Source organism: Tamandua tetradactyla, chromosome X (genome assembly GCF_023851605.1).
Source record: "Tamandua tetradactyla isolate mTamTet1 chromosome X, mTamTet1.pri, whole genome shotgun sequence".
NCBI lineage: Eukaryota > Metazoa > Chordata > Mammalia > Pilosa > Myrmecophagidae > Tamandua > Tamandua tetradactyla.
In genome coordinates, this window is record NC_135353.1 from 57,210,222 (window position 1) to 57,282,310 (window position 72,089).

The following is a 72,089-nucleotide window of genomic DNA, read 5'->3' on the forward strand; positions in this document are numbered from 1 at the left end:
CTAGAAAGGGAAATGAGACCCATAAACAAAGGATAAATACACGGTAGAAGATGATAAGTTTCCGAAAATAAATGTGTAGCATTGGGGACATTCAGTGATGGGAAAAGTGACTTCAGGATGGAGCAGAGTGTCAAGCAAAGCTTCTTAACATACAGACCTCTCAGCTCTTTCCAAGCATAAAAGCAGTTATTGCTGCTTTGGGATGCTTTATATACTGACTTTTAGTAGTACTGTTATAATAATGAAGGCGTACGATTACAATGGGTTTCTTAAATATAAACTTGCTACATCTTAGAGCCAAAGATTGATCTGTTGGCATATCTTCCCCCAAGACTGTAGAAATCAATTGGGGGGGAAGAAGTTATTCTGTTTTTCCAGATTGATGCATGTGTTTTCTATGTTGTCTGTGGTTACATAGACCAGCTACCTTATATATGTGATGGAGATTATTTAGGGCTTTGAAGAAAAAAGTCAGGGAGAGTATCTGTTCCTTAGCAGCCATTCCAGTAGCAGGTGAAATAGCTTAAGTGTGGGCGTACACCCCACCCCCAACACATACACACCACACCATAGACTTTGCAACTGTGAAGTTGCAAAAAAAAAGCACTCAGTCCTGGCTGACCTACTCCAAGTGCATGCATTACTGAGTCTGGGTTTGAAGCATCCAGCATGTTTGGAGTTAATTCCCATTAGGTTAGACTCCGCCCCGCTCTCCCAAAGGTAAAGCAGGGTTTTCAGGCATCACTGCAAGGAGCAGCTGGGATTCCCATCCCTGTCAGACAAAGCTTGAGAAGTTGTTTCTCAGATCTGAGCCCGAAGAGAGGGAACAAGTAAGTCAGGCTTCGTGGTCAGAAGGTAAATTTGCAGCTTGGGCCAAATGCAATTGAAACAGCTGGATAAGAAACCGTTTCGCTCTCCCCTTGCTTTGCACCCCTTCTTCCCTTCCTTTCTCAGGCTTCCTACCCTTTCATCTCAAAGCTCAGAGAAGCTATTTTCTTCCCAAGGGCAGCCTGGTGCATTTCTCCTTCTTCATAGTTTGTTTACACAGAGGCTAAGAGGTATTAAGGACTTGATTTTCATTACATAGTGACACCTTTTGAGGAGCTAAGGGTTAATTGCCAGTTTGTTTCCCCATTGGAGCCTGTAATGTGAGGAAAGGAAGTACAGATCTCTGTAAGCAGAGGGAGAGATTTTTGTTTTACCTGTCTATAGAAGTGAAAATGAATCTGGTTTGCTGATGTGGAAGGTTGATCTCTTAAACTTCAGGTTATGGTATTGAAACGGGGTGATGGGGTAAAACTGAAATGCAGATGTCAACGTCAGTTAGGTTGGAAATAAAAGGCTGCATTATATATGTTTATGTTCCTACCATGTGCCAAACATGATGATTTTCAGAAGATCCTGAAATAGTTTAATTATAAATCTGCTCTTAAAAAGAACACTAAGCTAAGTGTTTCCATTTCGTGGTGGGAAAACAAAAGCAGAAAGAATTCTAGGGATGAAGAGAAATCACGCGTAGAGCTTGATTGGGGGACATTAGAGGGGAGAGAAGTGATGTTCTACTTATTGAAGGGTTTCAAAACTTCTCTATTACTTCTGAGAGAATGGGTCTTTTCTGGTAGAAGTAGGAGAATTGACACTTGACGCTGTGTTATGTATTACTCAGATGTTCACCATAGTCTTAAATAAAATAAGAACGAGTTTTCCCTAAATTTCAAAGTATTTAATTTAATTTTAATTGTGAAAGACAATGGATTTTCTAAAGCTAAAAGTATTTAATTTAAAACTAATTCTGACATTCTGCCTTCCTATTTTTTTGGCTTTGTGATGCCATTTTTAAAGTGAAATTATGGTGGCAGTGGTTGATAGTAAGGTACCTTTTTTTAAGCCTTACTTGCTTAACTGTAACTGAGGATGACAACCTTACCTTATATGGGAGCCCTCCTCTTGTTTCTAATATAGTCTGGGTAGCACTCACTGATATTGTCCCTCCCCACTGCCTTAAGTTCTCTGCCCGTTCTACCAGTTGTCATTCTGAGATTTGTTTTATCTCGAGGTGATGACCCTTTGGAGGGAAGTAAGGGTTATTTCCAACTAGAATTGCTAAACTTGAAATGGCCAATGGTCTTGTTCTGCTGCTTCACACACTGTCTGGTGAGAGTGGCTGTCCTCCTACCTTCCCTGTCTTCTGCTCTAATTCTTTTCCTATCTTTAAACTTTTCTTCAAATCCTGGATGGGGAACCATAGTGGCTTTTAATTGTAATGCTATTGAAGTGATAGGAGGGCACGGGGGCAGTACCAGGGAAGACAGCAGATGAAGGAGAAATGGAAAATAATGGCTCTGCCACTAAATCAGTGTGTAACTTTGGACAAGTTACTTAGCTTTCTGAACTTCAATTTACTCATTTGTAAATTGGAGCTAATACCTTTCGTGACAACCTAAGAAGATTGTTCGGCAAAGCACATGAAATACTGCATATGTTAGAGATTATGATGATGCTTCACCAAGGTTCATAACCTTGGGATGCTTACATGTTTCATAGTCTTAGAAACTCTAATATAACAAGCAACGGCATTAATTACCTCACTGTGGCCAAACATACCCACTTGCTAACAGCAATTATTTTAAACTAGTCCTACTTTTCCTCCTGTTGACCTTCAATCTTCCATCACATCTTTCTCTCATTCCCCCCCCACCCCCTTCAGGCATAAAGCCTCATTCCCAGGGGCCCAACTCAGGCACTTTCTTCCCAAGCCCTTACATTCCAAAGTAAGTACGTGCAATTTACGATCCCTTCCTGCACAAAACACATAGCACAAAATACATATGTATCAGGAGGGAAATTGTGGTGAAGTGAAAAAAAAAAAAGCGTTACGCTAGGAGTCAAATAACTGCGCTTTTGTCTGGCCAGCGTACCTTACTAGACTTTTACCTTTGGGTAAATCACTTCCTCTCTGTATTCTCATCTGTAAAAGGATAGGGGTAGGGTGGAAAGAGGGGGAGTAGCAGTATTTGGTAGGAAAGTACTGGCCTAGGAATCTCAGATTCAGATTTCTGGTCTAGTGTTGCTACTTAATTTCCTCTGTGACTTGGGAAAATCACTTTCCCCTTTACTAGGCTACAGTCCCCTCATATGTAAAACAAGAGGGTTGAATTAGGTGATTCATGAAAGTCCCTACCAGCCAGGAAACTGGATAATTCTATGAAAACGAGATTCATTCAACAAACATTGATTGGAATGCCTACTCTATGCTGGGCACTGTTTAATGATGTTTATAAAAGGGCTTGCGGTTGGGCAAAGATCATGAGATCCCGAAATCAACTGCTTCTTGCTCCTGAAAATGCCCCAAATTGGCAATGTGGTGGACCAGTACAGCCAGTTCCTGCATTTCCCCTGCCCCACGCCCTGCCCTCCCCCTTCAACAACCCACCACCTGTAACTTTAAATAATGGTGATGAATCATGAGGAGTTTCTGAAACCTATTCCACCATCTGTCTGCTAGAGACATTCACTGGTGCTGTCATCAAGTTGCAGTGTGGTCTCTGGCTGCCCTAACTAAGAAAAGGGCCAGAAAGTAATGGCAGATTAATGGAGTTGGAAAGGAAGTGGTTGCTTTTTGACAGAAAAGTCTGTGAAACCCATTTGTGAGTTAAGCTGGAGAGTAGATCTGGAAAGATTCTCAGCATCTTGAATCTGAGATTACTTGTTCCAAAAGGGATCTTGAAAGGTCCTTACAACTATATGCTCCTGCTGCCAAGCAGGGGGTGCCTGGTCCATTTCAGAGGGATAAGCTGTTTTATTGACAATACCCAGGAAAGGACATGGCAGTTTTTCTCAGTAGCTAGGCTAGAGTTCAACAACCTTCCCTGGCTGGAAATTTGTATCCCATTTTGGTTGTAGGAAAAGTGACTGAACAGTGCTTTCTCAGTGACAGATACAGGACATGAGACTGGGTATCCCTTATTTTATTCTATCTGTTTCAACATGGCTGATACACCCAGTGAAAAGCCTATACTAATGTAGTATTGGTATCCTACCCTAGGAAAATGTGAATTCCCAGTAACTTCATGTTGAACTCTTCTTCCCTCTTTCTCACTTGTAGTAGAGGTAGGTCCTATGAATTGTCTTCCTTCCCCTTTCACTGTCTGAAACAAATTTGTTCTTGAAGTACTTTTGCTTGAGTACTCACCTCCTTCCAGACCTCCAGACCAGCTAGGCCATTCAGTTTATTTTTATTTAGACTCCTCTCTTGCTGCTTGGTCCAAGAGGTATGTCAAGAGTTAAAAGCAATCTAATAAGGCTGCATTTGAGTTGGAAGAACAGTCACTAATCCTATTCTATGGTTTTTCCATTGCAGCCTAGAGACTTTAGAACACTGCATCAGGCAGAAGGAAGGGAAAATGGGAAAAATGCTTGGAAACAGAATCCTACAGGGACCCAAATGGTCCTTGAGAGAATAATATTAGCCAGAAGCAAGGGTCAAGTGGCACATAATTGAGCTCCAGGACTGGACAGCCATATGAAAACTAGGCCAGTGGTGCCTATATGATGCTGTGACCCAACCCATCTCCCATCCCTGCAGAGAAATCCGGGACCATGAGGAGCAGTCTGACCCTGGTGGGGACCCTCTGGGCCTTCCTGTCTCTTGTTACTGCTGTGGCCAGTTCTACCAGTTACTTCTTGCCTTACTGGCTCTTTGGATACCAGCTGGGGAAGCCAGTATCATTCAGCACATTCCGCAGGTGCAACTACCCTGTGCAGGGAGAGGGGCACAGTCTGATCATGGTGGAAGAGTGTGGGCGTTATGCCAGCTTCAGTGCCATCCCGAGTCTGGCCTGGCAGATGTGCACAGTGGTGACAGGTGCTGGCTGTGCTCTTCTGCTCCTGGTGGCGCTGGCTGCTGTCCTGGGCTGCTGCATAGAAGAGCTCATCTCCAGAATGATGGGACGTTGCATGGGAGCAGCACAATTTGTGGGAGGTAAGACTTGGATTGCTGGGATTGGGGAGGTTGGGGGCCTTTATGGGGAAAATGTGGGGAGCATGGCCTTATAGAGAAATCTACTTCCACCCCTTTATCTTTTTCTAACTCTAGGGCCATGGATAGAAATTCCTTTGGAATGTCTGTTCTAAGATTTCCCAAAGTACAATCTATATCAGTGTTTTATTCATAGAAAAATTGCCTAGTAGGCATAATTGATTTCAGTTATTTATTCTCCATTTCTGTTACCTTCCTCTGTCCATGGGGTACCCATTGCATAATATCCAGGTTTGCCTTCCGAGACAGAAATATACTCTGTAGTATTACTGCTCCAAAATAAACTTGATCTCTAAGAGCCCTGCTCTCTGATAGTTATAGGAGGATGCTGATATGATAAATACATACATACAGGTGTTAATTACTAACAAGAATTTAAAGTACAATTCTCACCAAAGAAATTAATCTCTAATAATGAAATGCTGCATACCAGACAGACTGTAGATGACTGCTTATGTGACTTACATCTAAAGCGAGCCAGGTCTCATAGCCATTAACAATCCTACACAGATTTCTTGTGGCCCTAAACCACTCCACTTGCCTCTTCCTTCTCATTTTCTCTCATTTTAGTACAGAGAACCTGGGGGGGCTGACAATGAGTAGATGGACTAGGAAATAGCAAAATGCAAAAACTGACAGCCTGTGGGAAAGCAATGAGACCAGTTTAATTTGAAGTGACTGAGAAAAAAAAACTGAGACAGACACAAGCAAATATGTGTATGCATATCAAGCTAGTCTGTACGCCTGGATGGGGCAGTGAGAAAAAGTACTGGTACAACCTACTGCTGATATTTTTTGTTGTTGTTGCTCACAGAGTTTTGGAATCATTATCTCATTCATTATCATTATTACCTCCATTAGCAGCACAGTGTGAGTGACTAGAACCAGGAAATTTGGATTCCACTTCTAGTTCTTTCCTCAAGTTACTCTGTGGTTATGGGCAAATGATATTACTTCTCCTGTGCTTCACTTCTCTTGAATTTTGTCCACTGGAAACTTAGCTTAAATCTTATTATCTTTTTTCTCTCCAAAGACTGCATTTAGTTGCCCTTGGGGTGAAATGGGGATGACGGGCCAAGGAAGTGATTCTCAATAGGGGTGATTTTGCTCACCTCAGAGGACATTAGCAATGTCTGGAGACATTTTCATTTGTCACAAATTTGGAGGGTGTGCCACTGACATCCAGTGGGTGCGAAACATCCTACAATGCACAGGACATTCCTTCCACTCCAACAAAGAATTTGGTCCAAAATGTTAATAGTGCAGAGTCTGAGGAGACCTGTGCTAAATTATCATGGTTTTCTGACCTGCTTATTAAAAGTTCTTGACTCTTTGTTGTGCCAGTTTGATTACTCCTTTCTTCAGACTCATTGTAAAAGTTTTAAATCTGAAATAATATTATAGCCTCCCTTCTTTCTGAGCTTTCCCTTCTTTACTCTTACTGGTTTTCTGACCACATTGGAAATTAAAGTCATGTTAAGTTTCCTTCTTCCCTTTGAAAACTATGGCACCAAACCAGGTGCTAAGGCTGGTCTAAGCCAATGATCGGCTTTCCCTTTGCAAGCTCTGGGGTTACTACAAATGAATCTTGGGCTCACCTCTTACCTGCACTTTTGAGCATGCTTTAATGAACTCAGCACTTAGATGGACACATTATTTCAGGTAGTGACACTTGGCTGGCAGGAGAAAGTGATGGTCCTTGTAATTCAAGTTTTTAGGGTCTAGTCAGTGCCTGGAGCAGAGAAAGTGCTCAGTAACTACAGAAAGCATGAATGCATGACCAAGGCAGCAACTAGTGTATGTTGGGATACATTGGACATGTCACATTTGGGCCACATCACATCCTTTCCTTTTTCCCTGGCTTCTGTACAGGACTGGTAGCATGCAGAATTCTCTTCCTGTCTGACTTAACCAGCTTGCATTTCTAAGGGTTTTCAGCAGAGCATGAGTAGAAGCTAACTGGCAGGAATCAAAGCAGTTCCAGCAGCCTTGCTCTGTCTCCAAACATTAACAGTGGTTCCTATTCCCAGCTTGTTTCTCCTTATGGGCTTGACTGAGACTCCTCCAAAGCCTTTATAGTTCTCCACACAATGAATTTTAGAGATTTCACCTGCTAGGTCTAGAAATTCAAAGGAAGTAATTGAAAGGAGATTTGGAAACCCACAGGCTTGGTGGGGCAGAACTTGGCTGAGTGATAGGTAGCATACCAAGGAAATCAAAACATCTAAGTGCCAATTCTATCTCACATGCTTCTGCTATTCTATATTCCCCATTAACCTTTGCTCATAGATGAGTGTCTTTAAAGTTCAAGAATGAAGTGCCATTTGACGATATTCATGGAAAGGGTCAAGATTCAGAGTGTAGTACAAGATTTATCCTGGGCAGGGGTATGATATTGCTTGAATTGCCAACCTCCACATCTTCCCCATCTGAAATAGACCAAATAGAAGCCATTCCCACTTCCTTGTTAGAGACTGGTGACTGTAGAGGTTGTATGAAATGTGGGTGAATAATGAAGTCAGCTTGGAAGTACCATATTTTCAAAGAGACCCTTGGCATAGGAAAATTAACCAAGGCTCTTCTGAGATCTTTGGCTTTAACCTTAGAAGTGGGCTTTGCAAGTACCAACAAGCAAGCCTGGACACTATTTTGAGCTCCATGGATAAAAGCCACAAATGAAAGGGTTGTTGGGGTTAAATTTAAGCTTGTTGTTCAGCTGAGGGGAACTTTTTTTGCTACTCCAAGCCTGGCTTCTTCTCAGCAGCTAGTACATTAACTGAAATACATCAGGGGGAGGAGCCAATTAGTTTCAGGTCTGGTTTATCTCTGCCAGATCCCAAACCACTGAAGAGATGGATTATCCATTAAAAACTCCCTCTTCCCCCTACCAGAGTCTGGTTCCCCAGTCTGGCAGCTGCCCACTGAGATGAGAGGTGGGAAGTGGGAGAGACAGGAAGAAATAAAGAGCTGCTGGCCTGAGTCATACTCAGAAAGGTGACCTGATGGGGCCCTTGGGTCCCATTTCTCCACCTGCAGCTGATCTAGCTGGACGAGCCTGGCGTCCAGAGAGTCTTCCACTGGGAACATTGTGCCCTGCTTCAGCCAGTGAAGGAAACATCTGGCCAGGAGATTATTTCAACCCTGGGGATACTGAAGTTTCCAACCAGCTGGCCCCCAGTCCTTGAGACCATTAGCCATTATTCACATTCCCCTGTGTGTACATAGGCAAGATGCTTGTAAATTATCCTCTATATTGAGTGAGAGCTAAACAAACTGGGAGTAGGAAAGAGGTAAATATACAGAACTTTTTGGCAAGGAAATGTGTGAGAACTTGGATTGGGTTACTCAAGGGAGGCCAAGAATCTTTCTAGAGCAAAGAATGTATAAGAATCACCTTGGGTGCTTCAAAACTGTGACTTCCCTTGACTCTCCATCCCCTCTTCCCATTTAGATATTTTAATATTTGAATAGGTGGAAGACTGGGTGCTTCTAAATATCTTCCCAGTGACTCTGATGTGTATGCTCTTTCCCCTTTTCCAACTCAAATGAGACCTGCCACCCTGGATATATTTTGTTAAAGGAACTGAATTCAGTACAACCCAGAGCAAATGCTTTTCTCCATGTAAGGTCTGCATGTAAAATGTTTCAAGATGAATAAAGTTGTTAGTGGAGGCAGATCATTGAGAACTTCATTCCAGGAAAAGGTGTAATCTTTCCACAAAACATTATTTTCTCTGGGAAGCATGCATTTCCTGGAAAGTCTTCCAAAGTTTCACCAGACATCACTTCATTTATCCTTACGATGCTGAGCAGGCATTATAAATGTGGCTTTCTGTTTATGAAAATGGCAAGTAAGTTAACCTACTAGAAAAGACTCATGTAGCAGATCTGAACAGAGCAGGGAATATGGTGCAGGGATTCTGACTCGCAGTTCTGGGCTTTATGCTCTTAATTTTTCTCTTTTCTTTTGGGGAATAATTAATATCACCATGTTTTTTCAAAGTGATCCATGAACCACTTGCAGCTGGAGAGATTTTGAATAAATATAGATTCCTCAGTAGTCTACTGTCTGGGCCGGCTAATATGACTTTTACACAGCCTTGTATGCTGATTTATTTTATTTAAGAAAGTTTATTATTAACGTTTATTACACCCAGTCCACTGAATTAAAACTTTGAAAATTGTGAAAAATGGGATATAAACAAAAGATATGTAAATGTAATTATGAAGTATTAATAAATGTAAACCCAGTGAAACTCCCATCTAACTTAAAGAACCAGGATATTACAGATAGTACTGAATTTCAATTTTATATCCAATTTTATGGCCAAATTTGCACATAATATTACAAATATTATTGACATGAATTTGTGAATGTGCACTCCTCATCTGATGTCTACTGAGTTTTTCATTACTAAATTTAAACTATATATGTCGCTATCATTACCTTTTCTTTTCTTAAGGCATTTTAAACATAGAATCACATACTCTACAGAATCCTTTTTATTTATTACGTATTAACTACTTTAAACAATGAACTTGGTACTATTAAAGTTAAAAACCCTCCCTCCCCCAAAGTTTTCAACTGGTAAGTGGTAGAGCCATGTGATTCCAGAAGTCTTCCTTTCGAAAATGCTGCCTCCCAAATTAGCTAATATAGCTAGACCTTACCCTGTTGAAAATCCCTTTGAAATTTACCATGACTTTTGCAATTTCCTTATGATCCTGTTTTATAGATACATTTTGATTCATAGTAAAACTTTATACTATGGTATCTCAAACTCCTGGTCATTTTTTTAAAAAAAAGTTTTATTTACACACCATATAATACATCTGAAGTGTACAAACAGTGGTTCTCGGTATAATCACAGAATTGTGCATTCATCACCACAATCAGCTTGAGAACATTCTCATTGTTCAAACTCCACCCCTCAAAAAAACCCATACCCCTTATACCCCAATTATGGGGACAGCATTGTTTTGGTACCTTTGTTAAAATTCATGCAAGAATATTACAATGTTATCATTAACTGTAGTCAAGTTTGCATTAGGTGTATTTTTCACCCTAAACACCCTATTGGTAACACCTTGTACTAGTGATCTACATTTGTTCTATTTCATGTAAGAACATTCTTAACATTTGTACAATTAAGCATTGTCATTGTCCACAACAGGGTTCACTATGTTATGCAGCCCCATTCTCTAACTTTCCTTTTAATGACATACACAACCCTCAACTTCCCCTTTCAACCAGAATCACACCCATATTTCAACACTGTCAGTTACCCTCACAGTAATGTGCTACCATCATTTCTATCCATTTCCAAACATTTAAAATCAAACTTATTTTAAAAATGTGCAAATTAAGCATCAAGTCCCCATTCTCTACCTTCTTTCTATCCCCCAGTAATCTATATTCTAGATTTTAGTTCCGAGAGTTTGCTCATTATAATTAGTTCATATTAATGAGATTATACAATATTTGCCCCTTTTTTGTCTGACTTATTTCACTCAACATAATATACTCAAGGTTCATCCATGTTGTCACATGCATCGGGACTTTATTCTTTCTTATAACTGAGTCATATTCCTTCATATATATATTTTGTGAATATGTCAGAATGAACATCAGTGCGCAAATGTCTGTTCATATCCTTGCTTTCAGTCCTTCTGAGTATATACCTAGTAGCAGGATTGCTGGATGATATAGCTATTCTATACTTAGCTTCCTTAGGCTGATTTATTTTTGAAAATATATTACAAAATATTTCAGATGTGTGTCCATCACTTGAGAGATAGAACATTAAAAGTACAGTTGAAGCCCCTCCTTCATACCCTAATCACATTTCTTTGTCCTACTGCAAAGGTAACTCTTGTCTTGAGTTTGTTATTTATCATCTCCCTCTTCCCTGCCTAATACCAATACACACTGAAGTTTCAGAAACTCTGTTCTGCTTTGCTCATGGTGCTGCTTCTTTCTGGAATTCCTTTTTCTACCAACTCTGCTTGTAAATATATGTCCATCTTTCAAAGGCCAGGTCAAATGCAGCTTCTCCTGTGCAGCCCATCCTGGTCTATTTTTGACATCTGTAGCATATGTGAACTGTCCTGTAACCCTAGAAGAGAATATGTGGAAGTCGAATGGGGGAGTTCTCTAGGACAGGAAGGTTGAGATATTGTAAATTTTCCACTGAGTTAGGTTTGAGTTGAATTTGTTACAAGAGCTATAAACAGAACAAATTAATAACAAATTAACCAATGCTAGGTCTCTGCTCAAGGCAGTAAATTCAAATGACCTAATAACTGTGTTTGGAGAAGAGTATTGGTAGCCATATAAAGACAGGTGACTTGTGGGTAAAAATGGGGAGTTTTGTCAATTCTACAGCTGGAATTGTGCATGTGAGTGCGTGTGGTTGGTAACACCTAGTGGGCAGGCTTTCCTTGTCCAGAGACAAAGTTAGCACAAGCCTAATTGTGAATGTGCAGTTGGGAGGGGTTCTTACAGTTGATGGCATATGAAGAAGTAGTAGTTCTGGATACAAGGCAAGTTGGGGGCATTTGGGATGTAGCTGGAGGTAGTATTTAATGTTCTGCCAGAGATTTTGCACCTGAGGGTTTGATTGGTGTGAAGGTTGCCACAGAGCAAAAACTGAGTGAAATGTGTAACTCCACACTCTGCTTGGTCAGAGCAATGAATTCAGACTATAGCAACCATGTTTGGGGAGAAACTTACATATATTTTGTAATAGGAGATTCTTGTGGAGGGGGCAGTTGAAAATAGAAGCAAAATGGCAGCCTGCTGGACACCCGCACATGTATAATAGGGGAATGAGGTTGATAAAACCCTCTAAAGGGCTTTCTTTCCCTTTCCAGGGGCAGCTAAGAATAGAAAAGTTCCCAGGTGAACATAAGCTGTTGGGACAAACTTATCCAAGGGGCATACATAGTTGGAGGGACAGTAAAACCCAGAGTTAACAGTAACATATAATAGCCTGGGCTACAGCTAGTGCAAGATGTTGCTGGGATTTAAATCCAGTTTTCTCTCATGCCAGAGCTCCTGCTCTTAACAATTTTAGTGGTTTTGTTTTGAGTGATGGTACTAGAACCACATGTATTATAATCATTGAAATGTATATTCCTAGCTATTAACTCATATATCTGGGTGGGGCCAAGAAGCTACAATTTTAATAAGATGCCATTCTTCCAAAAAATGTTAGGGCCTGGCATTAGCAAATGATTTCCCTGTTGCAATTTAAACCATATCTTCACAATTCTAAATTGAAGAGAACTGTTGGGGACAAAGATAACTGAGGTTAAGTTACCCTGTGATTTCAGTTTTATTTTTAATATGCTCTCCAGGGCATGTTTAACTAGAATCAAGTGCAATGAAATTAGCTGTCAGTTACAAGTCAAATGCCTCCATGAATTATGTTTACAACCTAATGTGCTCACCTGTATAAAAGGCACGGTGGCGGGATGGGGAGCAAGTAGGGCAGCTGGGCAGAATATGGAGCCAAGTATATTGGGGCAGGACATATATCTGCCAGATATTCCTGGGCTCTGGGTAAGAGCCTCTGCAAAACTGTGAGATACAACTCCAACCAGGAAGCTTTTGAATCAAGTACAAATTTGAATTTGCCCTACTCAGCTTTTAGCTTTTCAATTGTTTCTTATGAGGATAAAGAAGTGGGCAATAAATTAGCATGGAGAAGATAGTTGGAAACTGAGAGAGGAGCTAGAGGGAGTGCTTGCTGTTTAATATTTATAAAGATTAATAAATCTTTGTTATGCACTTACTATGTGCCAGGCACTTTTTGTGCATTAATCTCAAGTCTCAAAACAACCCTCTAAGGGAGGGTATTATTATTATTCCCATTTAAAGGTGAAGTAACTGAGATGCAGAAAGATTGAGTAACTAAGTTCATGCAGTTTCTAGGTGGCAAAGCTGAAATTTGAATTTAGGTCTAGACCAACTACAGACCAGCCCATTCTCTTAAGCTGTCATATTGAATTGACTCTCTATATCCAGTGCCTGCAAAATCCCTAGTGCCTGTTAGAGTTACTATTGCCAAAAGATGATCGTTTTTGGACACCCATGCCTGGAAGGACAGAGCCTGTAAGAAATAATGATCTCTCTGATTAGTGAGAAAAAGTGGCTATGTGATCTTGTGCCAATCACTTTCCTTTTCCTTGTTCCAACATCCATATCTGTAAAGGGGAGGTACTGGAGTAGGTAATCTCCAAAGGCCTCCCTAAAGTTCTATGGCTTGTATCAGGTTTCTGGGATGTCTCCCAACTCTGTAATGGGCATCTATTCAGAGGCTTCCCCTTGTGCAGTGTGGGTGAGGGAAACTCTCTATTAGATAACTGGAGCATACTCTAGAAAAGAAGCACTTATTAAGTACCAGGTATAAAACATACAGAATTGAGGATAAATATGGCCCCTGCCTTCAAGGAAACCACACTTCAGTGAGGGAAGCAGACAATGAACAACTATGAGGAATGTTTATCACAGGCTGTTTTTAATCACCAGAGTAAGCACTGGATGCCATGGGAACAGAGAAAGGGGACTCAAGACTTAACCTGGGTGTGGAAGTAGTGAGGGAAAGTTTCCTGGAGGAGGTAATCTCTGACCTGACTTCCTCAACAGTTAGGTCTGGAGAGCTGGTGAACCTGAAGGAGGTAGAAGTTTCTCCCTGCCAAAATGAGAAATGTCAGCACTAGTTCTAGATTGGGAAGTTAGAATTCATGACAGTCTCAGGGATCCAAATATTCTCCCAACTTGCTATAGAGGCTGGAAAGCAGAGCTGGTGTTTTTTTTTTTTATTTTTTATAAATTTATCTTCTTTCTTCCTAATCTGTGTGGGAAAGCTCAGTTTTTATCAACTCTTCCCTAAAAGGTATAAACAAGAAGCAGGACAAGACTTCGGTTCCATTTCCAGTTTTATTAACCACTTGTGAATACATGGGGCCATTTCTTCATGTCACAGGATCTCAGTTATCTGTGGTGGAAATTAGGGATGTTATTCTGCTGTCATTGGACAGATTCCAGAGTATAAAAAGGTCTTTGAGTGACCACTTTCATTCCCTTTAAGAATGAGACAGATAAGAATGCTTTCTAATTTTAAGCATTCTACTGAAGGGAATTCCTAACTTTAATTGGTCATTCCTTTAGTTTCTAAATCTTTTCTCACTATCAGAAAGTTCTCTTGATTATACTATTTAAACCCTTCTTGCCATTGCTTAAAGTTCTTGTCTTTTCCTGTGGCCTCACTGAGTATGGAGAAAAGCTGGATGCCATGTTGCACTTAAGCTTGGAGAGTACTTTGGGATCTTCTTCCAAAAGGATTGATCTGAATGCAAAGTGGTGTTATTAGCTTCTTGAAGTATACATGGAATGTTCCTCAGTGAGGAAATAAAAGTGAAGGCAAGACCAGCAGTGCTTGGAGCAGCCTGCATTTCAGGGTAAAGCTGAGCCCCAAGGCTGTGGATCCCATAAATTTGCCATTCCTTCATCATTGATCAAGCACCACCTCTGTGGTGTTTCTGTGCTATATGTCAGTTTTGGCATCTGCATTCCTGTGAGCTTTGTGTGTCACCAAAGTATAGTGTTCTTGTTATTGGGCTTTTTTTTGTTGTTGTTGCAAGTAGTACAGACTCACTTGAGTTCTTTCAAAGAAAATGGAGTTTATTGTAATATAAGAAAAGTAGAGCTGTAAAAGCCATCAGAAAGGATTGGCTTCTCTCTAGCTCTTTCATGGGCAATATGGAGTTTTCCTCATGGTGTTTATGCTTCATGCCACTTTTCTTCTCTATGCTTTCTCTCTACCAATATGGTTGCTCAGCTTACCCAGAATTATTGTCCACTCATAACTTTGACTTGGACTTGGCTTCAGCTTGATGCCCCCTTAATCTAGCTCTTGATTTTTTTTTTTACAACTTCTGCTCTATTTGATAACCAGCTTGGTATCTCTGATGTTTCTTGATTAACATGATCAGGGAAAAGAATCTAGCCTATGTCATCTATTCCTGCCAGACCATTATGTCATCTGTTACTGACCAGCTAATGAATCTGGTTGCATGTGGGTCAGATACCAATGCTTGGTCCAATACAATGTGACAGAGGCTGGGTGAATCATATATTAAAGCATGTGAAAATGACACTGTAGGCAAGAGCTGTGGGTGAGGCAGTTTCATTAGAAGGGAATATGGGCAAGCAGATACAGATTTGTATCTCTGGTAGGAAAGGTAAGAGAATCACTGTTTAAGGTCACACAGAATTTTCCTGAAGTCACTAAATGATCCAAGAAAAATGGGGATGAAGCAAGGGGCACGGTGGAAGTTAATGGGAGTCAAACAAGGGAGGCATGCTTGGCATGAAGAATGATTTCACAGGGAAGAGGGAGTGTGGTGCTCTACTCACCAGGGAAGCCATCTCTAAATGTATGCTTTCTATAAGTCTCAGCCAAACAGCTGAGTCCAAGTCACAGAAGTTATGACCTTTCTTCAGCTTCTACGGACCTACTTGACTCCTAGGAAAGGCTGCATTTTAGGAAAGAGTAGCTGTCTGTACCTTGTTAATCTCTCTTGAACTAGACCAAGAAAGAAGAGAGATCTGGTTGGAAAAGCTAACTTAGCCTTGTAAACCATTGTTGAAAACCTTTTGGTTGCAAAAAGTACATTGACCTGTCTCACTGCTCTTTCCTTATAAGTTTTCCCTTCTGCTATCTACTACATCTCATCACCCATGTTAGTGCAAAAAAAATCCTGTTAGGCTGTGTTTTAGTTTGTTAAAGCTGGTGGAATGTAATATACCAGAAACAGAAAGACTTTTAAAAGAGGAATTTATTAAATTGAAAGTTTACAGTTTTAAGGCTGTGAAGATGTTCAAATTAAGGCACCCACAAGAAGTTTACTTCACTTAAAATAGGCTGATGCCATCAAGAACACCTCTGTCAGCTGGGAAAGCACGTAGCTGGTGTCTGCTGGGGTCTTTGGGTTCTCAGCTGGAAAGGTACATGGCAACATCTGCTAGCTTTCTCTCCTCATTTCATATGGTTTCCCCAGGGGCATTTTCCTTCTGTATCTCCAAAAGTCTTTGGCTGTGTGGACTTTAAAGCTTTTTCCAAAATAATTCCCTCTTAAAGGACTCCAGTAAGCGACCCCACCTTGAATGGGCAGAGACACATCTCCATGGAAATCACCTAATCTAAAGGTCCCACCCACAACTGGGTGGATCACATTTCCATGGAAATAGCCTAGTCAAAAAGATCCCATCCAGCAATACTGAATCAGAGTTAAAGAACATGGCTTTTCTGGGGTACACAACACTTTCAAACTAGCACACGTTGATGGAAACATAGACATTTAGGCTAAACAGTGAAGGATAAGCTCTGAGTAGAGGAGTTAGAACTTGAGTTGAGGTAATCTAGAGGGAATATTCGGGTGATAAAGTACCTTTTGTGTTTTTTTTTTACCTGTTGTGTTTGCTTTTCTTTCCAGGGTTGCTGATAAGCTCAGGCTGTGCATTATATCCCTTAGGATGGAATAGCCCAGAGATAATGCAAACATGTGGGATGGTCTCCAATCAATTTCAGTTAGGTAAGGTGGCTTGGACAAGATATCAGTAATGCTTCATGGGAAATCTGTTTTCTGAAGAGTGTTACCTGTTAGAGGGGTCTCTGCTTGTGGGAGGTGATTGTCTTGGCCTTCCTCATGCTATTAGCTTGTAGGAAGTGGTGGTTTAGCTAGACTCAACTGGCCTTGCAAGCACATAAGTATTGGTCGTAAGTTCTACTTCTTTAACTATGCCTTGCCACACAGTTTATAAAAGCACTTCTACCCAGAGTCTTCTGACCAGTTTGGTGTAACACTATCTACAAAATGAATAAAAATATTTGGGGACTAATGCTCTGTCAATCCTCTGAATGAATCTAATTTCCTTTCAGTGTTTCCTAAGAGGCAATGTTTTCAAATATAAATCTATAGTATTATCATCCTCCCCTGAGGATATAAGAAAAGGTAATTTGCCTTACAACAAGCATGAGAAAACTGGATGAAACATTAGGTACTGTTCCTTATTGCAAGAGCTGTTAAATATTAGAATGGGTGACAGAAGTAGTTTAGGACTCTTCTTTGGTTACCAGCTCTCACTGAGAATGGCTTAGGTCACTATTGTGAATTGGGAATAATTTAGACTCTAATTAAAAGACTGCAGAATAATTCTCCAATCTATCTGGATGAAAGAAGTTAGGAGGTGAAATATCTAGGTTTCTTTGAGTATTCTCAGTATTAGGGGAGGATTTGAGAACAATGAGGCCACACATCTACCTGTAACTTCTGCTCCAAAATTTTCTTTTCTTTTTGTTAACTCAGACTGTTTTTTGAGTCTACCTGTCTTGTTTTTGCAAGAAGTTGTTCACTGTACAAACATAAAATGAGGGAAGAGTTATACAAAAGTGACAAGTGTGGATCCTGGACTGTTAATAATTCTGCCACGATAGAATGAATATGTAAACATGTGGGGCAGGTGCTGAAGAAAAGGCAGGTGAGACACTGGTCCTCCAACCTGGGGTAGAGAAAGCTGAAGATTAAGCACATTTCTCCTACTTTGTTGTCAGACCTAAGATTCTGCGCTTAAAATGCACACAACCACACACACGCACACACCTTTATTGCTATATAATTAACGTACCTTAAAATTCACCCTTTTAGGGGGTGGGGCAAGATGCCAGCATAGAGAGGTGTGGAATTTAGTCCTCTAGAGCAGCTAGTAAATAGCCAGGAACTGTCTAGGGAACATCCATGACCAGACACACATCACACAACAGTCTGGAATGGGTGGAAGGGCCAAGATCATGGCACAGAACTATAAGTAAAAACCCCCAAACTCTGGAGGCTGACACACCTCTGCCACTAGCATGGCAGGCTCAGTAGGCGACACTTCCCCTTGGGAAAAAAAGAAGCTCCTACTGAGAGCAAGGAACAACAGCTCAGCCAAGCTACAATTGTGGTTTTAATTGACAAATCACAGTTTGAATTGCTGAATACAAACTCCAAGCATAGATAAACCGAGAGCAAGCAGAAAAGGAATCCTGAGGTCTCTCCTAGCAGAGAAAAGGTGGTGCTGATGAAAAAAATATAACTGAGACTTTTGGAGTAGGCAGAGTTCAGAATACTGGAAAAAGGCAGTGCCCCAAGAAAGGGACACATAGCGCCAGCTACCCACTCCAGCTCTTGAGAGGTGAAACTTGGGGGCTGAGGACTGACTCTGAAAAGTTTCTTTTCTTTCTTTTTTAAGACTATTCTAAATAGCTCATTAGAAAAAGCCTCAGGCATTTTCAATTCTCTGTCCTGACCCAGGCAAGACTGCAGTTAAGATAGGTCTGAGAGACAAAGTAATGAGTCAAGAAAAGGAGATAATTCCCTAAAGGGCTTATCTTACCCAACAAAAAGGTGACTCAGTCCTCAATCAGAGAATTCAGACCCCAGGGGCTAAGCCTTCATCAGCCTTCTACCTCAGCCTCTGTCTCAATCACACCCCAGGCAGGCACAACGTCTGCTGAGAATTAAAGGCACCGTACCACTTTACACTCATAGGGAGCTGCAGGCTGACGAGCACCACCTACTGGGAAGGATAGGAAAATCACAGAGTCTAGAGGCTTCACAGGAATCTCTGACAATCTGCTGGATCTGATCAAGGAAATTTGACACTGATTACCCCATCTTCCTGAAAGATGGGCCTGTCATATCTGGAAAAATCTGATTGGGGTTGATCATATATGGGGAGACCTTCCTCAAAAACGAAGGTTCCATTAAGGCAGGGCAAGAACCAGAAAAACAACATCAATCATGAAAATTATGATCAGTTAAATAAAAACTATGCTTTAAGTCTAGAATAAGTTGAACTTTTACTTTTATTTTTATTCTTATTTTTATTTTTTTGTAGTAATGAAAATTTTCAAACATCAATGGTTATGATGAATGCACAGCTATATGATGATACTGTGAACCAGTGACTATACACTTTGGATGATTATATGTATGTTAATATATAATATATATCAATAAAACTGCATTAAAATTCATCGTTTTAAAGTGTACAATTCAGTATATTTTAATATGTTCATACAGTTGTGCAACCATCACCATTATCTAATTCTACAACATTTTCATCACACCACAAAGAAACTCCTTTCCTGTAAACATTCACCCACCCCTGTTCCATCCTCCAAGCAACTGCCTAGAAACCAGGAATCTACTTTCTGTCTCTATAGATTTTCCTATTTTGGACATTTCATGAGAATAGAATCATGCAATCAGTAGTCTTTTGTGACTGACTTATTTTACTTTGCAGGATATTTTCAAGGTTCATCCATGTTGTAGTTTATATTTGTACTCTGTTTCTTTTTTATGGCTGAATAATATTTCATATAATGGATATACCACATTTGGTTTATCTACTCATTAGCATATGGATATTTGGGTTATTTCTACTTTTGGCTATTGTAAGTTATGCTGCTATGAATATTTGCATACTCATTTTTGTGTGGACATAGGTTTTCATTTCTCATGGATATATACCTAGTAGTGGAGTTACTAGGTCAAGTGGTCACTTTATGTTTAAGCTTTTAAAGACCTGCTAGACTGTTCTCCACAGTGACTTCACCATTTTACGTTCCAATTCACAATACATTAGGGTCGCTTTTTCTCCACATCCTCACCAACACTTCTTGTCTTCTTTATGTTGTTGTTGTTGTACCTATCCTAGTGCATGTGAAGTGGTATCACATTACAGTTTTGATTTTCAATTCCCCGATGGCTAATGGTATGGAGCATCTTTTCATATGCTTACTGGCCATTTAGATATCTTCTTAACAGAAATATGTATGAAGTTTTTTTATCATTTTTAATTGGATGCTTTGCTTTTCTATTACCGAGTTGTAAGAGTTCTTTATACATTTGAATTCTATACCCTTATCAGATATATGATTTCAAATATTTTCTCCCATTCTCTAGGTTGTCTTTTCACTTTCTTGATGATATTCTTTGAAGTATGAAAGTTCTTCATTTTGTTGAAGTCCTAAGAAACTGTTGCCTAATCCAAGGTCAAGACTATTCCCTTAGTTTCCTTCTAAGAGTTTTATAGCATTAACTCTTACATTTAGATCTTTGATCTACTTGAACTAATTTTCCGGATATGATGTGAGGTAGGGGTCCAACTTCATTATTTTTGTTTAGCTTATTTTAAATTGTGGTAAAATAAACAACATAAAATTTACAGTTTTAATCATTTGAAAATAAAAAATTCATTGGAATTAAATATACTCACAATGTTATACACCACCACCAGTATCCATTCCAAGTCATTTTTATCACCCCAAAGAAAACCCAGACCCCTTTAAGCAGTCATTCCTCATTCTGCCTTCTTCCAGGTCCTGACAACCACTAATCTGTGCTCTCACTGTATGGATTTGCCTATTCTATATCCAACTTCATTTTTTATTTGTAGATATCCATTTATTACAGCACCATTAGCTGAAGAAAATATTCTTTCCCCATTGAACGATTTTGACACAATGTTGAATATCAACTGACCATAAATGTAAAGATTTATTTTGGATTTTTAATTCTATTCCATTGATTTATGCTTATCCTTATGCCAATAGCACTACCATGATTATTGTAAATTTGAAGTAAATTTGAAATTGGGATGTATGAATACTACAGCCTTGTTCTTCTTTCTCAAGTTTGTTTTGACTATGCTGGGTCCATTTCCATATAAATTTTAGCATTGACTTGTCAGTTTCTTCACAGAAGCCAGCTGTGATTCTGTGGTTTTAATAAGGATTGCATTGAGTCTGTAGATCAGTTTGGAAACTATTGCCTTCTTAACAATATTATGTCTTCCAATCTATGAACATGGGATGAATTTCCATTTATTTATGTCTTCTTTAATTCCCTTCAATTATGTTTTGTAGTTTTCACTGAAAACCTTGCAATTCTTTGTTAAATATATTCCTAAATATTTTATTATTTCTGATGCAGTTTCACCAACAATATCATCCAGTTTCATTCCTGATTCCATGATGTCAGCACCCCTTTTCAGCACAAAAGAATTAGAATAGTCATTACCCAGATATCCCTAAAGATTGAGAGAATGATCAGATGAGAGGGAGAAGTTGTAACTGAGAAATTAGGATTTAACAAATAATTATGATGACTGACTCATATAGATACTTATTTTTAGTTTCTAGTGTATTAGAATAGCCAGTAAGAAATACCTGAAATTGTTAAACTGTAATCCCATAGCCTTGATCCTTATAATGACTGTTTAATTATATAGCTTTCACCTTGTGATTATGTGATTGTAAAAATCTTGGGACTGACTCCTCCTTTATCCAGTAATAATATAAACACATGCATGAACAAAACTGTATTTGTACTATGAACTTTATATTCATTATCATATTTGATTATAAAACAACTCTATCAATTTGAGTTTATCTACTCATATTATCCTGAGAAGAAGAAAAAGGCTCAGATGCTCACAAAGCTCTTGATGCCAGTCTCAGTGAAGCTGTGCTCTCCTTTTACCACTTGGCACGTTTAGCTTCATGTAGATTAACATTACCTGGAACAATAAAACATCCAAACAAAACTGGATCTTAGCTATCATCTGGGTTTGACGGGTTCCTTGCCATCTTTTATTTATTTATTCATTTTTAATTTTTTTTATTTTTTGACTTTCTTTCCTTCTTTATTTGTGAAAAATAACATATATACAAAAAAGCTAAAAATTTCAAAGCACAGAACCCCAATCAGATATAGAACATATTTCAGACTTTGACATGGGTTACAATTTCACGACTCTAGGTTTCTACTTCTAGCTGCTCTAAAATAGTGGACACTAAAGGAGACATCAACCCAATGATTCAGCATTCATATTCATTTGTTAAGTCCTATCCTCTATGTATAATTCCACCATTACCCTTGATCTTTCAGTACCTCTCCTTAGGGTTGTTTGGGCTATGGCAACTCTAAATTTTTGACATTGGAAGGGTCTGTCACCAACATGGGGTAGGGAGATGGAACCATCTGATGTTTTGGAGAGGCTAGGCTCTCTAGGTTTCAGGACTTATCTGGACCAGGGACCCTTATGGAAGTTGTAGGTTTCTTGAAAGTTACTCTATTGCCTGGAACCTTTGTGGACTCTTATATATTGCTCTAGGTGTTCTTTAGGATTGGCTGGAATGGTCCTGGTTGGGGTTTGGCAGGTTATGATAGGTAGCAAGGTCTACCTGAAGCTTGCATAAGAGCAACCTTCAGAGTAGCCTCTCGACTCTATTTAAACTCACTCTCCCACAGATACTTTATTAATTACACTTCTTTTCCCCCTTTTGGTCAAGATGAAGTTGTTGATCCCACAGTGCCAGGTCTGGATTCATCCCTGGGAGTCATCTCCCACGTTGCCAGGGAGATTTTCACCGCTGGGTGTCATGTCCCACTTTAGTGGGGAGGGCAATGATTTCGCTTGCAGAGTTGAGCTTAGAGAGACTGAGGCCTCATCTGAGCAACAACAGAGGTCCTCCAAAAGTATCTCGTAGGCATGCTGCATTAGTTAGGGTTCTCTTCAGGCATTACCTCATCCAGGACAAAATGAGCAGCCAGGAAGTTTCCGAGACTCAGAATTGAAGTCCTCAGATTTTCTCTGTGTGTATCTAAATCCTCTCCCCTTACTTATCAGAGTCAGGTTCCACAAGTACCTGCTCTGCTGTGGCAGTTAACTGGAATCTTCTTTGATGAAGAAATACTTGCTGTGAAATATCTTAAGAAATTAGTGTTCTATTTTTTCTTTCCTTTTTCTTTTAGAAACTATCAAATGCATTTATTTCATCTTTGTCAGTAACCCTACCTCCCTGGTTTGCTTTTCCCTTTCCCTATTTCCTGGTATCCCTAATTTAAGCTTGCCTTAATTCATCTGTCTCCTAGTAAGAAAAAAAAAATCAATCATTTCTTATATGCCTAATTCTTTTACATATATATATATTAAATTAATAAAATCATTCAACAATCAAACACAAACATTCTTAATGTATGAACATTCCATACTTGGTGTGCAGTCACTGGCTCACAATATCATCACATAGTTGTATATTCATCACCATGATCATTTCTCAGAACATTTACATCACTCCAGAAAAAGAAATAAAAAGAAAAAAGAAAAAACTCATACATACCATACCCCTTACTCCTCCCTCTCATTGACCACTAGTATTTCCCTCTCCCCAATTTATTTTAACATTTGTTCCCTCTATTATTTATTTATTTTTAATCTGTATTTTTAACTCATCTGTCCATACCGTAGATAAAAGGAGCATCAGAACAGGGGGTTTCATAATCACTTTCTGAAAGCTGTATCATTATACAATCATTTTCAAGAAACATGGGTACTGGAACACAGCTCCACAGTTTCAGGTACTTCCCTCTATCCTCCCTAATACATCTTAAACTATAAAGGGGGTATCTGTATAATGAATAAGAGGATAACCACTCAACTGTGTTTGACATCTCTCAGCCATTGACACTTTATTTTGTCTCATTTCTCTCTTCCCCCGTTCAGTCAAGAAGGTTTTCTCAGTCCCTTGATGCCAAGTTCCAACTCATTCTAGGATTTCTGTCCCACATTGCCAAGGAAGTTTGCACCCCTGTGTGTCATATCCCACATCAAGAAGGGGAGGGCAGTGAGTTTGCTTGCCATGTTGGCTGAGAGATAAGCCACATCTGAGCAACAAAAGAGGTTCTCTTGGGGGTGACTCTTAGGCCTAATTTTTAGTAGACTCTTAGGCCTAATTTTTATCCTATCCTCTATGGAGATAAATTTCATATGACCAAACCCCAAAATTGAGGGTTTGGCCTGTTGATTTTTGTTTTCCTCACTTGCTTGCGAGAATATCAGTTATATGCCTAATTTATATAAGAGAATTATATTTAATAAATGTCCTTCAGTTTGAAATTTTGTAGGAGTTCAGTAAATGTCTCCCTCAGCAAACTGTTCATCCCTGGTTTCAATGAGTTATTGTCCTTTTGGAGAGAAGGCAGATCTGTATTTCCTAGACAACTATCAGTATAAAATTATGCAAGCAGCTGGCCCAGGGAGAAGTGATGGGATAACTTAAGAATTGTACCCTTTCTCCTCATATTTTCTTATCACCCTGTGCTTTCCTCTGAACGTTTTTCAGGTTTTCATTTTATTTGTGAATTAAGGAGCATAATCAGAGGTTGTTTTGTTGGGGGGCAGGTGGTGGTGGTAAGAGGCTGTTTCTATTTACGGCTTTGATATACTGACCCATTTACTAGAACTGAGCTAGTCCACTTATTTTGATATCTGTTTAGACTAGTTATAACTTTGTGGATTGTTAATGTTCCTGCCATCATACCCTATAACTTTCCTTAATGTTAATAAACCATTAAAAGGATCTTAGTAACCAGAAGTTGCCCTAGTAACTTCTGACATCCACCCAAAATTGGCATTTAAATAGAGGATATACGTCCTATAATGTGCCCTGGACCAGGAACTGGAAATCTTGGTGCTTATTCTAGGCCTGCCTCTGCAGGGCTGCTCTTCTCTGGCTTCATTCTCCACCTCTTGGTTCAAGAAGGCCGATGAAGTTCAGGGTTTCTCTCTCAAGTGAGAAGGCACATGGCGAACACAGTCAGGGCTTCTCTCTCGGCTGGAAGGGCACATGGCAAACAGGGCATCATTTGCTAGCTTGGTCTCCTGGCTTCCTGTTTCATGAAGCTCCCTGGGAGGCGTTTTCCTTCTTCATCTCCAAAGGTCACTGGTTAGTGGGCTCTCTGCTTCTCATGGCTATGTCATTCTTCTCTGGCTCTCTGAATTGCCATCTTTTATTTTAAATAACAACTTCTCAGATATTTTACTCACAACATATTTTGGTTTCCTTTGTATTACTAACCATCTGTATATATTTGGTTTGCATATTTGATTGCCTATCTCCCTTACTAGAATGGAAGTTCCATGATGGCAGACACCTTGTCTGTCATTTTTCATATTCAACAGATGTTTATTGATTGAATAAATCTGACCCAATGTCCTTAATTTAAAGGCAAGGGACCTGAGATCTGGAAAAGGACTCACCAAGATTGCGTGGCCTAGGTTTCCTGAATCTCAGGCAGGTAATGGTCTAGAAGAGGCAAGGACTATTGTAACTAACAAAATGGTTGAGGTAGTTGCCTTCAATAAGGTTGAAAAGTGCTATGAAAGAAAAGGAGGTTCTATAAGAGAGAATAATAGAGGGGCATCTATCTTAAATTGGGGGAGAGTCAGGAAAGGTCTCTCTCATAAGGTGACGTTAAAGAAAAAACTTGAAGGATGGTAGGGTTAACCTGGTGAAGTGTAGGATATAATTTATATTCTAGAAAAGTTCCTCTGGCAGTGTTGTAGAGAATGGTAATGAAGTGTTGATGAAAATGGAAGTGAGAGGTTGGTGGGGATGCTAGTGCCATGCTTTAGACAAAGAGATGGTAGTGATAAGGACTAGGGAGTGGTGGTAGAGCAGGTAAAGTAGACTGGTTTCAAATTTATTTCAAAGCTATAGTATAATCAATAGTAAAGGATGATAGATTTGATGTGGGTAAGGGCTGTGACTAGGAGTGGAAGTAGGAAAGAAACTCAGATTTAGACAGGTTATTTGGGGTATCTGAGTGAGAAATGCATGTCTACAGCTTAGTGGGGAGCTTTAGAAATTAGGAGTTCTTGGCACAAAGAGGATACTTAAAGCTATAGGAATAAATGGTTATAACTATAATAATGACTTCACTCTAGTTAATGTTTTCTATATGTTAGGCACTGTTTCAAGTGCTTTACATGTATTATCTCATTTTATCTTTTCAGTAATTGAATGAAGTAGATGCTATCTTATCCATCTTATCCTATATGAGATATATATTCTTATCTTAAAATTGGGAATTAGAGTTGCAGAGAGGAGAAATTGAGTTTAGCTAGGGAGAATGAGTTCAGTAAGAAAAGAAGAGGGCCCAGTCCAAATAATAAGAAATTTGCAACATGTAAAAATTGAACAATAATTTCAAACACTTATATAGCACTTACTACTAATGGTATTAATACATTATGTCTTAACAACCTATAAAGAAGACATTATTTTTTAAAACTTTTTTATTGTATAGTATAACATATATATAAAGCAAAGAAATAAAAAAAACAATAGTTTTCAGAGTACTCTTCAATAAGTAGTTACAGGACAAATCACAGAGTTTGTCATAGGCTACCATGCAATCCTCTTAGATTTTTCCTTCTAGCTGCTCCAGAATATAGGAGGCTAGAAAGCTTAAATGTTTTTTTATCATCACAATCGACTTTTTTTCCTTCTTTTTTTGTGAAAAATAACATATATACAAAAAACTGTAAATTTCAAAGCACAGCACCACAATTAGTTGAAGAACATATTTCAGAGATTGACATGGGTTACAATTCCACAATTTTAGGTTTTTACTTCTAGCTGCTCTAAAATACTGGAGACTAAAAAAAATATCAGTTTAATGATTTAGCATTCATGTTCTTTTGTTAAATCCTATCTTCTCTGTATAACTCCACCATCACCTTTGATCTTTCCATCCCTGTCTTTAGAGGTATTTGGGCTATGGCCATTCTAAATTTTTCACATTGGAAGGGTCTGTCACTAATATGGGGTAGGGAAATGGAACTATCTGATGTTCTGAAGAGGCTATGGCCTCTAGGTTTCAGAACTTAGCTGAACCAGGAACCCATCTGGAGGTTGTAAGTTTCTGGAAAGCTGCTCTAGTGTATGGAGCCCTTGTGGAATCTTATATATTGTCCTAGGTGTTCCATAGGATTGGTTGAAATGGTCCTGGTTGGGGGTTGGCAGGTTATGATAGGTAGCAAGGTCTAACTGAAGCTTGTGTAAGAGCAACCTCCAGAGTAGCCTCTTGACTTTATTTGAACTCTCTCTGCCACTGATACTTTATTAGTTATACTTCTTTTCCCCCTTTTGGTCAAGATGGAATTGTTGATCCCAAGGTGCCAGGTCTGGATTCATCCCTGGGAGTCATCTCTCACATTGCCAGGGAGACTTTCACTCCTGGATGTCATGTCCCATATAGGGGGAAGGGCAATGATTTCATTTGCTGAGTTGGGCTTAGAGAGTATGAGGCCACATCTGAGCAACAAAAGAGGTCCTCCAGAAGTGACTCTTAGGCATGCCTATAGATAATCTAAGCTTCTCCGCCACCTACATAAGCTTCACAAGAGTAGGTCTCATGATCAAGTGCGTGACCTATTGATTTGGGTGTCTCTAAAGTTTGACACAGTATCATGGGATTCCCTGATGGTAAGGTTTAATAGTTCCGTAGTCTTTCTCCCCTTCTTCAGGGGACTTTGCCACTACTTTTTGATTATCTGTTTAATATACTTTAGGATGTATCTAGGCATTAAAATAACCTATACAGGATTGAAGGAGCTCTTTCTTATCCTGTGCTCCCTGCATTTCAGTTGTTCAAATGAGCTATACAGATAGGTTGAGTTAGGCTATGCACTACAGAAAAATTAAGTTCCAGACCAAATAAACCTTTCTTCCATTGGTCTCAAAGAGTATGTGTGGTTCTAAAATATACACCCTGTCTTCCTTACCCCTATGTTCTGAATTACTTTAACCCCAATCTGTTCAGCTTCATTCCTATCTCCAAATATCAGGTTATATATATATATATATATAACAGCCTCTCAAAATCCAGGAATAATAATTACCACTCCGGACTTAATGTGTCTGTTCTAAAAGCTTACAATCTAGGCCCCTGTTTTCTTATAAGCATTTTCTAAAGGTGACAATACCATTGTTGTTCTTTTGTTTCTTGCTTATTTTGTCTCACAAAATGTCCCACGTGTTCATTGACATCGTTGCATGCCTCACGACTTTGTTCCTGTTTATAGCAGCACAACCTTTGTTCATAAGTATACACCATCATTTGTCAATCTACTTCTCAGACAGTGCATCTTTCAGCCACCTGCATTTATCGGGCATCATGTATAGGGCCCGAACTCCACAGTCCATCATCATTCTCAATTTTAGATAATTTCATTGTTCCCAAGGAAAGAAAACCAATAAACACACCCTCACCAAATAGGAAATCTAAACATCCTCTTAAGTCTTGTCCCTCCCCCCATTATTTACCTCTGCTGTTGCTGTTGTAGTGCTGCTGGTTTCCTTTTTTTTTTTTTTTTTTTTTTTTTTTTTTTTTTTAAAGGAAAGACAGAGAGAAGGAAGGAAGGATAGAAGGAAGGAAGGAAGGAAGAAAGGGAAACATTTTTAAACATTTTCTTGTTTTATTGTATTCTGTTTCTCCGTTTTTGTTACATGGGCTGGGGCCGGGAATCGAACCGAGGTCCTCCGGCATAGCAGGCAAGCACTTTGCCCGCTGAGCCACCGCGGCCCGCCTGCTGGTTTCCTTTTGAACATAGCTCATAGCATGCCATAGTGGTTTTCCCCCTGTACCCTGGACTTAAACGCTCTTTGTACAAGAATCATATCTTTGAAGTAATTCTTGCAGGAACTAGTTCATATTTCTAGTATTAATTAGTGGGACACATAGGTCTATACAACCCTTTTCAATCTTGTTCATCTTCAATATGGTAATATTACTTATAGACCCACTAGAGAGTCACCTTCACTCCTATCCCCTTACATTGGAGTTAAACCTCATTAGCTAACAGTTCACCCATCTCTAGCTGCTATGTATATCTAAGTCCCCTATATTCTGTACTATAATCATCTGATTATACCTTTTATACTGGTCATAAAAGTAAAATCATACAGTATCTAACCTATTGTGTCTGGCTAATTTCACTCAGCATTATGTCTTCAAGGCTAATCCATCTTGTCATGTGCTTCAGGATGTCATTTTGTCTTACTGCTGCACAATATTCCATCGTATGTATATACCACGTTTTGTTGATCCACTCGTCTGTTGATGGGCATTTGGTTTGTTTCCATCTTTCGACGATTGTGAATAATGCGGCTGTGAACATCGGTGTGCAAATGTCTGTATGTGTCATTGCTTTCAGCTCTTCTGGGTATATACCAAGTGCTATTGCTGGGTCATAGGGCAACTCGATATTTAGTTTCCTAAGAACCACTCAACAGTCTTCCATTGTGGCTGCACCATTATATATTCCCACCAGCAGTGCAAAACTGTCCCAGTTTCTAGGCATCCTCTCCAACATTTATAGTTTCCTATTTGTTTAATAGCAGCCATTCTTATAGGTATGAGGTGGTATCTCATTGTATACTTGATCTGCATTTGCTTTATAGCCAGTGAAAATGAGCATCTCTTCATGTGCTTTTGAGCCATCTGTATTTGCTCTTCAGAAAAACGCCTATTCATCTTAGCACATTTTTAGCTCATCTTTAGTCCGTTTTATAATTGGGTTGTTTGTTCTTTTGTTGTTGAGTTGTATGATTTCTTTGTATATACAGGAAATCAAACCTTTGTCTGATATGTGATTTCCAAATATTTTCTCCTATTGAGTTGGCTGCCTCTTCACTTTTTTGACAAAGTCTTTTGAGATGCAGAGGATCACACCCATCAGCATTCAAACATTCACCAATCTTAGAAAAAGCCTCTCTTGACACCACATTCTCCTACAGAGAAACTGAAGAGTACTTCAGTTTCTCTGCTCCCCTTCATAGAAAAACGTTTGTTAAACTTTTTAAGCTAGACATTTCCTATCTTAACCACTTTCAAGTGTACAAATTAGTGGCATTAATTTTATCCACAATATTAGTATCACCATCACCAACATCCATTACTCAAAATTTGTCGTCATCTCATACAGAAACTCTGTACCCATTAAACAATACATAGAAAAACTTTTAAAGGTCTTGCCTACACATGCTGTCTTCATTTTCCTCATCTCACTTTCTCTCTTCCACTCACTAACCCTAAACCTGTTCCTCTAGGTCACCGTTGTCTGCCCGACTCCAGTAGTCACTGCTATATTCTCATTTAGTAACTTGCAAAAGCATTTCATGCAGTTGAACATACACTCTTCTTTGACATACTGTTTCTTTTGTCTTCTGTTACCCCAAGTTCTTGATTTTCTTTTTATGATTGTCTTACTTTGCCAAATCTGCTATGACAGATGCCACACAATAGGTTGGCTTTAACAACAAGCATTTACTGTTTCATGGTTTAAAAGTTAGAAGTCCAAAATCAAAATATTGTGAAGATCATGCTTTCTCCAGGGGTCAGTAGCATTCTCTCACATAACAACATCGTTGATCTCCTCCTGTGGTTTTCTTTGACTTCTGATTTCTTTCTATAAAGCTTCCAACAATACTGATTAACACCCACCCTAATTCCATTTGGTAATACCCAAATACTTTCTCAGATTATCAAATTCACAGATTAGTTCACACCTTAAATAATAATGCATCTTCAAAGGGTCCTATTTACAAATAAATTCACAAATAATTTTGTCATCAGTAGCACTTAATTCTGAGGTAAGGTCTTGGCCATCCATCAGTGGATCACATTTGCAACATGCTCTCATAAATATGAATTAATTTGATCCTCAAAAACTCATGCATGTGAATTATAACATATGCACCACACTGATGCATGGTTTAACAATAGGATAAGGGAACACTATTTTGTTCATGTTTTTTCTGTAAACCTACAACTTCTTTAGTAATGCTCATGTATAAGCTATTTAGTAATGAGAAAATCCCGAGACTTGGAGAGGTTAAATGATTTATCTGTCACAATACAAGTTCGAAACAGAATTGCAAATAGAGCCTGTGTGTGCTGCAGTGACCTTTCCCCTCTTCATTGCTGAGGGTATTTCTTGAAATACTTCAGAATGTTTTTCTATAAGATACACCTTAAATTCATTGTTTCCAGAAACAAATTTGTGAAACATGAATAATATCCATTTTAGTATTCCATTTCCCCACTCCCACCCTCAGCCTCAGTCCTCCATCAGTCTCTTAGTATAATTAGAGTAAAAATAAATAAAGCAGTGGCTTGATCTGTTGGGATTCTGGGAGAAGGTTCCCAGTGGAATGGATATATGTGGGAAATTTTAGATGTCCCTATATTTCATTTGCTTCAATAAAATCATTTAATTTTTTCAGCTGAACTCAGTCATAGAAGAAACACAAAAGTGCGTGTGTTTTACCTATTTTCAGATCATATACTGTGTACCTGGGGCCTCCCTCTGTCCTTCTGGGATATATCCTACTTATCTAGCTCTTATATCAGTCTCTGTTCCTGAGAGAAAGTTTGTGTGTGTGCGTGTGCATGTGTGTATGTACAACTTTTGTGAGGGGGCAAGTGATAGGAGGGAATCTGGTGAAGACAGCTCTCAAGGCAAAAATATAAAGACGCATAAGGGATCCCAAACCACTTTTTCTCTAAATGTCTTTCTCTCTTCCTTCCACTGCCTTTCTTGTTTCTAGTATCTTCTAGTATGTCTCCCAGTCCATCTTCCAGGTCTTTTCACTCTCAGTCCTCCTCCAGTGCCTGCTCTTCCCCCTGGCAGATTGATTAGCTGACTCTCACCTGCAAGAATCTTCAGTTGAGCAGTTAGAGAATTGACAAGCATTAGTCACCAGTTTGCATTAAAACCTATAGTAGGAGGGATCTTGATAATCATTTATAGCTAGGAAAAGTAAGTCCTAAATAAGGGCAGAGAGTTTTCTCAAGGTCCCACAAGTAGGACTGACTTCCTGATTCCCTGACACACTATAGATGCTGTTCAATGGCAACCCAATATCTGTTGAATGAATCACTCACTCAATAAGCAAGCAGAAATCAGGCAAAGGCTCCAAGCAACTGCACTGTCAAGTTTAATGCCTTACCCACACTTTAATTTGATTAAGTAAATGAAAGTGCAAGCTAAGAAAGTTGCTTTCATGGTCGTTATTTGGACTGTAGCAATCAAATGAGGGTTTCATGGACTTGCACCCACACAAACAAATCCTTGAGATGTCCAATGTTAAATGGATGCCTTCAATTCCACCTTTTTCTTGTTATCCTTTACCAAACCTCTGATTGGCCTCAAAAGCAGTGGCAGTCAGGGAAGAACACAAAAGAGGAAGGGTGGCCATAGATTGCATAATAGTAATAGTGGGCTTTAGCATCAGCTACACCCTCAGCTCTGTCACCTTTGGCAAGATATTCAGCATTGTGAGCTGGTTGCTACTTCATGGGGTTGTTTGTATATGAAATCTTATATGCAAAATGTTTAGCACAGTGTTCAGTATAGAGTAGTTGCTAGTTCTTGTCTTTTATAATCTTCATCATTATAATGATATGAGTTGTCAAACTGAAAATGTTTCTGATACTTTAGTTTTCAGAAGAAGGGCCCATTAGAGCAAGGAAGCAGTATATATAGCATAATGGATAAAACATAGGCTGACAATAGAAAGACCTAAGTCCAAATAAGGGCCCTGCCAGCTCATAGTTGTGCAACTTTGGGCATGCTGCTTGACCTCTCTGTGTCTCAGTGTTCTTCTCTATAAAATTTCTCTCCATAGGGTTATTGGGAAGGTTAAATGAAGTAATACCTGCAAAGCATTTAACATAATAAGTCACATTAAATGGAATTTAGTATTAGTAGGTAATCAGCCCAGTTCTCAAGAGCATCTTTGGAAGGGATGTCCCAGGCTTGACTTCTGGGAGGGAGGAAGGAACCCATCCACCCACCCACCTTGGCAAAGGCCTGCATTAGTATCCAAAGGCCTGTGTGTGCTTCTTGTGTTTCCTCTCCCAGAGGCCCATTTTCTTTGTTCTCCCATCATTTCCTCTTATTCTTGCCAGTTGAAAGCCTTTTACAGTGCCATGGAGTTTGAACTTTATGGGTTCACTTCCAGGCATTTCCTATTACTTTTTCTCTTTGTCAGTTTCCTTCTTTGTGGACAGTGTTTTCTTGTGCTCATTAGAGCACAAGGAGGCAGCTTAATACATTCCCATAACCACAAAGGGGCAGCAGAGTATGTAGAAACAGACTTGGCCTGGGTACCAGGACACCTGGGTTCTAATTTTCCTGTACTTGCTTGGAACTCTGGGCCCTGGTTTCCCTGTTTATACAAAGACAGCATTAGACTAGATTTGAGGCACAACCAGAGGACACACCTAGCTCTTGCTATGACTTTCCTTCCTACTGTATCTATTTTGTTCCTAAAAATCAGGATAGTGAAACAATAAACCAATCTAACTCACCTGTGGAGGAAGGGGTCAGAATTTGTCCATGGGAATTGCCAAAGGGAACCCATATATTGGGATATCATCAGCAAGATTGCCCGGGCAGTCAGTTCTTCTGAAAAACATGTGGCTCAGGGTGTTGCTTAAGAGTTTTCAGTTGCCTGCCTAGCCCATATAAAGGAGCTTCCATCCATAGGAAAAACTGGGCTAAGCGGGAGGAGGTGGGAGGTGGTCAGGGTACCAGGAAGCAACTTCATTCAATTGCATGTCTCTAGTGCCAGGTGTACTCTTGGTGCTCTGTAAATGTTGCATTGAATGGAATAACAAATTTTAGTGTGGCGCTGCTGCTAACTTGCCATGTGACCATGAACAAGTAATTCTGTACTGTTTCTACATTTCAAAGGCAAGGATGATCTTGCCTACCTTCAGGGGTTGTTTTGACTATGAAATGGCAAAGTGTACATAAATGTCCGTTATGGAAACAATGCCTGACAGATGTAAGGGCTAAAGAATTTAGAAAGCTGATTGAGTGTTAGATTCCTACGCCTCAAATATTTTAGTGGCTAAATGTTATTGCAAGATTGCTATTGACCATCTACTATTCAAAATAGTGAGGTAATCATAGTAATGAGACTCTACATATCTCATTAGAGACTAAGATATTTTCATTTAGAATAGGAAAAAAAAAAAACAATGATGGTGCTTATAAACAATTTTACCTTTCCTAAAATAGCCCTCATAGAAAAGGGTGCTCATCATTGAAATTGCTGATTCCTAAGGTGACTTCAAGCACGATGATTCCAGCAGGCAAAAAGACCCTTACAAAGGTCTCAAGGGCAGGTCCTTTGTTTTACTTGGCCTTATTTTCCCAGGGCCTTGCAGAGAACTAGCCCCTAGCAGGCTTAAATACATCAGACCACCACACGATGGCAGTAAAGTCAAGCAAATTCACTTTGTCCTTTATTTCATTGCCTGGCCCTCAGTTCAAACAATACGAATCACAATCTCCTTTCTGATGTTTCTTCCACTGTGTTTCCTTCCATAAACCTTGGCATCTGCTTCTTTTTATACCTTCACTTTTTTTTCCAGAATTTTATTTCATTTTATTATTTGCAGGCGTTACAAAGAGGTCTGTGAGAACTGGGATTAAAAACGTTTTGCGTTATGCCTTTCAAGCATCTGCATGTGCTTTGCAATCTTTGGCCTGATTTCTCTTCCTGCTGTGTCCCCCTAAAAATCCCCTCTGAGAACACAGCTTATTCAAAATCAGTGGGCACCCCACCTGTGGCTTAGCTCCAGGAGGTTCATTCAAAGATAAGGCAGTGGCCTATTAATGAACAAAGGTCAGCCTGAGTTAGAGAATGGTTTCCCCACTGCTTCGCCTCTTGCCTTCTCTCATCACATCATAAAAGCTTTAAATTTAAGGTATTCCCATTAATTAGCTTTTAAAGAAGATTTGAAGTTTATATGTAGATGTGGTACTTTTTTAAATCCAAAATGACTTGATGACAAAAGTACCACATTAAAACGTCTTCATAGCAAGAAATAATTCTACTTCTAGAAATATATTCAAAGAAAATTTTAAGAAATGTTAAGAGTTATGTAAAAATAAATTCATCATAGAATTGCTTATAATACCAAAAATCCTGAAACAATCAAAATACCTGACTTAAAGGGAACAGTTACATATATTAGGATACAGGCATATCATGATGCATTTGCTGACTATTTAAATTATGTTTATGAAGAACTCTTGACATGGAGAATCCTTCTGGTTTTATGGAGAAAATCAGAATTTACATTGTTGTTAAAGCTTGATTTACATTAAATATATAGGAGCATATATAGGAGGTAATACAAGTACAGAATCTGGGGGCAGACTGCTTGAATTTGAATCCAGTCTATCACTTCATCCTTTATACTCTTGGGTAAGTTACTTAACTTCTCTATATATTAGCCACCTGAAATATGGGGATGGAATATTAACAATAACATAATATTTTTATGAGGCTCAAAATGAAGAACTTTAACTAAAACATGTAGGATCATGCCTGGTTCATAGTTCCCAATAAATGTTAGCTGCTACCATTATTATGTTATTGCTATTATTGTTTATTCTTATTATGATATTGTTTTTATTAACATTTTTTAAAACCCAAGAGGTAAGAAGACTCAAATATTTACAGTGGTTACCCCTATATAGTGGGTTTGATATGAGAATGTTAGTTTCTATTTATGTATTTTTTTTTAATTTAGGACAAGATGTGGAAGGTTTTAAAATCAATGAAGAATAAAATCACCTGTTGCAAACATGAAAAAATGTATATTACTGTGACAGTTTTCAAACCTTGAAATGCCAAAGTATACACATTTGTAATGATATCCACTGTAACTAAGGAACACATGATACACACTGAACTTCCAACGCAGTGCTGTTATTTCTAAGTTACTGACTTTATCTTTTTAGAATTTGAAGGATTTCCCCAACTGCTGAGCTATAATTTAGGCCTGCTCCTGCCCACATAATTGTTGTGTACCTTCACTTTTATTGAATATTTGTCTTTCCTTCCATGTGGAATGATTCTCTATCCTGGGCCTTTTTTCAAAATTCGAACTCATTTTCAAAAGGGAATGCAAATTCCATAGTACCAATTTCATGGGGCTCTTATGAGAATGAAATGAGATGATGCATATAACTCACTACAGTGCCTGCACTTGATAAATGTTAAAAATAACTGCTTTTATTATTATTATTATTGCTAATGGACCAGGTTTGAAATGCAGGAACCAAGAGGAAAACTTGAGACAAGTCATGCACATGACAGAAGTAATTCTCTGACAAGATTAGAGTCACAGGAGTCAAAATATATGCCTTTGGGCTTTGTCATATGACTTTTCGATCCACGTTCACCAAGCCCTATCCAGGTAAAGTGTGAGAAAGTGCATACAAACGCGTCTTTCAAGTGAAAGCCCCTAGCATTGCATCAGGCACACTGTAGTTCTCAAATGTTGATACCTTTCCATCTTCTCTCTAAACTAGAAATGTCTGGGCTGATGGTATGGTCTAGTTTAGGTTGTTCTCCAACCAGGTTGTTCATCAGAATCATCTGAGCCCTCTCCACAGAGATATTTATTCTGTAGATCTGGAGTGGGGGCCCAGACATTTTGGGGACCTAGTGAACTAGTTGCCAGAGCACTTAGCTGAGAGGAAGGGGGACCTGAAATGTATTGATTATTCTAGGTGTTGCACTAAATATTTTCTATGCATAATCTCAACTGACCCAAATAGCTGCTCTATGAGGTAGGTGGTGTCATTTCTATTTTACCAAAAGGAAAGCTGAAACACAGGTTGAATGACTTGCTCCAGAAGCTCAGTATGTAAGTTACAGGGCATGAGTTTAAACTCAGTTCTCTGTATCTCTCATGTCATGCTCTTCTCCATATACCATACTGACCTCCAAAGGGCACACAGGCCTGGACCCAGTCTCTATACCCTCTGACTAAATGGTGACCTTGGTCATATGCTTCTCAGTCCACTCAACTTCTTACTCTACAGTAATGTTCATGCCTGTGATGGTTAGGATCATGTGTCAATTTGGCCAGGTGATGGTGCCCAGCTGTCTGGTCTGACAAACCAGGCCTGACACTGCCAGGACATCTTGTATACTTAAATCATCAGTAAGTTGATTGTATTTATGGCTGATTACATCTATACTAAACTAACGAGAGTACCAAAAATAATAGGAGACATTTAATTCAATCAGCTGAAGGTTTTAAAGAGAAGAAATTACCTCGGAAGAAAGAATTTTCAACTCTACTTCAGCCAATCAGCTTTTCTTGGTAATTCATCGAAACCTTCATTGGAGTTGCCAGTTTGTAGACTGTCTTATGGAGTTTGGACTTGTGCGCTCCCACAGTTACATGAAACACTTTTATAAAATCTCATAATATTCACAGTTATCTCCTGTTGGTTCTGTTTCCCTAAAGAACGCTGACTAATAAAGCTTTGGTACCAAGAGTGGTTCTTGAGAAACAGAATCTTAAAAATGGGTTTTTGCAATTGGCTTTCAACTCTGATTAGATTCAAAGGCACCAGTGACTCTAATTTCGATAATCAAGATGATTTTGACAGTCCATGTGTGAGTTGGCAATAGAGATACACAAAATATCACCACTGGAGACTGCTACTCATAACCTTACAAGAGGCAAGGTTCTGGGTGAGAGTATTTGTGACACCTTGACAGAGTTTTAGGGAATTAAAAAGTATAATGATGTTGGCTGGTTGTTCCTAGATACACTGGATACAGTTATAAAAGAATGGGATGAGCCCCCGCAGCAGCCGAGCCGCCCGACCCCCCTACCCCCTCTCTCTCTCCGCCGGACCGCCGCGCGGCGCACGCGCCCCCGCAGCAGCCGAGCCGCCCGACCCCCCTACCCCCTCTCTCTCTCCGCCGGACCGCCGCGCGGCGCACGCGCCCCCGCAGCAGCCGAGCCGCCCGACCCCCCTACCCCCTCTCTCTCTCCGCCGACCCCCCTACCCCCCTCCTCCCCCTCCTGCTCCGGCTGCTCTCCAACCAACACGGTGCCCTCTTCCCCCGCCTTCACCGTGCTCCTCCGCCACCAGCCTCGACAGCCTTGCCGCCCTCACCTTTCCTCCTCCAGAACAACTACTGGGGGAGTGGAGATAATACAGAGCAGCTCCCGGAGCCACGAGGGAGATCAAAGGGACAGCGTACCCCATCCTGGAACGGCTGACTATCTGGGAGAACCAGCTCCGGTGAGATCACCAAGAGGCACGGGCTTTCCTGGGTGGGACAGCAAGCGACCGGAGTCCCTCCCTTCCACCTTCCCAGGCCAGCTGGTAGAATTGGACAGGCGGTCCCCTTAGGCCGCGGCGGCTGGTGCCCCCACCACACGAGGCCCCCCGGAACAACTGAGATAGTTGGGTCGGAAATCCCCAGACTGCGGAGAATAGTGACCGGGGGATCCCATCCAAACACGTGACTCCCCCGTCGGCTGGGAGTAGTGCACTCTCCCGGGCTGCGACAGCTGGCGCCCTCCCGCCACGCTTGGTGCCCCGGGCCGACTAGTCAATTTGGCCGGACGCTCTCCTGTGCTGCGACAGCCGGCGACCCGCCCCGCGTTTGGAACCCCGGGCCGGCTGGCATTCTTCCAAGACGCTTCGGTTGCCGAACCCCCCCTACGGCGAGAGTTTTCCAGAGTTGAGGGACCCACAGCAACTTTCGCTGGTGGAACCCACAGACAGGCGTGTGCCACGTGCGCCACCTACTGGGCAGGATAGGAAGAACAGAACCCAGAGACTGCGCAGAAAAATCTTTCAACCCGTGGGGGCGAACACCCAGGGAAATCTGACTAAATGCCCAGACGCCAGCAGAAGATAACGGACCACGCTCAGAAAATTGAACATATGGCCCAGTCAAACGAAGAAACCAATAGTTCAAATGAGATACAGGAGCTGAAACAACTAATGCTGAATATACGAACAGAAATGGAAAACCTCTTCAAAAACGAAATCGATAAATTGAGGGAGGACATGAAGAAGACATGGGCTGAACATAAAGAAGAAATAGAAAAACTGAAAAAACAAATCACAGAACTTATGGAAGTGAAAGATAAAGTAGAAAAGATGGAAAAAACAATGGATACCTACAATGACAGATTTAAAGAAACAGAAGATAGAATTAGTGATTTGGAGGATGAAACATCTGAACTCCAAAAAGAAACAGAAACTATCCGGAAAAGAATGGAAAAATTTGAACAAGGTATCAGGGAACTCAAGGACAATGTGAACCGTACAAATATACGTGTAGTGGGTATCCCAGAAGGAGAAGAGAAGGGAAAAGGAGGGGAAAAACTAATGGAAGAAATTATCACTGAAAATTTCCCAACTCTTATGAAAGACCTAAAATTACAGATCCAAGAAGTGCAGCGCACCCCAAAGAGATTAGACACAAATAGGCATTCCCCAAGACACTTACTAGTTAGAATGTCAGAGGTCAAAGAGAAAGAGAGGATCTTGAAGGCAGCGAGAGAAAAACAATCCGTCACATACAAGGGAAACCCAATAAGACTATGTGTAGATTTCTCAGCAGAAACCATGGAAGCTAGAAGACAGTGGGATGATATATTTAAGTTACTAAAAGAGAAAAACTGCCAGCCAAGACTCTTATATCCAGCAAAATTGTCCTTCAAAAATGAGGGAGAAATTAAAACATTCTCAGACAAAAAGTCACTAAGAGAATTTGTGACCAAGAGACCAGCTCTGCAAGAAATACTAAAGGAAGCACTAGAGTCAGATACAAAAAGACAGAAGAGAGAGACATGGAGAAAAGTGTAGAAAGAAGGAAAGTCAGATATGATATATATAATACAAAAGGCAAAATGGTAGAGGAAAATATTATCCAAACAGTAATAACTCTAAATGTCAATGGACTGAATTCCCCAATTAAAAGACATAGACTGGCAGAATGGATTAAAAAACAGGATCCTTCTATATGCTGTCTACAGGAAACACATCTTAGACCCAAAGATAAATATAGGTTGAAAGTGAAAGGTTGGGAAAAGATATTTCATGCAAACAACAACCAGAAAAGAGCAGGAGTGGCTATACTAATATCCAACAAATTAGACTTCAAATGTAAAACAGTTAAAAGAGACAAAGAAGGACACTATATACTATTAAAAGGAACAATTAAGCAAGAAGACATAACAATCATAAATATTTACGCACCGAACCAGAATGCCCCAAAATACGTGAGGAATACACTGCAAACACTGAAGAGGGAAATAGACACATATACCATAATAGTTGGAGACTTCAATTCACCACTCTCATCAATGGACAGAACATCTACACAGAGGATCAATAAAAAAATAGAGAACCTGAATATTACTATAAATGAACTTGACTTAACAGACATTTATAGGACATTACATCCCACAACAGCAGGATACACCTTTTTTTCAAGTGCTCATGGATCATTCTCAAAGATAGACCATATGCTGGGTCACAAAGCAAGTCTTAACAAATTTAAAAATATTGAAATCATACACAACACTTTCTCGGATCATAAAGGAATGAAGTTGGAAATCAATAATAGGCGGAGGGCCAGAAAATTCATAAATACATGGAGGCTCAACAACACACTCTTAAACAACAAGTGGGTCAAAGAAGAAATTGCAAGAGAAATTAGTAAATACCTAGAGGCAAATGAAAATGAAGATACAACATATCAAAACTTATGGGACGCAGCAAAGGCAGTGCTAAGAGGGAAATTTATTGCCCTAAATGCCTTTATCAGAAAAGAAGAAAAGGCAAAAATGCAGGAATTAACTGTCCACTTGGAAGAACTGGAGAAAGAACAGCAAACTAATCCCAAAGCAAGCAAAAGGAAAGAAATAACAAAGGTTAGAGCAGAAATAAATGAAATTGAAAACATGAAAACAATAGAGAAAATCAATAAGACCAGAAGTTGGTTCTATGAGAAAATCAACAAGATTGATGGGCCCTTAGCAAGATTGACAAAAAGAAGAAGAGAGAGGATGCAAATAAATAAGATTAGAAATGAAAGAGGAGACATAACTACTGACCTCACAGAAATAAAGGAGGTAATAACAGGATACTATGAACAACTTTACGCTAATAAATACAACAATTTAGAAGAAATGGACAGGTTCCTGGAAAGACATGAACAACCAACTTTGACTCAAGAAGAAATAGACGACCTCAACAAACCAATCACAAGTAAAGAGATTGAATTAGTTATTCAAAAGCTCCCTAAAAAGAAAAGCCCAGGACCAGACGGCTTCACATGTGAATTCTATCAAACATTCCAGAAAGAATTAGTACCTACTCTCCTCAAACTCTTCAACATAATCGAAGTGGAGGGAAAACTACCTAATTCATTCTATGAAGCCAACATCACCCTCATACCAAAACCAGGCAAAGATATTACAAAAAAAGAAAACTACAGACCAATCTCTCTAATGAATACAGATGCAAAAATCCTCAATAAAATTCTAGCAAATCGTATCCAACAACACATTAAAAGAATTATACATCATGACCAAGTAGGATTCATCCCAGGTATGCAAGGATGGTTCAACATAAGAAAATCAATTAATGTAATACACCATATCAACAAATCAAAGCAGAAAAATCACATGATCATCTCAATTGATGCAGAGAAGGCATTTGACAAGATTCAACATCCTTTCCTGCTGAAAACACTTCAAAAGATAGGAATACAAGGGAACTTCCTTAAAATGATAGAGGGAATATATGAAAAACCCACAGCTAATATCATCCTCAATGGGGAAAAATTGAAAACTTTCCCCCTAAGATCAGGAACAAGACAAGGATGTCCACTATCACCACTATTATTCAACATTGTGTTGGAAGTTCTAGCCAGAGCAATTAGGCAAGAAAAAGAAATACAAGGCATCAAAATAGGAAAGGAAGAAGTAAAACTATCACTGTTTGCAGACGATATGATACTATATGTAGAAAACCCAGAAAAATCCACAACAAAATTAATAGAGCTAATAAATGACTACAGCAAAGTAGCAGGCTACAAGATCAACATTCAAAAATCTGTAGCTTTTCTATACACTAGTAATGAACAAGCTGAGGCGGAAATCAAGAAACGAATCCCATTTACAATCGCAAATAAAAGAATAAAATACCTAGGAATAAATTTAACCAAAGAGACAAAAAACCTATATAAAGAAAACTACAAAAAACTGTTAAAAGAAATCACAGAAGACCTAAATAGATGGAAGGGCATACCGTGTTCATGGATTGGAAGACTAAATATAGTTAAGATGTCAATCCTACCTAAATTGATTTACAGATTCAATGCAATACCAATCAAAATCCCAACAATTTATTTTTCAGAAATAGAAAAACCAATAAGCAAATTTATCTGGAAGGGCAGGGTGCCCCGAATTGCTAAAAACATCTTGAGGAAAAAAAACGAAGCTGGAGGTCTCGCGCTGCCTGACTTTAAGGCATACTATGAAGCCACAGTGGTCAAAACAGCATGGTATTGGCATAAAGATAGATATATCGACCAATGGAATCGAATAGAGTGCTCAGATATAGACCCTCTCATCTATGGACATTTGATCTTTGATAAGGCAGTCAAGCCAACTCACCTGGGACAGAGCAGTCTCTTCAATAAATGGTGCCTAGAGAACTGGATATCCATATGCAAAAGAATGAAAAAAGACCCATCTCTCACACCATATACAAAAGTTAACTCAAAATGGATCAAAGATCTAAACATTAGGTCTAAGACCATAAAACAGATAGAGGAAAATGTTGGGAGATATCTTATGGATCTTACAACTGGAGGTGGTTTTATGGACCTTAAACCTAAAGCAAGAACACTGAAGAAGGAAATAAATAAATGGGAGCTCCTCAAAATTAAACACTTTTGTGCATCAGAGAACTTCATCAAGAAAGTAGAAAGACAGCCTACACAATGGGAGACAATATTTGGAAACGACATATCAGATAAAGGTCTAGTATCCAGAATTTATAAAGAGATTATTCAACTCAACAACAAAAAGACAGCCAACCCAATTACAAAATGGGAAAAAGACTTAAACAGACACCTACCAGAAGAAGAATTACGGATGGCCAAGAGGCACATGAAGAGATGTTCAATGTCCCTGGCCATTAGAGAAATGCAAATCAAAACCACAATGAGATATCATCTCACACCCACCAGAATGGCCATTATCAACAAAACAGAAAATGACAAGTGCTGGAGAGGATGCGGAGAAAGAGGCACACTTATTCACTGTTGGTGGGAATGTCAAAGGGTGCAACCACTGTGGAAGGCAGTTTGGCGGTTCCTCAAAAAGCTGAATATAGAATTGCCATACGACCCAGCAATACCACTGCTAGGTATCTACTCAAAGGACTTAAGGGCAAAGACACAAACGGACATTTGCACACCAATGTTTATAGCAGCGTTATTTACAATTGCAAAGAGATGGAAACAGCCAAAATCTCCATCAACAGAAGAGTGGCTAAACAAACTGTGGTATATACATACGATGGAATATTATGCAGCTTTAAGACAAGATAAACTTGTGAACCATGTAATAACATGGATGGACCTAGAGAATATTATGCTGAGTGAATCCAGCCAAAAACTAAAGGACAAATACTGTATGGTCCCACTGTTGTGAATGGACATTCGAGAATAAACTTGAAATATGTCATTGGTAACAGAGTTCAGCAGGAGTTAGAAACAGGGTAAGACAATGGGTAATTGAAGCTGAAGGGATACAGATTGTGCAACAGGACTAGATACAAAAACTCAAAAATGGACAGCACAATAATACCTAATTGTAAAGTAATCATGTTAAAATACTGAATGAAGCTGCATCTGAGCTATAGGGTTTTTTTTATTTTGTTTTTGTTTGCTTGTTGGTTTGTTTGTTGTTGTTGTTTTTTACTATTACTACTACTTTTATTTCTTTTCTTTATATTAACATTTTATATCTTTTTCTGTTGTGTTGCTAGTTCCTCTAAACTGATGCAAATGTACTAAGAAACAATGATCATGCATCTATGTGATGATGTTAAGAATTACTGAGTGCATATGTAGAATGGTATGATTTCTAAATGTTGTGTTAATTTCTTTTTTTTCTTTCCGTTAATAAAAAAATAAAAAATAAAAAAAGAAAAAAAAAAAAAAAAAAAAAAAAAAAAAAAAAAAAAGAATGGGATGACCAACTTAAGCACTGTATGAAAGGTGTAAAAGTTTCCATATGTACCCTGAGAGAAAATCTTATTTCCTATGTCCACAGACCAGAACTCTGAAAAGCAGATGCACAGTCTCACCATGTGAGTGGCAGATTTACAACATAAATTAAATTATCAACCTTGAAGTGTGTCTTCTGTTAAAGTGAGGGTGTTGATTGGAAAAGATTGTGGTCCTGAAAATTGGGATGGGCACATACGTGTTGATAATGATAGCAGTGGTGACAGTGAAACACTACATTCTGCTGAGTCTTTGCTAAATAAGAATGCAATGGTCTTCCCTGAGGAAACAGCCACTCAATTTCCAGCCTTCCCCAGGGAAATATACAGCCTTTTACATGATGACTGTGCTTTGGGGAATAGGAAATGATCAGATATTTGGAGAATTATTGGACACTGGCTCAGAAATGGTATTAATTCCAAGAGACCCAAAAACATCACTGAGGTCCAAGATTATGGACTTATGGAGGTCAGATGATCGATGGAGTTTTAGCTAAGCTCTGTCTCAAAGTGGATCCAGTGGGTCTCTGAAACCATTCTTTGGTTATTTTTCCAGTTCCACAATGTGTAATTGGAAAAAACATACTCAGCAACTGGAAAAATACCCACATTGGTTCCCTGACTCATGGAGTGAGGGCTATTATGGTAGGAAAAGCTAAGTGGAGGCCACTAGAACTTTCCCTACCCAGAAATTAGTAAATTATAAGAAACACTGGATTCTTGGAGGCATTGCAAAGAATAGTGCCTCTCTTAAGGAACTGAAGGATGCAGGGGTGGTGATTCTCACCATATCCCCATTCAACTCTATTTGGCTCATGCAGAAAACAGACATATCTTGAAGTATGACAGTGGATTATCATGAACCTAACCAGGTGGTGACTCCAATTGCAGCTACTGGTCCAGAAGTAGCTCTGGACCAGTAGCTGCAGTTGATACTGCTCATTGCTTGAGAAAATCAATACATCACCTGGTACCTGGTATGTGGCTATTGATCTGGCAAATGCTTTTTTTTCAATAGCAATTAGTAAGGACCACCAAAGCCAGTCTGCTTTTAATGGGCAAGGCTAGCAGTATACTGTCACTGTCCTATCCCAGGGGTATATCAACTCTCCAGCCCTACCATTATATTGTCCTCAGGGACCATGATAATTTCTCCCTTCCACAGGACATCATATTATATTGATGATAACATATTAATGGGACCTAGTATGCAAAAAGTAACAATTACTTTAGATTATTGGTAAGGCATTTGTTAATCAGATGATGGGAGACAAATCCAACAAAAATACAGGGAACTTTCACCTCTTGAAATTTCTAGATGTCCAGTGGTGTGGGGCATGTCAAGATATCTCTTCTAAGGTGAAGGATGAGCTGTTGCATCTGGTTCTTCATATGATTAAAAAAGGAAGGGGATCAAATGCCTAGTTGGCCTCTTTGGGTTTTGGAGACAGCATATTTCTCACTTGGGTGTACTCCTCTGGCCCATTTACCAGATGACAAGAAAAGCTGCTGGTTTTGAGTGGGGACTGGAACAAGAGGAGAATCTGCAATAGGTCTAGGCCTCTTATGCAAGCTGTTCTGCCAATTGGGCCAAATGATCCAGCATATCCAATGGTGCTGGAAGTGTCCATGGCAAATAGACATGTTGTCTGGAGCCTTTAGCAGGCCCTTATAGGACAGTTGCAATTTAAACCCTTAGGATGATGGAGTAACACCTTGCCGTCGTCTGCAGATAACTACTCTTCTCTTGAGAAACAGCTTTTGGCCTGCTACTGGGCCTTAGTAGAGACTGAACATGTAACCGAGTTACCACCAGACTGGAGTTTCTGGGTGTTGTCTGATCCACCAAGTCACAAAATTGAATGTACACAACAGCCTTCCATCATAGAATTGAAGTGATATAAACTAGGTAAAGATCAAGCAGGTCCTGAAGATGCAAATAAGTTAAATGAGGAAATGGCCCAAGTGCCCATGGCCCCCACTCCTGCCACATTACCATTTCTTTCCCAGCCAAGAGCTATGGTCTCTTAGGGAGTTTCTTACAATCATTTGAATGAGGAAGTAAAATCTGGGGTCTTGTTTACAGATAGTTCAGCATGATATGCAGGTATAATAGGTATAATAGTGGAGAGGTGCAACACTGTAGCTCCTTTCTGTCTGAAGGACAGTGATGACAGGAAATCCTCCTGGTGGTGTCAGTGTATTTTAAGCAGTGCACCTTGTTGTTCATTTTGCTTGGAAGTAGACCTGGTTGGATGTGCATTTGTGTACTGATTCATGAGCTGTTGTTAATGGCTTGGTTGCATGGTCAGGGACTTGGAAGGAGTGTGATAGGAAAATTAGTGACAAAGAGGTCTGAAGAAGAGGTCTCTGAATAGACCTTTCTGAGTGGGCAAAAAACATGAAGATATTTTTGTCCCATGTCAATGCTTACCAGATGGTCAATTCAACAGAGGAAGATTTTAATCTTTAAGTGAATAAGATGACCCATTTTGTGGATACTTTCCCTACTCATTCCCAATAAGCTTATGAACAAAGTGATCATGGTGGTAGGGATGGAGGTTATGCATGGGCTCAGCAACATGGACTTCCACTCACCAAGGCTGACCTAGCTACAGCCACTGCTGAGTGCCCAATCTGCCAGCAGCAGAGACCCACACTCAGCCCCCGATATGGCACCATTCCCCGAGGTGACCAGCCAGCTACATGGTGGCAGGTTGATTACATTGGACCACTCCCTTCATGGAAGGGACAGTGATTTGTCCTAACTGGAATATACACATATTCCAGATATGGTTTTGCCTTCCTTGCATGCAATGCTTCTGCCAACTACATCAGTGGATTTACAGAATGCCTTATCTACCGTCATAGTATTCCATACAGCATTGCTTTTGACCAAGGAACCCAGATCACAGAAAATGAAACGCTAGAATGGGCACGTCGTCATGGAATTCTGTGGTCATACCATGTTCCTCATTGTCATGAAGCAGCTGGAGTGATAGAACCATGGAATGTCCTTTGAAGACTCAAATTACAGCACCTACTAGATGGCAATATCTTGCTATGCTGGAGAACTGACCTCCAGGAAGCTGTTAGTTCTAAATGACAGTCCATGCTAAGGTGCTGTTTTCCCATAAGCAGGATTCACTGGTCCAGGAATCAAGAGGTAGGAATGGAAGTGGCACCACTCACTATTACTCTTGTGATCCAGTAGAAAATTTTTTGCTTCCTGTCCCTGAAACCTTAAGCTCTACTGGTCTGCAAGTCTTAGTTCTAAAGGGAGAAACACTTCCATCAAGACATACAGCAATGATTCCTTTGAACAGAAAGTTAAGACTGGACCTGGCCACTTAGGGTTTCTTGTGCCTCTGAATCAATAGGTAAAGAAGGGGATTACTGTACTGTCTTGGGTGATTGATCCTGACTATCAAAGGGAAATAAGACTGCAACTATGCAATGCAGATAAAGAAGAGTTTGCCTGGAATATAGGAAATTACCTAGGTTGTCTCAATACTACCATGCCTTGTGATTAAAACCAATGAAAAATTACAACAACTCAATGCAGGCAGCACTGCTAATGGCCCAGAAACATCAGGAATGAAGGTTTGGATCACCCCACCAGGCAAAGACCCATGGCCAGCTGAGGCACTTGCTGAGGGTAAAGGGAGTATGGAATGGGTAACAGAAGAAAGTAGTGATAAATATGAACTATGATCACATAACCAGTTATAGAACCAAGGACTGTAATGGTATGAATATTCCTTGTTTTGTTGTGAGTATGTTTGAATATGTACATAAAGCAGATATTTTTGTTTTCATCCCTATCTTAATCCTTTATCTTATGACATAAGTTCTATTGTCCATGTCATAGTGTTTAAGTCATAGGATATCAAGTTTAAGAGAGAATATTACCCAATGCTTTGCACCCTATTCTGGAGAGATTTAGTGCATTTCTGGCTCTATGCAGGAGAGCACTACCAATGGCCCATATTTTTTAGTAGAAAAATATGTCTTCTATTGTTTTTAATTATAGATCAAACATGGTTAACAAGGGGTGAACTGTGATGGTTAGGCTCATGTGTCAGCTTGGCCAGGTAATGGTGCCCAGTCATCTGGTCATGCACGCACTGGCTAACTGTTACTCTGAAAATATTTTATGGACTTAAAGCCATGGCGTTTATGGCTGATTACTACAGCCAACTAAGGAGAATGATTTCATCAATGAGAGCCATTTGATCCAATTAATTGAAGGCTGTAAAAGGAAAACTGATGACAACAGCAGTCAGAAGAAAGAATTTTCATCTCTACTTCAGGGAGCCAGCTTTTTCTGGGGAATTCATTGAAAATCTTCCTGTAGTTGCCAGCTTGCAGTCTGCCCTATGCAATTTGCAGTTGCATGAGACACTTATAAAATCTCATAATATTTGCAGCTATCTCCTGTTGGTTCTGTTTCCTTAGAGAATTCTGATTAATACAGTGCCTCTGGTTGGGACCTGATGAATGAATAAATAACATGAAAGAGGATTAAATGAGATAATGGATAAAAAAGTGCCTTGTAAATTATAAAGTGCTACACATGTACTGGGTGGTATTTTTTGTTGCATTTGGTATTACCTAGGGAACTTGGGCTCTGGAAAATTGTCTATAGTCTACATCTGAGTGATGATGGAGCATGTAGTGAAGTAGCTGATTCCCAAAGCTGACAGTGATGGCTTGATGTTAAGTCAATGGCTAGAATGATGGAGTACTGCCTCTTGAGTCCTGAGATAGGTCAGCTTGCCAGTTCTTGTCTTTAGCATATTTTGAGGGCTAAATTAAAGGTGGATACAGTCAATCAATGAGCATATTTTGATCACTTACTATATGCAGGTTGCTGAAAGAGGCACTGTAAGAAATACATAGAAGTCAAGGATATAATATGCAAGGCTATTATAGTTTATTTGAAGACACATGATAAATATATATATTTAAAAATGGATATCTAACAAATCCAACCTAAATGATATCAATACCAAATGAGTGGCTTTGTGAGGAGTAAATACTGTTGGCTAAGGTATGCAGTGAAGATTCTAGAATCTGTCTTCTTCCATTAGTATCAGCTCTCATTTGGATTACTGAAAATAGCCTCTAACTCTCTTTTCCTATTTCCCAAATACTGCAGACCACACTCTCAATTTGTCTTCCATTCTGTGGCCAAAGAAATATTTCTAAAATGCAAATCTGATGTAAGTCTCCTTCTTTAACATTGGCTACCCATTATGCCTTCAGGATAAAGTACAGACATTTTGTCATAGCCTTTAGGGACTTGGCCATCACTTTCATTAATAGTCTAGCTTCTTCCCTCACCACTGGCTACTTTTTGTCATTCTAGGATCTAGTCATCCTGAATATATTCCTTCATGCCTTTGCAAATTTGCATGTAATAGTCCCTTTGCTAAGAATACTCTTTTCTCCTTCCTCACCTAGCTCACTCCCTACTCTTCCTTGAAAACTTTGTGCCCCCTTTGTTTTGATGCTCCTCATCTCTATTCCTATACTAATCTAATCATAACACTTCTTGCACTAATAGTACGTTCACTTGTCCTATTTCTGCCTCTGGCTCCTTATCACTCATCTCTTCTTTTGGTCTTACCTATGTGAGAACAACATGTTTAAAGAACATATCACATTGCCTGGCATAGGAAACATTCAACCGGTATTGGCTATTATTATTCTGGTTACTGATTTAATAAACCAAGAAAGTGCAAGTGAATACAAGTGGAGATCTATTAAGCAGACATTGGAGGAGATGGGACAATATGTAGAAGCCAAGTGTCCTAGAGAACTGAAGCTGAGTTGAAGATACTGACTTTTGACCTATTTTCTTTGGGAGAGTGCCCGAAATTCTTCTGAGAAGCTGCTCTAAGTGTAACTGTTGGGCTGTAGGAAGGGAAACACCAGGTAAGATAGAGGTTTTCTTTCAGTAGTAAGTGGGGGTCAATTGGTAGAAAGACCTAGAAGCACAGTTTAATTGGCCTGAGACAAGGTTCTCACAATGAAGAAACAGAGGAGCAGAATAGCTAAACTTTAGGATAACTATGCAAGAAATGACCATCATCCTACTTTAAACATTTTTTTCTCTTGCATCACTCTCTATTTGTCCCCGTCTCTGTCTACTCTACAGAATTCTAAAGGAGTCCTGGGGGTCTCTCTGTATCTAAGAGTCTTGTAGGCAGCCTGGCTTGGTCTGCAGTAGCAGCTGAATGCCCCAAGGTGGCTCCCAGCAGATTTTTCTATACATCCGTCTGGGACTTCTATTCTGGGGTTGAGGTTGAGGGTAATATGTGGGTTCACCTTGTAGATCCTCCTCTATTTTTGAGCAGTCACTTCTTCCCTTATTTTGCCTAACTAATGTCAAAGCAGTATCACTCAAATTTCCTGGTTATTAGAGTATATTAGATGACTAAAACTCAGGTGTTAACATTGTTCTCTTTTACTCTACCCAAACCACTCCCAATATCCTGACACCAAGAATTGCAATTATGTGGATCTCTTCTTCATTATGTGCGTACAGGCAGCTGCTCTCTTTAGCCCTGAGCTATTGACATTTTCTAAACAGCTTTAACCATTCTTTACCCACTTAAAAGCTGCAAGCTACTTGACAATTGTTATTCTACCCCCACTACCATCAGCCTCCTCCCCACCACACCAATATTGAAGGCTTCCTGCCACTTGTCCTGGAACATAAGCATTCCTTTTCCTAGAGTAGTAGCTCTCAGAATCTGAATGTTGGCAAAACCTGTGTCAAAGTAAACCTTTGCATATCTACATGTTCCATTACATTTCATGTAGCCTTAGTCACTCTGGGAGGTGTTAGTCTTCATTAGGTGTTAGTCATCATTATCTCTGCTTCCCTATCTCTTCTTTCAAACTTTCAGGGACCTGGCAGTCCATAAGATGACTCTCTGATAGGGGAGATTCATGAAACCCAAAAGACAAGTCTACTCTTTTTGTATACCTTTTCTTTCCAGCATTGTTTCCCTCTCTTCCCCCAAGAAGAGCTTCCTTTGGATTAGTTACCCAGAAGTCTCAGCTTTTAAACTGACATTCTGAACATGCCCTCAGCAGAGGCTGTTAGACCCTGTCCCATTCTGATTCTTAACACTGGCACCCATGCCAATGCTAGGCCCCATGACAAATACTAGTTTGAGGCTAACTCCTCTCAGTAGTGAATCATGACCCAATGACAAGACACCATGCCCTGAAGGCATAGCACTGAGGCTGACAATGGTGGTGGTGGTGGTGTCAGTTTAAATAGTAGCCAATGATAATTTGTTCTACAAACAGTAGCCCTGTAATAGCATAACAATGCTGAATTAAAAGAAATAGAGGCAAACTCAAAACTAATTTGATTTGCAACTTGAAATAAATGCAACGTGTCTTGATTTAAATGTCAGGCTCACTGCTGAGTGATGAGTTAATAACTTTTATGAGGTATTCTGATACAGCAAATTCAACATTGGAATGAATTCACTCACAGATAGGGTGATATAGAAGAGCACAAAAAGGAATAGGCTTATCTCAGGGCTTACCCAGAAGCTGCGCATAAAGCTAATTTGCAGTTGGAACCTTTTCTCATCCCCTATTCTGCCACCCAATCTTTCTCTGCATTGATACCCAAGCATAGAGAGAGAGAAAATCTCTAGATGAGATGTTAGCTCACTGCAATATTTTCTGAGTACACAGGTCCTTGAACTATTCTAGTGTGGAAGCTGAAAGACAATATAGTCGATCTCAAAGACAATGCAACAGTAAGTCTGGCTGTTTCTCAATAAGAGGTCAAGAACTCATCTGGTCCTACTGCCCTGTCTTTAGGTAGGTATTTAATTATTTTCCCCATTTTAAGGGTGCAAGAACTGAAACCGAGTAGGGTTAAGAGATTTCTTCAGAGACTCCAGTCTCCTGACTCCCAGAGAATCAGTGCTTCCTTATCAATTCCTTGTGAGAGCTGCCTCTTTAACATTCCCCAGCTTCCCTGGTATAGCATACCAGAATGGTCAGAGCTGAACATGCATTCCTCAGCCCCAGGCTGCTTCCCTGTCAATAAAGAGCCATGCATGACCATTCTTTCTTTTTTTTTTTTTTTTTTACATGGGCAGGCACCGGGAAGCGAACCCGGGTCCTCTGGCATCGCAGGCAAGCATTCTTGCCTGCTGAGCCACCGTGGCCCACCCTGCATGACCATTCTTAAGGGAGAAAATTCCATTCTGTTAGGCTGATGATTTAGATGTGAAGATTCATTTTGGTGGGAATTCAAAGTGTAAATACAGGGTTGCTCAACCTCAAAACTGTTATTTTGGGCTGGATAATTCTTTGTTTTTTGTTGTGAGGGGGCTGATTTCTATTATAGGATGCTTCCCTGGCCTTTGGCTAACTGGTCCCTGCCTACCGCCTCCACCTTCCCCAATCCTTTGTTCACAGAGTTTTCATGTGAACAAAGCTTAGCTAAGCTTCTCAAACTATACCTCTAATATAATGTTTCTCAACTGGAGGTGTTCCTCCTGAGGGGTTATTTGGCATTATATGGTGCTACTAACATCTAGTAGATAGGGTTCAGAGTGCTAGAATACACCGGAGAGTTCCCACACACTCAACAAAGAATTATCTGGTCTGAAATGATAACATTGCCAAGGTTGGGAAACCGTGATCTATCACATCAGCCCGTGATCAGAAACATACAGTAGTTCCCTGCTACTTCTGAGAGAGATGACAGATTTCATGGCCCCTACGGATCTATACTCAACTTATAATTTCCCAACTAAATCTTCTTTTCTGCAACTGTTCTGTAGAGAGTGCTGTTTCCGAAACATGTAGTCTACTTTCTCACTCATAACTTTGTTAACATCAACCCCTCCCTTTTCCTGAAATGTCCAACCTTAGCTACCAAAGCCAAGTAAAAGTGCTCTCTTCTATAAGGCTTTATTGAACTGTATTCTCCCAGCTATAAATATTCCTTGTTCCCTGGATGTTCTTATAGTACTTTACACATATGTCTCTTAAAGCACTTCTCACATTCATATTGTAATTGAAAATTTTACTGGGAAGGGGCTTTTAGAAATCTTTCTAATAAAATTCTCTCCATCTGAAGAAAAGGAAACTGAGGCCAAGTTTCTGATGTGAAATGACTAGTTGAAGGTATCACATTTGCATATAAAGCTTATATCATAGTAATTTGTGTCTTCGGCTTTGTCTTCCTGCCATGGTTGAAATATATGGCCATGGACATTGAGTTAGGGTAGCACTCAAATCTCAATTCTGTCACTTACAATTTGGCCTAGACATTTAGCATTCTGAGACTCAGTTACCTCAGCTGTCAAATGGAAAAAATCATGGCAATTGTGAGAATAAAATGAGATTGTGTATAGTAGCAGAGCACTGACAATAGTTCTCAAAGTAGAAATGTAGTTTTGAAAATGTCTGCATTTATGCCCCTGTTGCAATGCCAGTGATACAACTTCTCCATCTAGCAGATAACAGGTAAGATTACGGGGAAGGAGTTGGATAGAAGATATATTTCTTCTGTTTCTATTCAACTTCCTGTGAGACAACACACTGGGGCTTCGAGGCCTAATAGGAGTCTCTGTGAGAGCAAACCCAGAGTGCACTTGAGGTGGTAATAGGGGCACTTTGGTGTTGGCGCCTACCCGAGGGATACTGTTTCTAATTCCAATAAGGTTGATTAAGACATTTCTAGCTAGCTTTCCATTCTGGAGCTGCCCACTCTGTCAGCTTTCTTCCTGCCTAGGGTTGTGCAGTAATGGCATATTATGCATTTATTCCTTTCATTTAGAGAAACAAGTCCTCCCCTGGTTCCAAGGTGCACGTAACTACTAGAAATATTTCTGCTACTCCAATGAGGGTATGACCTGACAAGCATTTGAAGAAATAGAATGAGATTTCTGATGCTTTGCCTGTATTAGTATGGAGACATGCTGGGGAGGAGGAAGTTGTTTGACATCAAACCACTTCAGAGGTGGATTCTGTCTACTCTGCCATGTGAACACAGGAGATTTTAGTTGAAGTGGCTAAAGTTAATCTATTATGAATTTATTTTGGAGCCACATCTTTAGGGCCTAAAGATCAAGGGTTCTATAAGTGGCAAGTGGTTTATGAAGATGAGGAAACCACTATAAATTGGGATTAAAGAGACTCAGTCACCATCCCTGTTTCTGTCTGTATTTAGAGAGTGCCTAAAGCTAGCACCTGAATCTCACATTCCTGTCTGTGAAGTGGGTGCAAAAAATCCTGCAGCCTTCCCCCACCCAAGGATGGCAGAAGCTAAAGGTTTGCCTATCTCCAGAGTTTTCACTCTGTGAAACCCAAATAATTGTACAAAACCTCTTTTAGTGAGTGAATGAGTGTGTATGTGTTGTGCGCATGTGTTTATGTGTAAGGAAGGTGCAGTGAAGGGGCATACAGATCTATTGGCTACTTGCCTTAATATGATATTCTTCAGTTTACCACTCCCAGAGTTCCACCATTGGTGTTCATATTGAGGACCACCTTGTAGACAGTTGGAGTCCTTTCTCTCAAGAGGATGCTCTTTCAAATATGCCCCATTTCCTGGATTATTATTTACATAACTGTAGTATTCTGGTTCTCACCATCATTTTGGGTGGGGGCCTGAGGACTTCAGGAATTTACATGATTTCTGAAGCCTATCTTTTCTTGAAGGACTAAAACTTGGCAGTTACCATGAGAAGGAATAAAGGATTCATTCATTCCTTGCTTTATGGAAGTATAGAAGCAAAGCTAAACTGCTGTGATAGCCTCTGATGAGGGAATCTGACTTAGGGAAGCCAATGAAGGCTTCAGTGAGGAATTAATGATTGAGCTGAGTTCTGAAGAAGGATTGGACTTTGAGTAGCAAAGATATTGTGGAAAGTACGTATGCACACATGCACATGTAGTATGCATTTTAGGCAGAACAAACAGAATATGCATTGGCCCTATGATGGGAAAGCCCATGGCACATTTCAGAAAAAAAGTACAGTACTACTTGGGCTTGTTTTGCAAGTTTAATTCAAAATTTATGCAATGATTTTGAGAGTTGAGTATACCCAGCTATGAAGCACTGTTAGGCAAATCATTCATTTTGAGCATTTGCTATTGGCAGAGCATCCTGAAGAGTTATTAAGAAAAGGGAAAACACATCCACACTGTTGAGCCAACACTCTGGAAGGAGGGAAAGGGTAGATGAAAAATGTGTACAATGCAAATCTGCATTCCAATGTTCTGCCCAACAGGTATAGCTGTGTATGCGGTGTGGAGATGAATTCCTGAAGGGCTACTTAGTTGCGATGACTTGAGCCAAGTGTGGTTAATTTGGGAAGGCTTTCTATAGGAGTTAAATTTTGAACAGTGTTCTGAGGAAGATCTCAATAGGTGAATAAAAAGAGAGAAAGTGTTTCTGGCAGGCGATACAGCATGAGTGATGACATAGTAGTAGAAAGACTTTTTCTGAGGTAAAGAAAATTTGAGCTATATCAGACTGACCTAAATGGAAAAGCAAAGCAGCCTAACTTGGGGCCATCTTAAATTCTTTCAGAGGCATGCCAGCGAAGAAATTGACAGGAGAAATATTCAGGTTCATTGTCACCAAGTTCCAGAAGTAATTAGTTATTTCACTGAATTTAGCCTTGAAAAAATAAATTGTCACACAAATCAGTTTTGACAGACCTAAATGACTGATTATGGTCAGAAATAGCTTTTTCCAAGACTGTGGGGTAGATAAAGGTGGCTGCCTATGTCTCTTTCTCAGGACTCCTCTGTAGTTTTGTATCACTGAGCGCCTACCCCAATTTTCCAGGTCCTGTTTGCTTAAACCCTTGAATTTAGTGCACAGTTATATGGATCCATCTCAAAATAATAGCACTTCTTTCCCTGGACACCACAAATCCTTGAAAGGAAGGAATTTACCTCTGATAGAATGACAGGTATTGGGGAAGATGTTGTGAGAATTACTCTTCAAACTGAAACTACCCCCTTAGAAAATTGACTTGATTCCAATGCATGTTTTCTCCTTAGGTATTGAAAAGACAGGCTAGGATAGAGACAGGTAGTAGAGGACAAAGGATTTGATTTTGCTCATTAAATCTCCTCATAATGCAGAATATGGCACTTTGAAAGCAGTTCATGCACTACAGTGTATGGGTTTGGGTAAGAGTGTGGAGCTTTAGAGTCAAGATGGGCCTGGGTTCATATTCTAACCTTACTGCTTTTTAGCTTTGTGATTTTTTACGGTTACTTTATGTGTGCTTTGGTTGTCTCATGTTTTGTAAAACAAGGTTAATAAAAGGACCTGTCTCATGTAGTTACTGTAATAATCAATGAAATACATGTGCAAAGAGCTTAGTAGAGTGCTTGGTATTTAGTGAAGTTTTTCTTGTAATAATATCATCGTCATCACCGTTTCTACCAACACCACTTCCAGGATCCTACTGAAAGGAGAATAAAATTGTGTAACCTCTTGCCAAGGCAAAGAAACAGCCATCAGCAAAGGAGACAGGGAGGAAACGGGAAGCTCAGTGGCATTTAATCTGTGTCCTATTCTCACCCTAACCCTAACATCCCAAACAGAAAATATGAGAAAACAATACAAACCTCATGTTTTGTGATTTCTCCGTTTCTACAGGTACCTGTCGACTTGGCTGGGCCTATTATTGTGCGGGAGGTGGAGCAGCTGTAGCTATGTTGATTTGCACCTGGCTTTCTTGCTTTGCTGGAAGAAACCCCAAACCTGTCATGTTGGTGGAGAGCATCATGAGAAACACCAATTCTTATACCATGGAGCTTGATCACTGACTCAAATCTTGAGCTTTGACAGAGGAGTAGAGAGTTTGTGAAAGGAAAGGGAAGGATCCCTGAAAAGAGATACTAAGACTAAGTCACTTACCATCTCCTTACCAATAACATAGCATGCTTTTTAACTCATGGCTCCATTCTTATTTTCCTGAAGCCAGTGGGTCAATGACTATTTACAAAATTCATCTTGAACAGTGATTCTGTCAAACTTTTACCCAGCCATGAGTGTACCCACTAGCCCCCAAATCCTACAGTGCCCTTTTATGTAACATAAAAGGAATATAGTCACCTGAAAGCTTAATCAATCAGTTCTTCAGAGTTCTACAGCTTCGGTCTACCTCTTAGCTCCAAAGTTTAAAGCCTAAGTAATGATTGTGCAGGGAGGAGGCAAAACTTGGACAGCCCTTTCTCTGGTACTTATTGACCGCTAAACATCTCAAGAGGACCACTGCTCAAAGTATCGTAACTTCCTCAGACTATATCTTGATTTTTCTCCTATGCCTCTTCCTCCCCAGTTGTGAGGAAGCCTGGGGGAGGGTACCTGATTACGAGTGGGGAGAACACTAATCAAGGTTGTTTGTATATAGTCTGGGACCTCTTATAACCTCTTATATTTTAGAGTAGTCATAAGAGTTCATTTTGTGTCCTGGATGGGTGACTGGCATCAAAATAGAGTGGCGATGTCATCCCCAACCCTTATAGGTATGGAAGTGGTGATCTTCAAATGTTCAGAGCAACGACAAGCATTTGCTGAACACTCAATAAACATAAATTCATGATGATAGTGATAAGGATGTTTCTGTTGGCTCTTTATTGAAATTTCTATTTAAGTTCATTTTTCTTTGCTATAAAATTTGCAGTGGCCTTTTGCCCCTATAAGCATACCAAGCATGATACAAATTTCTCGATCTATTTCAAAGAGTGTTGATCACACGCTTTCTTCTCCATCTGGGGTGAGTTAGACATGAAAAAACATAGTTTTGATGTCACCTAGGGCTGATCTATTTTTAGACCAGTCATCCATCCCATCTATGTTCAAGGTGACAAATGATGTAGAAGAACTTGGGGTCTTCTGTGGGCAGAATGTGTTTCACTTCTTTCCCCAATTAACTCAGGCCATCTCTGTTGTTCCATAACTGCAGCTTGTAGGGGTTGGGGAGAGCCCATGACCCAAAAATTCAGCTTATCTGTTTCTGTTCTTAACCGTGCCAAGGTAATTTGGGTACAGCCCTACCTAGAGGGAGAAAAATGAAAAAAAATACTGATTTCATGAGTTCTATGCCACCCAGAGAAGCATCAGAGCCCTTGTATATTAACCTTACATAGGTAAATGAACTCACAGGTGTACTACATTCTTGAGTTCATTGATTCATTCGTTCAGCAAACATTTCTTGAGTATCTTACTATATGCCGCATTCTGGTCTAAAGTATTGGTGCTAAAAGGATGAAAACAGTTCCCCACCCTAAAAAGTACAGTGGTAGGAGTGTAAACAAACATACAGATAAATGATTGCCAAACAATGTGTCAATTGCTATGGAAGTGAAGATGAAGGGATTAAAGGCTGACAAATAGGGACCATTTACACCAGCTTGGGGCTGAAGGGGTTGAATGGGAAAGCTTCCTAGAAAAGATGACGCTTAAGATGAATTTGAGAGATGAATAGGGTGAGTTAGTTGGCAAAGTTAATGAGATTTCTAGAGAAGTAAGCAGTGCAAACAAAGGCACAGAGACATGAAAGAGCAAGAAACAATCCTGAGAATGACAAATAGGCGTGTAAAGAGGGATGTAGCCAAAGCTGAGGCTAAAAAAGGAAACAGTAGCCTAATCTTGTGAGGCCTTGTAAGCCATAATGAGGAGTTTGGATTTCGTCTTGAAAGTGGGCCATTGAAAGGAAAGTAACATGAATGGACTTGTGTTTTTCCCAAAGATCAGCTTGACCAAATTGAGGAGAATGAAAGAGAATCAGAAGAGACTCGTGAAATTTTGTTAATTTAAGTAAAAAAATAAATAAATAAGGCTTGAACCAATGCCTTATTTGAAAGAAGATATTTAGGAAGTAGATCCCACAGAACTTAATGTCTAGTTGATATGTGTAGGTGAAGGCAATTGAAAAATTTCAAATTACCTTCCTGGTATATGGGTGGTATGGTGGTATGTATCCTCAAGATCAAGCCTATAAGAGGAAGAACAGATAGTAGAGAATGGATTATTGAATTCAGGGCAATTATTACCCCCCACATGGAATAAGATAAAGTACTTGAAGTCAAGCAAGTTGGAAATAGGCCTCACTGGGAGGGAAACAATGTGATTGAGTGTGTACCAGCACTTTTCCCCATAAAATATAACTAAGTACAGGTAAAACAAAAAAGGGACTGGCCCAACCCCTTTCCTGTGTTTTAGACATGGAATGCTACCTTAATTCAGGACAGCCCAGGGTACAGAGAATATGCCAAGCATTTGGGAAAAGGCACATCACTCTCATTAGGAAAGGCAGCTGGATCAGGCGATCATTCTGCTCAGGCCAGGGAACCTTCTGTGAATTCTGTGGGATGGAATTTGTGGAAATGAGTGTATCAGTGTCCTGGCAGGAAACAGATGATATGCTCAAGGAAGTAAACTGAGAGGAGCTTAATGAAGGGACTAGTTATGGTGGTGTGGTCAGAGTTAAGGTAACTGACAAGTGATAGTGAGGAACAGAGATACTATCATCAATAAGGAGCTATTATCACCCCTTAAAAAAGAGGGGCGAGGGGAAAAAGTGGTGTTTGGGAACTCAACAAAAGCTGTAGTGGTGCAAGAAGGGCTGCCTGGTAGGAGCTGTGGCTTGAGGTAGCAGAATGCTGTTTCTGCTTAAATGCAATGCAATAGGGAGGGAAATGGGTAAAAATATCTCTATTTCCATCTCTTCCCACTTTCTGATCTAAAAAACCCAGCCAGACCTAGGCAGATGCCAGCTGGCAATAATACCCACTGGTACAATCCATTGAGGTCAGCCACCCTTTGGCACACAGCATGGCAGGGGAGGACAAAATCTTTGAGGTGTGAGGGGTAAAAGGAAAATAACAGCTCAGTGCATGTTCTTTTGACATTACCTTGAAAATAGCATTCCTTCACCTTTGCTTGTTAAGAAGTGTATGCTTTACTGCCCACCATGGTCCAGATATCTAAACCCTAATTGTACCCTAGAAGGGAGGCTGAGCAGGAAGAGGTTAATTTGAAGGAAACATATACAGTGAAGCTCATCTTTTAGAAGGTAATAGTTAATTGGAATGTTTCCTTCCCTTTTCCAGGGAAAGGGGGCAGGATTTAAAAACATTATTTTTCCTGGGAACCAACCAGGCCTTCATGGGGTTATATTCAAAGAGGGATCTGAGTCTGTGTTCAATTTGAATTGAGATTCTTCCCTGCCTGTTTCTGGTTTTTTTCCTGGAAAGGCTTGTTTTGCATAGATGTTGGAGTAGTCTTTTTTCCCACCAGTGGCCTGGAATAAGCTGTTGGAGGTTAAGCTTGCCTCCTATGGCTTTTATTGAACAGACCAGAAGAGCCCATGGGCTGAGTGGAGTGCTGCATAAATGAGGTAAGGACCTTAGAGACTGGGGAGTTTGTCCCATGCTTGTCTGGCTGTCATGCTACCTGGCTGTATAAGCAGATTGAGTGCTTAACTGTGGGTCTTTTGTGAACTTGGAACCATTTAGTTATTTGGTGTGGGGGGTAGGGCAGGGGGGATTTGGGAGGCTCTTCATCTGGGCTAACTCATGGACACAGTTGTCTAAGTATTTCTAAAGAACTCATTTAGCAGGACACTCCTTTCAGCAACTGCCTAATTGGCATGTCTCTGTGTCTTTGAGGTTAAAATTTCTATACCTGGGGTGGCCCTTAGTAAACTGCAAGTGTTAATTCACTCAATGCTACCACCTCTAAGTCCACCTCTCAGTATTCCTGCTCGCATGAAAAGGCTTTGTTTCATTCACTTAACACTACTAGAAACTTCCAGTCAATGAGTGCCCCCTTTGCAGGAACATGGGCCCTGAAACAAGAAGGAAAGACTCTGTTCTCTGGAAAAGGGAGTTCTAGCTTCTGCAAGAATTGGTGACATTATGAGATTTTGGTGGAATGAGGGGAAATATTGGAGGACGAGTGAATGAGGAACTACAGGGAATCAGAGACTAAACTGTAATAAACACTGCACTAGCAGGGGAGAGTCCAGCCCCTTCAGAATGTGAAAGGGACACTTTCTTCAGAGTCTGGGCTTCACTTTATGTAGAAATACTAATTGTGAAGAAGCTGCAGAATTGTATTTGTGCTCATGGTAGACTGTCCACAGGAAAAAATAGAAGTTTCAGGAAAATTAATGGTGAAGGCATTTTGTGAAAATGGAAGGCATCCTATTCAGTGGCTTAAGGGGAAAGGTGTGCTATTTCTAGAAGTCAAAATAAATTTCCAACCAGGCTAAGTAAAGCTTTCTTAGCAGGTAGAAGTCAAGATCCTTCCAAGGAGTCATCTATGCTCTCTGTTCATGGTTTAATAGCATTTTATGAGCAAGAGAGAGGATGGAACTGAAGGGTATTTATTACAGGCCTTGCCCTCAGATGTTGAGAGAGGCATTATCAGTTTCAATTTTCCTCTCAACTACTTATGAGATTAGATTCTCCAAGGGTTGATCTATTTCCTAAACACATTGAACCCCCACTGAGTCGTCAAAGCTAACAGCAAATAAACAGTTGCTATGTATGCACACAAATGATTTAGATTTTCATTATACAGAGTGGCTGATATGTTAAGAAGCAGAAGCAGGGGAAGACAAAATATTTGGTTTTGACTGTAACACTGTATCCTGCTCTTTCTTTTCTCTCCAGAAATGAGACCCCAGAAAACAGTATTTGTGAGAGGGATATTGGGACCAGCTGTCACTCTTCTAGCCCCCATGTTGCCTCCCTTTCATATAGTGTCTCTGTTTCCTGAAGAGATTACAGCAACTACAGACCAGAAACAAATGGCAACGATAGTGGAAAGATCAAGGGGATAAGGAGAGGTAAAGAGGTAAATGTAGGCGTCACTCCAGAAAAACATTGTCACTTTCCACTGTGGCCTATTAGAATCTTTTTTGGGTCACCTTGAATTTCATTCCAAGGTAACTATTTGTATCTTCTGTGATAAAATATTGCCCTCCTGGGCAACATGGTACATTGAAGACAGTTTGGGCTTTTAGAGCCTAACAGACCAAGGTTTGAAGTCCAGCTCAAACAAACATTTCCTGACTTTGTCTCTTTGGGCAAAGTTACTTAACTGATCCGCGTTTACTAAACTTTCTTCTATAGCTCACAACCCTCAGGACATTAGTCATCCTGTTGCCCCATACTTTTCAATTTGTACTGATCACCTGCCTTACTCCAACACAGTGATTTTTTATTCCTGGTTGGCATTAGAATAAGCTGGGAAGCTTTTAAAAAATAATTTGATATCTATGTCCCAGGCTGGTTCATAAATCAGAGTCTCTAGGACCCACAAGACCATACCACCCCCATCTTCACTGTTGCTATCATCTGCTGAAACCCTGGTCACTCCTCATTCACTGAGGAGCTTAGGACCTAGATCACTCTCTTCTTTTCCATTCCTCTGTCATCCTTTTGGTTACTTTAACCTCCACATGGACCACTCTGTCAACTTCTTGGCCTCTAAGTCTTTGACTTCCTTACCTCCAATTATATTTTTCTTCCACCCAAGCCCAGATGCTCCTGCTCTTGACATAACCAATAAATGTATCATCACTACAATCTCAATTTTAAGACACTGATCTCTAATCAGTATCTCTCATCCTTTCAGTATCTCATCCATTTTAGTAACCCCACTCTACCAACTTTTCAAGTCTATCAAGAATACCAATTGTCTAGCATCTTCCTCATGTCCTCATTGCCCAACCTACTTACCAAATCTGGAGCTCATGGTTCATCATTGAAATGACACCTTTCATAAACGTTCCACTTTATTGCCCCCCACTTGCCCTGTCATATATTTGTCAACAAAGTCCTACACCTGATAAAATTTAATTACTTCCCTATTCTGCTCTTGCCTGCATTCTCAAACCATTGACAAGGAAAAACTATAACTGTCCTTGCATCTCTTCTCTGTCTACATCCACTCTTTTGGTGCACTAATCCATTCTAATGGCTTCAAATATTATATGTACCCTTGCTACTGAAAGTGTGAGTTGTGGTCCAAGAGCATCAGCACTACTTGCAAATTGTTAGAAATTTGGAATCTCAGGCCTCAACTCTAGTCTACCAGATCAGAATCTGCATTTTAGCATGATCCCCAGGCGATTTATAAGCATTAGATTTTGAGAGTCACTGATGTATACCAGTGGTTCTTAACTCTGATTGCAAACTACAATCATCTGGGGAGTTAAAAAATTTCTTACTTATGCCTGTGCCCACTTTCAGAGGTTCTGATTTAATTGGTCAAGGGTATGGCCTGGACATGTGTAAGTTTTATACTCACCATGTGATTTTAATATGTAGCCATGATTGAGAACCACTGATTTAAATACTGATGACTCCCAGGTTAATATCTCCAGCCCAAACTTCTTTGAACTCCAAGCTCACATGTCCAACTACCTGCTCCATATCTCTACTTGGATGTCTAATGGGCTTGATGGATTGTACATGACCACAACCATAATCCACATCTGTCTCCTTAAATCTGCTCCTTGTATGGTTATCCCTGTCTTAGTTATAAAATGGCACCACACTTACTTGGTTTTCTCCTTACTTCCATGTGTGACCCTTTTCATCCTTTTCTGACTCCTCTGCTTCTGTTCTATTTCTTAATGTTGAAATGTTCCAGGGCACATCGTTCCCTAAACAGAATCTCTTCAGGTGATCCCATCTCTATATTGATGACACCCTGATTTGAACAAGGACAGGTTGCTCATATTTAGCCTGTACAAAGGAAAGTTTTTGTTTTCTTTCTCCTCCTGCAACCAGTTGCTCCTGCCAAAAATCTGGGAGTGTGCAATTCCTATCAACTCTGTGCAATTCGTATCAACTCTACCTTCAAATATATTCTGTATCTCTTCACTTCTCTTATCTTTACTCCTAAAACCTTAAAACATTCTTAATTAAAAAAAGAAAAACTCAGAAGACTGGCACTAAAATGGTAACATTCTAACTTGATAATAGGTATCTATCAATCTTTCAGCAAACATCATAGTAAATGATTAAATTTTGGAAATTTTCGAGAGCATTCTCATTTAATTAAGAAAAAAAAGAAAGGATGATTTATTCTATACCAGAAATAACAACAAAAAACATAATATACTTAAGATTAAATCTGACAAAAGATGTGGAGAAAGTTATAATACATTATCAAAGGGCATGGGAAAAAGACTAAACAGGGAGAGAAATAGGTTTCATGAATGGACAGAGCTGAAATCTTAAAATGTGTCAGTTTCTTGTAAATGAATCTTCAAATACAGTGCAATTCCAATAAATAACCCACATTCTTTTTAGTATAACTTAAATGCTGATCTCAACATTTGAATTCAAACATCAGGGCTTAATACAAAGCTATAATAATTAAATAAGTGTTTTATTGACACAGGGATAAATGAATAGACAAATGGAACAGAATAAAGAATCCAGAAACAGACCCATGATTATAAAAAAACTAGATATATGACTGTTCTAGTTTGCTAGATACCAGAATGCAATATACCAGAAACAGAATGGCTTTTAAAAGGGGAATTTAATAAGTTGCTAGTTTACAGTTCTAAGGCCGAGAAAATGTCCCAGTTAAAACAAGTCCATAGAAATGTTCAATCAAAGGCATCCGGGGAAAGATACCTTGGTTCAAGGAGACGGATGAAGTTCAAGGTTTCTCTCTCAAGTGAGAAGGCACATGGCGAACACAGTCAGGGTTTCTCTCTCATCTGGAAAGGAACATGGTGAATAGGTTCAGGATCATACTCTGTCATCTGGAAGGGCATGTGGTGAACACAGTGTCATCTGGTAGCTTCCCCTCTTGTCTTCCTGTTTTATGAAGCTCCCCTGGAGGCATTTTCTTTCTTCATTTCCAAAGGTTGCTGGTTGGTGGACTATGCTTCATGGTGCTACAGCATTCTCTGCTCTCTCCGAATCTCTCATGCTCCAAAATGTTTCCTCTATTATAGGACTTTAGAAACTAATCAAGACCCACCCAAATGGGTGGAGACACCTCTCCCCTAATCCAGTTTAACGACCACTCTTAATTGGGCTACATCTCCAGGAAGATGATCTAATTACAGATTCAAACATACAGTATTGAATAGGGATTATTCTGCCTTTATGAAATGGGATTTTGATTAAAACATGGCTTTTCTAGGGTACATACATCATTTCAAACCAGCACAATGACAGGTATATATCAGTAAGGAAAAGACAGACTATTCAACTAAAGGTATTGGGAATAGGTTATCCATTGGGAAAAAAAAAATTTAAATTAAATCCCTACTATGCTCCATGTATAAAAAGCTCAATTCCAAGTTGATTAAAGGCCTAAATGTAAAAATAAAAAATTTGAACTTTGAAAAATATTCTAGGAAAATATTTTTATGACTAAGGCATATGAAAAGATTTTATGTGTGTGTGTGCTGTATGGCGGGGGTCACATTTCATTCTTTTTCCACATGAGTATCCCACTATTATAGCACCATTTGTTGAATTTTTTGTTTGTTTGTTTTGTTTGTTTGTTTGGGAGGAAGTGCATGGGCTGGAATTGAACCTGTGTCTCCTGCATGGCAGGTGAGAATTCTGCGACTGAACTACCCTTATACCTCAGGAAAATATATATTTTTAAAAAGACAAAACCACAGACCACAAATCAAAAGAATGGCTTATTTGACTACATTAAAATTTTAAAAGGCCCCATTGTCTTTTCTGGCCCCCTCATGTTTGGGAGCAGCCATGTGATAGTTCTGACCAGTGGGTAGTAGGCAGTGATATGTGCCACTTCCAAGCAAGAGTATTTCATTGCCAATATAAGCCCTTCCAGAGCTCTCTTTTCTCTCTCCCATGGCAACAAACAGTATCTTAGGTGAAGGTAGCCTGGATCCTGGCAGCACTCACAGCCAACCAGTGATACACACTTGATTAAAAATATATATGTTATTTAAAAATTCTCTTCAATGAACAATATCATAAACAAAATGAAACAACAAGCTGCAGACTTGGAAGAGATATTGTAAAGGTATAATTAACAAAGGATTGATATCTGGAATATTTAAATAATCAATAAGGAAATCATAAGCATTAAAATTTTTAGAACACAGGCATAGAATATGACTGACTAAATTACCAAAGAGGAAACTTGATAGGATACTCAACTGCACTGGAACTCAGGGGAATACAAGTTAAAGGAACAATAAGATATAATTTTATACCTATCCCTTTGGTAAAAATGTAAAAATCCAGTTACAGTAAGCATTGCTGAGAAATAAAAACTGAAATACCCTCATGATTGAAGTATAAATTACATAACTCTTTTGAAGAGAAATTTGTCATTATCTAGAAAAGTTGAAGTTGTGGACACACGTTTAAATCCACTAATTTCACCTCTATGAATATTCTGTGAAGAAGCTCTAGCACAGCTGCACATGAAGACATATACAATATTGGCTGTTCAATGTGACTGTTGTCTGAATAGGAAATGCCAAACATCTATCAGTGGAATAGAATAAATAAGTTTGATATATTTATTTAGTGACAGTTAAAATGAATGACCTGCTGCTACATGTGTGGACATGCCGGAAAAGCATAATGCTGAGTGAAAAAAGCAAGTTTCTGCACACACTTTACAAAGTGGCAGTCCCCAATTTGAAAACATAGAAAACAATACTGAGATTTGTTATAAATTATATTTTTGTTCAGCAAGTATTCTCTCTTTCCTCCCACTATCTGGAGAATATACTTCACTGGCTTATTGATGTTCGGCTTGGTCATGGAATTTGTTTTGACTAATGGAATATGTGGGCAAAACTGACAGTATAAGTTCTAAAAAAAGGCCAGAAAAGGCATCATATTTTCTGTTTGTCCCCTCTGGGTGTTTCTGACCTCTGTCATGAGAAGTGCATGACTCTCTTTTTTTTCAATGATTTTTTTATTGAGATATAATAAAGTGTACAATCAATGGTTCACAGTATCATCTTAAAGCTATGTATTTATCATTATAATATATTTATGAATATTTTCATTACTCCAAAAACAATAAAAATAAGAATAAAAACAAAAATAAGAGAAAAAAGAACACCCCAAACTTCCCATAACCCCTATTGTTTATTTATTTATTTTTGTCTTTTATTTTTCTTACTCATTTGTCCATACACTGGATAAGGGGACTGTCAGTCATAAGGTTTTCAAAATCACATGTTCACACCTTAAAAGCTCTACAGTTATTCAATCATCTTCAAGAATCAAGGCCATTGGATTACAGTTCAACAGTTTCAGGTATTTCCCTCTAGCTACTCCAATACTCAATACCAAAAACTTAAAAGGGATATCTATATACTGCATAAGAATAACCTCCACAAAGACCTCTCGACTTTATTGGAAATCTCTCAGCCACTGAAACTAGTTTGTTTCCTTTATCTTCCTCCTTCTGATCAAGAAACCTTTCTCATTCCCATGATGCCAGGGCCAGTCTCATCTCCAGAAGCCATATCTCACATTGCCAGGAAGATTTACATCTCAGGGAGTCATGTCCCACGTAGAGGGGAGAGCAGTGAGTTCACCTACAGAGTTGGCTTAGGGAGAGACCACATACGAAAAACAAAAGAGATTCTCTGTGGGTGACTCTTAGGCATGCTCCTAAGTGAGCTTAGCCTCTTCTTTGCAGGAATAAGTTTATAGCGGTGAGCCGCAAGAGCAAGAGCCTGTCCCATCAAATTGGCAGTCCCCAATGCTTGTGAGAACTACCCCAGGTAGGGAAGTTCAATATTTCTACCTTTTCCCCCATTCCCTCAAGGGGACTTTGCAAATTCTTTTTAATCTTCTGCCCAGCTTACACTGTGATGTATCAGGGTATCACACCAACCTGTACAAACCAACAAGATCTCCCTCACCATTCATGGTGTCATGTAATTATGGTGTTCAAATAAGCTGACCATGCAAGTTACATTAGATAGTGTCATACCGAAAATATAAATTTTGCAACAAATAAACACACTTTCCTTTGGTCTCACTCAGAAGTTGAAGTTTTAAAATAGTCAATATTATCCTTTGCCCTTTAGTCTGACTTGCCTTAGTCCTAACCAGATCAGCTTTATTCATATCTCTAATTGAAGTCTGATCACTTCTTCAGTCTTTTTAACAGTTGCTGAATGGGGTAATGCTGACTTTTATAGCTACAAAAATCTAGATCTGTGACTCAGGTGTCACACAAATAGCCAAAGTTTCATGGAATGACCAGGTTATATCCAAATAGCTTAGCATCTCAGAATTTGGGGAAAAAAAAGTTACAACTCCAGAATAGGTGTGATTGCTGTAAAAGCTCCCGATCTAGGAACCTTTGTAATTGGCCTTCGCCAGATAACCTATGCTCTCAAGTTCAATTCTCAAGAATTTGCACATTATAGTTAGTCCATATTAGTGAGGGATTTTAATGTGTGTATTTTCATATCTGGCTTATTTCACTTAACTTGCTGTCCTCAAGGTTCATTCGCCTAGGTGCATGTCTCAGGACTTCATTCCTTCTTGCAGCAGCACAATATTCCATTGTACACATGCACCACAGTTCCCCCTTCCAGTCTTCGCTTGATGTACCCTAAGTTCACCTCCATCCATTGCAACTTTAAGAACACTGCCTCCATAAACACCAGTGTGTAAATGTCCTGTTCCTGTCCCCATTCTCAGGTCCTCTGGGTATTTATCTAGCAATGGGCCTGCAGGATCATATGGCAACCCCACCCCTAGCCTCCTGTGGAGCAACACACTGCCTTCCAGAAGGGTTGCACCACTTCCCTACCAACAGTGAATACATGCAGCTCTCTGTCCACATTTTCTCCTGCACTTGTATCTCTCTGTTCATACTTAACCAGCTTTATTCATACATCGTATGATCTAATCAAGGTAAAAAAATCAATGGTTCTTGGTATAATTATATAGCTATGGCTTCACCACCACAATCTATGTGAGGATGCTTCTGTTTCTTCCCCAAAGAGTTCCATACCCTTCCTCCATACCCCCCTCAATGGAAGCATATTATAATGTTACTGTTAATTATAGATCCTAGTAAGCACTGATTGTATTTTAACCATGGACCATCCCATTTTCAACCTCTTGCAGTGTTGACATTCATTTTTTTTCTTTCATGCAAAAACATTCTTTTATTTGTACATTAATCACCATCATTGTTCACTCTAGGCATCACTAAATTCTGCCAGTACAGTCTTTATTTTATATCTTTCCTTCTGATATCATACTTGCCCCCAGCCCTGTCCCCTCCACCATACTCATACTTGATTTTATCAGTGTACTTATAATATTGCACAACTATCGATAGTACAGTGCTATCCATTTGTTGTTACAATCCATCCTGTTGAAAATTCTGTACTCCTTCAGCATCAAATACCCAATCTCTACCCTTTTTTTATATCCTGATAATCTGTTCTCAACTTAAACTCTCAAAGTTCACTCTTTAATATTAAATCATATTAGTAAGACCCTGCAATATTTATCCTTTTGCTTCTGGCTAATTTCACTCAGCATAATGTCCTCAGTTCATCTATGTTCCTACATGATTCATGGTTTTAGTATGTCTTACAGCTGTGTAATATTCCATCATATGTATATACCATAGTTTGTTCAGCCATTTGTCCTTTGATGGACATTTGGGCTGTTTCCATCTCTTGGCAATTGTAAATAATGTCACTATTAACATCGGTGTGCAAATGCCCGTTTGTGTCCTTGCTTTCAGCTCCTCCAAATATATACCTAGTAATGGGATTGCTGGATCATATGGCAATTCTATACTTAGCTTCCTGAGAAACCACCAAACTCCCTTCCTGAGCAGTTGCACAGTTCTACATTCTCAACAACAGTGAGTAAGTGTGCCTCTTTCTCCACATCTTCTCCAGCACTTGTCGTTTTATGCTTTTTTGATAATGACCATTCTAGTAGGCGTGAAATGACATCTCATTGGGGCTTTGTATTTGTATTTTCACTAATAGTCAGTGAGATTGAGCATCTTTTCATATATTTTTGAGCCATGTGTATTTCCTTCTCAGTAAAGTGTCTGTCCATGTCTTTTGCCCAAATATTTGTTGTTGAGTTGTAGGATCTCTTTATATATTCTGGATATTAAATCCTTATCTGATATGTGGTTTCCAAATATTGTCTCCCATTGTGTAGGCTGCCTTTTTACTTTCCTGGAAAAGTCCTTTGATGCCCCAAACTGTTTAATTTTGAAGAGATCCCATTTGTCTATTTCTTCTTTCATTGTTCGTGCTTTGGTATAAGGCCTAGGAAACCATCACCTACCACAAGATCTTTAAGATATTTCCCTGCATTTTCTTCTAAATGTTTTATGATCTTAGCTCTAATGTTTAGATCTTTGGCCCATTTTGAGTTAATTTTTGTACAAAGTGTGAGATAGTGGTCCTCTTTCATTTTTCTGGATATGGATATTCTGTTCTCCAAGCACCATTTGTTGAAGAGGCTAATCTGTACTAGTTGAGTTGACATGATTACCTTATCAAATATCAATTGGCTATAGATGTGAGATTTCCCTTCTGAACACTCAGTTCAATTCTACTGGTCAGTACACCTATCTTTATTCCAGTACCATGTTGTTTTGACCACTGTAGCTTTGTATATGCTTTAAAGTCAGGTAATGTGAGGCCTCCCACTTCATTTTCTTTCTCAAGATATTTTTAGCTATTCGGGGCACCCTACTCTTGCAAATAAATTTGATTATTTGTTGTTCTATTACAGTACATGTATCTTAAGACCACCCCTTCTGTTTCAGCACCAGAATGAAAATATTTGCAGAACAATTACCCCAAAAGACATACGGACTTAAGAGCATGAAAATAAATGCCTGGTGTTATATAATACTAGGCTTGATTCACAGGAGAATCCAACAGATGCAATGTTGTTTATGGATGTAAATGGAGTGTGTGTCATAAAAACAGGAAAGATTAACAGTAAATTCAGGATAGTAGTTATTTTGGGGAGAAGGAACAAGGAATATTTATTGCTCTTATTTTGTTTTATTTTTCTTCATAGCATTTGTTTATTTACTGTTTCCCTCTTTCTCCAAACAGAATGTAAATTACACAAAAGCAGCTTGTCTTATTGTATTGATAACTATGGCCCAAGCATTCAGTACAGTGTCTGGCACCTCATGAACACTCAAAAAAAGAAAAAAAAAAACTTCCTGAAAGAATGAGTCTGTTGGCGCATCTATAAGTAAGGACAATAATATCAGCCTCGCAGTGTCATAGTGAGGGTTAAACCACAATGTGTTGTGATGTGCACAATATTGAGCCTGGCACCTAGGCACTCAATTATGCTAGGCTCCTTGCTTTCTCTTTTCTATTCTTGATCTATGGTTTCTCTTTTTAACTATCTCAATAACATATAGAGTAGTCAAGGTTTAGGTTTCACTGCTTATTAACTGTGCAATCAGAACTAGTTATTTAGCCTCTCTATGCCTTACTTTCTTGAGCTACAGAATGGAGACAATAATACTCACCTTATAGGTTAGTTGGGAGTATTGAATGAAATAATGATATGAAACCCCTAGCACAGAGCCTGACACATAGTAAGTGCTCAGTAAATGTTAATTATTACTGTTATTATTTTATTAAAAAATAAGCAATTGCCTATGGGGTAAAATTTGAAGAGTATTTGGAAGGCTTCTTTCACTAAAATAATACCTTCCATACTAGTTTGTCATTCATATCTTCAATTTCACTATTATGGATTACTCTTTTTATCTTATGTCTTGTCCATTGTAAAATCCACTTGTAAATTTCATTAGGAATATATTCGCAAGAGTTCAACACGATTTTTTTTAACTTTTTTATTGTTCTATAACATATATACAAAGAAAAGAAAGAAAAAAAATAACATGTTTCAAAGCACCCTTCAACAGGTAGTCACAGGACAGATCCCAGA

At 39.4% G+C, this 72,089-nt stretch overlaps 1 protein-coding gene across 1 annotated transcript; it reads left to right on the forward strand.

The window, feature by feature from the left end:
- The first annotated feature begins 4,585 nt into the window (after window positions 1-4,585).
- On the forward strand, window positions 4,586-56,951 carry LHFPL1 (LHFPL tetraspan subfamily member 1). Its single transcript, XM_077146967.1, is given in 3 exon segments — window positions 4,586-4,981; window positions 16,541-16,639; window positions 56,770-56,951. Coding segments are annotated over 3 exon segments (663 nt in total). The 5' UTR covers window positions 4,586-4,599.
- Window positions 56,952-72,089: the final 15,138 nt, after the last annotated feature.